The sequence below is a fragment of the Squalius cephalus genome (genome assembly GCF_949319135.1).
Source record: "Squalius cephalus genome assembly, chromosome: 18".
In the NCBI taxonomy this organism is placed as follows: Eukaryota; Metazoa; Chordata; class Actinopteri; order Cypriniformes; family Leuciscidae; genus Squalius; species Squalius cephalus.
In genome coordinates, this window is record NC_137139.1 from 10,299,234 (window position 1) to 10,371,322 (window position 72,089).

The following is a 72,089-nucleotide window of genomic DNA, read 5'->3' on the forward strand; positions in this document are numbered from 1 at the left end:
AAAATGAGATCCCTACTGTCAAATAAATGAGGCCTACGATTAATTAGATGCAAATAGAAATATAAAACCAGTCCTAATTGAAAGAGAACAAGTTGACAAAAAGATTGAATCCAAGATTGGGTGAAAATATGGTATAATGAGTGATTTATAAGCTATTTTTTATAGTCGGGTCATTTTGACCCGGGAAGACCACAAGTGTGACAATGTGCCATTTTGTACAAAATAAAAGTTTTTCAAAATAAAATTCCTGGTGAAATATTAAAGTAGACTAGTGTGATAAACAGTGCCAATTTTCTTCAGATTTCATTTAATATTTCCAAAATTATTCAAAAATAATGTTTTTTTTTACTCAAAAAATGAGATCCCTACTGTCAAATAAATGAGGCCTACGATTAATTAGATGCAAATAGAAATATAAAACCAGTCCTAATTGAAAGAGAACAAGTTGACAAAAAGATTGAATCCAAGATTGGGTGAAAATATGGTATAATGAGTGATTTATAAGCTATTTTTTATAGTCGGGTCATTTTGACCCGGGAAGACCACAAGTGTGACAATGTGCCATTTTGTACAAAATAAAAGTTTTTCAAAACAAAATTCCTGGTGAAAAATTAAAGTAGACTAGTGTGATAAACAGTGCCAATTTTCTTTAGATTTCATTTAATATTTCCAAAATTATTCAAAAATATTCAAAAATAATGTTTTTTTTACTCAAAAAATTAGATCTCTACTGTCAAATAAATGAGGCCTACGATTAATTAGATGCAAATAGAAATGTAAAACCAGTCCTAATTGAAAGAGAACAAGTTGACAAAAAGACTGAATCCAAGATTGTGTGAAAATATGGTATAATGAGTGATTTATAAGCTATTTTTTTATAGGCGGGTCATTTTGACCCGGGAAGACCACAGGTGTTATAGGGTTTTGAACACCACATGAGGGTTAAAAACAGCCACTCATTCATAATAATATTTACATTATTTTGTCGCATTGTTTTAAAGTTCAAATCTATCGACTGTTCTCTGTATGCCAACGTAAAAAAAAAAAAAAAGGTCATGTGACATGGCTAGTTTCTTCACCTTCTTAGAACCTCCACTATGAAATGGCATTCACTATATCGTTTGGTTGGCTTGATTCTCTCTGTGCTCGCCGCAGTACTAACTCAAATAAACACTGATGCTCTGACAGTTTTGGGCTATTTATGAGTCATTTGTTCAGGTAGACGTCCACTAGCATGACCGCAGCGCTTCTCCTGTCACTCTGGAACTGAAAGACATCTCATTCCAAGGCACGAGAGAATTAGGTCCATGTTGTCCACATCTGTCGGTAAGGTGCTTCTGTTTCCTTTCTACTTTCTGTTGTGCCAATGTGTCTTTTGGTCCACCAGACGTTGGGAAATACAGCAGTCGTGTTGCTGCGGTATCAGCGTGTGCTCTGTGTGATGAGATTGACATGTGAAATGAGCTAATCCAATAGCCAATCAGTGAATTCCAAAAACACATTTCATTAGGGAATAGTTCTGGTCCTAATATAAATTCAACACATTATTGAAGAGAAGTAACAGTAGTTTTCAGGTAGAGACATTGAATAAAGTAATCACTGGATAGTCTGCAATGTGTAACAAAGATTAATCCTTATTAAACTTACAAAAGTTATTCAGTCAAGAGCATGATTTTGATTAACATTAAATACACAGACAGCAGCAGAAATTTTAGGCTGCTGTCACTTTAAGAGCGAATGCATGGATCCAATACACTGATACCGGTACACATCGTTCTCTACTGTTTACATCCACTTAAGCCAGTGGTTCTCAATTCCAGTCCTCGTGACCCACTGCTCTGCACATTTTGTATGTCTCTCTTATCTGACACACTCATTTCAGTTCATGGACTCTCTCCTAATGACCTGATGATCTGGTTCAGGTGTGTTAAATAAGGGAGACATACAAAATGTGCAGAGCAGTGGGTCACGAGGACTGGAATTGAGAACCACTGACTTAAGCCAACTATAAACCGACTATATTTACTAGGATTCTTGCTGATATGGGCAGTTTTGTGGGTTTTTTTTGTGTGTGTGTGTGAATTTGTCTATTTAAACGCTAGAATACGTGAAAAGAGCTCAATTGAGCTCAATCTGAGACGCGGCTCTCTGGGTGCGTGCTTCGGATGTTTGCGCAAAGAAAACGAATTGAATTGAGCTCCAATTTGCTTTCCAAACTTTCGTGACGATGCAGCATTGGCCCGTTACTGTCCCGAGTGTCATTCACGTTCATATTCACACAACATTGCATTGTTAGAATTCATAAATATGTCACCAGCCAACTGACGATTGATTCCATTTCATATATTTGCCAATGCAGAATTTTACTCGCATTTGGTGCTTAACGAGATGTTTATTTTAGGCTCTAATTGCAACGTTATTACATCGCTCAACGAGACAGCGCCAGTATTTTTTCCGTCCCCTGCTCCATTCGAGACCATCAAGTTTTTAGGGCCGGATCTTTTTGGTGCTGAACCCCCTTTTCTGCACAGGAAATGTGCAGAACGGTTTGAGAACGGGCACAGGCCGGGAACACACACCAGAGCCGTGTTGGTGGAAAAGGGTTAACAGTTAAGTCTCTAATTGTAGAAAGTTAAATCACAGGAATGAAAGATTAGAGTTTGACGACTGACCTGTCCTCGTGTGCTCTTTAATGGTCTGTGTCGGAACAGCTGGCCATGGCACCGAACACCTCTGCCGGCTCTGGTGTGTGAGAGGTGGCACTTTCTGCTGGGAACCTGCCATAAGAGACACAAGAAGAAGCAAACATTAAAACTCGTCAATGTCAACCGTTCATGCCTTGAAGTGGAGGTTGTCATAATAATCCAGTTAGATCAAAAAGTTCCATGTATAGACACCAAAAGCCTGAGGGCATAGTTTATTTGACTGATGCAATCACACAAAATAAATGTGGCTGATGCAATCACACACACACACACACACACACACACACACACACAAAATACCACTGTAAAAGGGATTAATATGCCAGTAAAAGTGTGAACAAAAGATTGAACTATCTGACAGTGGTAAACAGAAATGATACAATTTACACAAATGGCATATGTAATTTTTTTAAAGTCTAAACAAGCATTGTAGTTTGGTCTGATTTTCTTTTCATCCTAAAAATCTGCTACTGATGCTTGAGGCTGCTAGGTGTTTTTATAATGTTTCAGTGTTTTATTTTGCTTGTACAAAACCCAGCAACAAAATAACAAAACCAAATATATTTACAATGCACACTTTTTATTAAATTTTTAAAATGTTTAACTCTTTATGTTTTTATTATTAGTTTTGTTTGCATTTTTAGTTTGATCTCTTTTTGCTTTTATTATTTGCTTTGTTTAATATCTTTTTCTTCATTTTGTTTGCGTTGTTTGTTTGATCTCTTACTGTTTTTATTATTGTTTGATCTCTCCCTCTTTTGATCTCTGTTTGTTTTGATCTCTTTGGGGGTGTTTTTTGTGCATTATTTGTGAAATCTTTTCATTTTTTATTTGTGTTATCTTAGGTGTGGTTCTATCATGTTTATAAAACATTGTAATGCAGCAAATCCTAACTGCAATCAAGGTGCTACACTGGCAAGTGTTTTGAAAATGTTTTTGTGCTTGTTGGGTGGTTGCTAAATGTGGTCACGTCAAGGTCAAGGTAGCATTTATTGTCTCCCTTAGGAGAAATTTGTTTTAGATTAGGGAAACTGCTGCCACATCAAGACATAACACATATAACATACAACATATAAAATGAAAATAAAAGATAAAACATTCCAGTCCCAAAATCCTACATCATAAAAACAATACATATATCATATATCATAACACAACACAGCCCTCAGTTCCTGCCTCTTGTACCCTCTATTACCATTATTTATCTTCCTGCAGTTGCTCATTAATTAATTTAATAGACAACGGTAAAAAAGAATATTTATATCGGTTATACTTGCATAATGTAACCCTGTATCTTCGACCAGAGTTCATCAGCGTATACTCACAACACATGCGAAGGGTCTAATAAAATCTTGTTGGCCTGCTGTGTGATACAACGCTCAAAAATATCCTGTAAACGTTTCCCAAAAGGGACTGCAACTGAATATCATTGTATTAGGATATTTTCCGAATGCACAAAAAAGACTTCACTATGATGATCTAACGCTGATACTATATTGACCATAGTCAAGGTAGAAGCCATATTTGACAGGACAAAGTGAAAATGCTTATTTCCATGAATGTCCGGGGGACAAAAAAAAACAACACACTGTAAACATTAGTCATTACCTGGGACCATAAAGACATTATGACATATTAACTGTCTCAAATCCTCATTTTAATTTGACTAATTAAATTTGGCATCCACTGTGATTGCCTGCCACAGTAAGGCAGAGGTGTCCAATCTTGGTCTGGGAGGACAACTGTCCTGCACAGTTTATCTTCAACATTAATTAAACACACCTGACCCAGCTATTCAAGTTCCCAGAATTACTAGAAACTTCCAGGCAGCTGAACAATACATTCGAGCATCCATAAACATGTATGCATATCAACATTCAATGGCCTTCTTCATGACCATTATAAATACAACTAAATAGCCGTTTTGTGGGGCTCTTGAAAAGAACTAATTTTCTATCTCACCTGTTGTGTGTTGGGCTGCGACTGTATGAAGGACTGTAAGCCCCAGCGCTCAAGGGAACATCTGGCAATTCACCATCAGTCAGGCCCACTGCTAAATGATTCTGCCAGTTTCCCCCTCCACTGGCAGTAGATGACACTAGTGAGGAAGAAAAGTGTGATATGTTACGTAACGTTAAACCTTAACCTTAAATTTCATCTGAGGAAAATGTTAGGGGTAGAAACCCATGCAAAGATTCCCGCTACAATGCTAGGGTGTTTTAGTTGTTTGCACCAAGTCTTTACAATATTCTGGTCTCCAGATCTATGGCCGGTTGCATAAACTGCTTAGAGTAGTCTTAAAAGTTAGTCATCTATATTTTTTTTCAAGGCTGGTCATAATTTTTTTTAAGTCAGTTACATAAAAAGTTAGACCAGTCTAATTTGATTTGGAAAAGTTGGACGGATTAACTGCAAGTAGGTCAAACTAGTTCTTAATCTAGTCTTAATAAGCTAAGCTTATGCAACTGGCCCCTGACTTGATTCCCTCATTCAATACAAATCTCAAGGGCTTTCTGCCCATTTTATCGCCCACCTGATGAACATAATAAGTTCAATCATTTATAAAACTACTAGCACATATTTTCTCAAAAAGCCGCATGATGAGGTATCATTCATGTCCATCAGAGAATGGGTGCAGGGCAAGTTAAGTGCCAAAGTTTATTAGATTAGTTTATTAGATTCGCTCTGGCAGTCAACAAAAATCTAGATCTTATTTCTTGTTGGTCCATTTCTACTGTGCAGTTTAAAAAAAAAAAAAAAAAAAAAAAAAAAAAAATTCTTATAGTCCTTTTAAATTTGTTGGCTCCTTTGGAAGTAATCATTTCTGTTACACCAGAACAGGTCTGCCAAAAACGGGAGACAACTGGGTCTATTGTCCCAGGTGCGGGCAGAGGATACAGAACCCTCTGGGCCCTACAAATGCTTACTGCCAGAACCTGGCATTTTGTTGCCCATAAGATTCATTTTGTCCATAGTCTACATCAGGGGTTCCTAAACTCTGGCCTTTGAGGTCCACTTTCCTGCAGCGTTTTTCTCCAAGCATGATCAAACACACTTGAACAAGCTAATCAAGGTATTTAAGATTACTAGAAAGTTAGAAGCAGGTGAGTTTGATCAAGGTTGGAGCTAAACTCTGCCCCCCGAGATCCACTTTCCTGCATAGTTTAGCTTCAACCTTGATCAAACTCACCTGAACAAGCTAATCAAGGTCTAAAAGATTACTAGAAAGTTAGGCCCTGTGCTAAATGGCACACTTGATATACACTTGTGGTATTGTTGACTTATAATGGCTGCTGTGCGCACATGTCCATTAAGTCCACAAGACTTAAGTAGGGTGTCCCATTTGCCCTTTTAGGTTTCAGAAGGGTGCTCACGAGTGCCCCATTTGCCGCCGATATACGCCCTTGATGCGCACTTTTGCTGAGATTGCAGAAGTAATGTAGGGAAAAGTGAATGAGGGCACAGGGGACGATTTCGAACACAGCCAGGGCCTTAGAGGTAGGTGAGTTTGATCAAGGTTGGAGCTAAACTCTGGCCTTCAAGGTCCACTTTCCTGCAGAGTTGAGAACCCCTAGTCTACATTGTGTTGTTTGAGGAACTGTACTTACCTGAGGAGAACGAGTTTGTTCGGCTGGAGTGGCTGAATGGTGCGGGCAGAGTCTGGTAGCCTAGGCTGTGCTGGGAACCTCGGTCATATTTGTAGGTGTATACCAGCTGATAGGGACCTGGGTCCTTGTGCCCAGCGCTGCGATTGTACCATCCCTTCAAATGCTCTGCCACCAAAGCCTTGTACATGTTCTTCGTCAACACCTCATTCAAGGGTCCCTGCCTTCCTCTAGGGGGTCTAACAGTTGCGTATGGATTCTGTGACAAATTATCCGATCCCTCTATTCCATAATGCCTGTTGCGACCACGGCCCTGGTAACCATGTGCTGGGTAAGTGGGGTTGATGTTATAGTGACCCTCGAGTTCGCTCTCATAAACGTAAGCTCCGTTAGAACAAGGCTCATATTCAAAGCCGGGATATCCAGTCACGTAGTAGGCAGTCGGTCCGTAGTGATTCTGCTGGTGGCCATAACAGCTGGAGTTCTGGGGGACCAAGTTGGGCATGCTGCCTGTATTGCCGTAGATCTCCACTTTACGGTGGAGCCGGTAGTCGTGGGATTGTGAGTCCAGTGTGCGGTAGGGAGGAGTGGCCGAGCAGGGGAGGCAGTAGTCCATGCTGGACATGCTGGTATAGGACGAGCAGTCATCCAACACCTCAGTGCTGTTGCTTCGCCGTGAAGGAGACAGCGGGAACACCGACTTGTTTGCGCAGTGAGAGTGGAGAAGTTGTGACTGAGACTCCAAACTACCGCTGCGGTGTCGGAAACCACGGATGTGAGCTTCCGACCTACAGGATGCAGATAAACCATAAAAACAACAAGACCAACAAGATTTTTTTCAATTTACAAAGAAATTGTAAGTAGTGGTTGCTACTGAACCAAGTGAACTTGCCTGAGTTGGCTGCTGCTGTAGGCGTTACGGGGCATGACGGGGGTTTGCGGTAAACTGCGGGGGTTCTTCAGCATTCTGGGTAAAGTTTTACACGGACTGCTTTGGGCAGAGAACACCTCTCGGGGGGTGTAATAATGTCCTGGCCCTTGGACCTCATGATCCAATCTGTATTCAAACAGACAGAGGAATACAACTGATGAAAGAGAACATGTCTGGGTAATCTTTCACCCAAAATCAAAAGAAATAATGTTTTTGCATGAGGGCAATCAAACGTAATTTTTATGACATTTATGTCACACAAAGCTATTGAATGGGCTAGGAGACTTGGACCATAGTAAGGGAGTTATAAATACTTAAGTATGGTGCTTTTATGTCTTTTTTGGAGCAATAACTTTCTTGAGGGTTTTCTTGTGATCCAGCCCAGTAGATCATTAGGTACAGTGAGTATTCACACCTGTTAAGAGGTCTGTCGTGGTGTGTGTCGCTGGCTGAGGATCGTCTCTCGGGGTCGTACTCCAGGCCGGACGATGACAGAGGAGGACTGAGACACGGGGAACACTGGACGGAGCGAGATCGTGGCCTCTGGCTGTCATCTTCTGAAGACACAAACATGGCTTTTGACTGCTGTGCTTTTATGCTTTTGGTTGCATCCGGTTCGAATAATATTATGTAAATTCATTGTTGGTGTTGCATGATAAATGATCTATTATGAGTGTTAATGTGCATGACTCAGTGTATACAGTAGGGAACAATGCTGAGGAAGAACCACTGGCAGTGAGCTAGTAAGTTGTATCTTAATTACAGTACATAATCAGAGAGCTGATAGTGGTTTCATAATTGATGTCATTACCGTCATCTAGAGGAAGACTATCACACAGGGAGCTGCACTCAGACTGAGCCAGTTCATCTATGGAAGAAAGAGAAATGATGGTATGTTAACGAAACACTACATGTAGTTCATTTAAATAAATGTTTGGTTGCCCCTGATTTAATTCATGACATGGCTAATCAATATTATATTGCATATATTGTTATTTGATTAATTGTTAATTAAGCCCAATTTCCTAAAATGAATCACATTAAATCACAGCCTAATAAACGTATATGTTATATATTAAATATGATTGCATGAACTACATTCGTAGTCACTGTAAATTTGCAGTGGTACTTTGTTTTATAGTCTCTTGCGTCTTTTTGCTTTATTTCTGTTCATGTGTATCTTTTGGATTCTCTTGTTTTAATGGCTTCCTTCAGCATTTGGTCAGTCCACAAGCCACTTCAGCTTGTTTTATATGGCAGGACAGGTCAACATATCTTTACCATGAATGAAGTACACTTTAGCATAGTTTTTAAAAGAGCACTTATTACAGAAATAATGTATTTTAAAAGAATAAATTAAAGTTTGAAAAATGTTTTTGGACACCTAATTGCATGTTCATTTCAATTTTATTTAAAATGTAAGTTATACGTTATATATTATTTGTAACACTATTTTACAGTGTCATTGTTACACATGTTACTATGTAGTTACTAGAGTTATTATAAAGTGTGCATAATTACATGCAACTAAACCAAACCAAACCCTAATCCTATAGTAAGTACATGTAGTTTCTTAATATTAACAAGTCTTAACAAATATTAAAATGTATAATTACAGTGTAACAAAGACACCTTAAAATAAAGTGTAACCCATTATTTTAAGGTGCCCTTGTTACAATGTAATTATACATATAATTACATGAATTAACTACATGTACTACTATAGGGTAAGGATTAGGGTTTGGTTTAGGGTTAGCTGCATGTAATTATGCATAATTTATAGTTATTACTTTAACTGTAATTAGATCTTCATATGTAATTTCATAATTACTTCTATTGTGTTTGAAATATTTTTAAAGTAGACTGCCAAATGCACTGATAAGCATTTATGGTAAAATAAAATATAACTATTTCTATTGAAACTCATATGTCATGCACTTAAATATATTTGTAATTACACATTACAAGTTGCAATTTAGTTTATTTAAAATATATTAACTTTAAGTGTAAGTTATGCTATAAACTAAGTATATTTCTTTAAAGCACAACAATAAATGATTAAAACAATCATTTACAATGCACTTCAAACTAAAATGTTTATTTTGACATTAAAGTGCACATTTAAAAGCGTACTTAAAGGGATAGTTCATCCAAAAAATTAAATTAGCCCATGATTTACTCACCCTCAAGCCATCCTAGGTGTATATGACATTCTTCTTTTCAGACGAATTCAATCTGATTTATATAAAAAAATGTCCTGGCTCTTCCAAGCTTTATAATGGCAGTGAATGGCTTGGTTTAACATGGTTTATGTTTGGAAGTCCATCAAAGTGCATCCATCCATGATTAAAGTGCTCCACATGGCTCTGTGGGTTAATAAAGGTCTTCTGAAGTGAAGCGATGCATTAGTGTAAGAAAAATATCCATATTTAAAACTTTATCGACTAAAATAACTAGCTTCCGGCTGACGGACATATGCATTGATTTATGGCGAAAGAGTAACACTTGAACTTGATGCACGACGCATTGACAAATGCGGAAGCTTAGAGGAAAGAGCAAAACAAAACACCGCTCATGAATTAGAAGTCTAAAACGAGAATTTTAAAGAGAAATGTCGGAGGAACTTGAGTTTGTTGCCCAGCCCTGTTTGTTTGAACCGCGAGAGGCGTCAAAGCTCACGCTATTCCTACATCGTCAAGTGTTACTCTTGTGGCGTAAGTCGACTTGCGTACGGGCATCTACCGGAAGCTAGTTATTTTAGTCGATAAAGTTTTAAATAGAAATTGTTCTTACACGAACGCATCGCTTCACTTCAGAAGGCATTTATTAACCCCCAGAGCCGTGTGGAGCACTTTTATCATGGATGGATGCACTTTGATGAACTTCAAAACATAAACAGCCATTCACTCCCATTATAAAGCTTGGAAGAGCCACGACATTTTTTTATATAACTCCGATTGTATTCGACATAGTCATATACACCTAGGATGGCTTCAGGGTGAGTAAATCATGGGCTAATTTTCATTTTTGGGTGAACTATCCCTTTAAGAGTATTAAGAACAGTGTTGGGGAAGTTACTTTTAAAAGTTACTTTAAATTTGTTACAATATTGAATTACTCCACAAAAAAGTAACTAATTGCATTATTTCATTGCTATTTATGGAAAGTAATGCATTACTTTTTCTCACCTGGGCTGGGCTTGCTTGTTTATTAACAACAACAACAAAAGTTATATTTTTACTGAATGTAAAGGCCCTTTCACACCAGAAGTGAGATGAATAGGCCTCAGGCTGAATGAAATGCAGATTCAAGCAGCTCAAACAAACCTTTTAGATGTGCTGCCAATCTGGATTGCAGAAGAATATGACGCAGGAAAAAGTTCAACACTCCAGCAATAAAAACAAAAACTAAACACAAATATGATGCTTATCTAAAGTATTATTTTGCTTATTAGTATGGTTGAATTGGATCATCAAAGTTTAGCAGCAAATACACTGTTTAATAAAGTGAGATTAAATGCATAAAGTGTATTTGTATTATGTAACCCCCAACACTGGTTAAAAAAAGTCCTGAGAGTGTGCTCTCTTTAAGTATGCTTAAGTGGCCTTTTATATTTTAACATTATCTGCAAGTACAGTTACTTAAAAATATACTTTTAATATTTGAATACACTACAAGTGCACATTTAAAAAATTAAGCACACTTCTTTTTGGCAAAGGATAAAGTTTTGAAAGCATTCTAAAAGATATGACATTAATGATATGACTAAAGATCAGGTCTAAAGATTTTTGAGGGATGTGAGTTGTTTTTAAGCATGGCGGGGTGTCCTTGCCCAGCGATGAGCCACTTCAGTGGACATCTGTCTTACATACCGGCTATGATCATAGAAGCTCTCTGTGTGGGTTTCTGTCCTTTCTTCAGTCTGTACTGGTTCATTTCATCTTCAATCTCCTGCAGTTTTTGCATGGCGTCCAGACAGTTCCTCCTCCTTTTTTTCCTCACTAATTTAGAGATGTCTGGATCGGCAGCGAGCTTCTTGGCCGCTTCCACGATTTTCTGCTGCAGGGCAAAGCGGCTCTCCAAATTTCTGAGGTATGGATCCTGGGTAGAATGATTGTCAATCAAAAGAAAACTGAGATGTAGTTTAATTTGCATTCATAAATCTGTCCAAAAATGTAAATACGCCTGTCAGTACGAGTGAGATGAGTCATCAATATTTGTAGTCTGTTTTCCCAAAATGCAAATGAATGTTTGTTTTGAGAACTTTTACAAGTATATTAGCATGCAGATAGCCTCAATGCTAATACAAGCAATGACATCTCACATTTCATGATCTGTTAGGCCACAATCCAAAACAAACACATCCTGGGTTTGTTCCCGATCAGAACCTGTGGTTGAAACCACCAATCAATAAACAGAATTCTTTGTCCAAAACAAGTGTCTGTTTTCCAAGATTGAGCTCCAATACAAGGCCACATGCTGGAGTTATTTGGCAGCTAAAATCTTACAGGTTATAATGGACAAATGCTTTAAGTTCAGTCATTTCAGATGAACTGGCATGTTGGCATTTGGCCAGCTCAGGACAGCCTCAGAGCAATAGAGCCAAACCCCCAGTGTCTTATATTTTATTCAGTCCTCTACTTGGCAACAGTGTTGTGTGGCAATGCTTCACACTAACCTCATTATATGGGAAAAGGTCATCCAATTTGAAAGCCGTCCCGACTCTCCTCCGAACATGAGGAGGGGTTTCGCCTTTGATGATGGGATACTCTTTTGGGAGTTTGCCAGTGAGTTGCTGAAAAAAAAAAAACAGATCAAACATACTGTAAACAGACAAAAGTCACAAAGAACATGTGTGGGTCATTTTTCACCCCAAAATTTGAATATAATACAATCATGTTTTATTTAAAGACAATGGAACCAATTCTAGAACCAACATTTTCCCCTCACATTACAGCAATGCCCAACAATCTCATTCTCATTACTGTAACATGTCCAGGTGCTTTGAATCTAGTTGTGCTGAATCAACCTTGGGTTGGTAAGATAAAAAAAAAAACCCACAGTAATATTGTGAAATATTATTACAATTTAAATAGATGTTTTCTGTTGTAATATATTGTAAAGTGTAATTTATTCATGTGATCAAAGCTGAACTTTCAGCATCATTACTCCAGTATTCAGTGTCACGTGATCCTTCATAAATCATTCTAATATGATGATCTGATGCTTATGAAACATTTATGATTGTTATGAATGTTGAAAACAGTTGTGCTGATTAATATTTTTGTGGAAACTGTGATTCATTTTTCAGGATGAACAGAAGGTTGAAAATAACAGCATTAATTTGAAATGGAAATATTTCTATACTGTCACTTCTGATCAATTTAATGCATCCTTGCTGGATAAAAGTATGAATTTCTTACAAAAAAAAAAAATCTTACTAAGCTTAAAATTTTGAACGGTATTTATATAATTTTGGGGTGAAATATTAACCAAACATGTTTTTTGACAGACTCTGAATATCATCAAAATGAATGATTTTCTCTAAAATAATATATTAGAGATAATATATAGTCAGCCAGTCACACTAAAAAAAGATGGTCATGATACAAACATATAGAATGAAGTATTGTAATTTGTAAAAATTAATCATTGTTTCATTGGTGAAAAACAAAATATACAAACAAACTGGTAAAATTTAGTCTAAAATGTAAGCTACTAAATATTAACTTGTTTATTGAACTGTTGTGCAAATGCAGTATAACCAGTGTTGGGGGTAATGCACAAGTAATCAGATTACTTTTTCAAGTAACTAGTAAAGTAACGCATTACATTTAAATTTACTACAATACCTGAGTTACTTTTTCAAATAAGTAACGCCAACACTGAATATATCTATAACAGTATAGTATATGGACTATTTATTGATTTATTAGACTGGATGTTTTTCAGTGTGATTGCAACAGTCAAAAAGGGAAAAAAACACTGTTGTTTGCTCTTACAGCCTCTCGCAGACAAATTTCCTTCAGCTCCGTCAGTTTTTGGCTAAGTATTTCCTGGATCTCTCTCTCTTTCTTTCTCAACTCGGCAAGCTTCTCTTTTTTCTGGTCGTCGTTCATTTCTGAGTCAGCCGAACCTGTGAAATAATGCATAAAATAATGAACACGTTCATAATGACAGGTAATAAAAGAAAATATCACGTTCAGACTGTTTAAAGCACATGAACTTCAATGACATTTCACTAAGTCCACAATGAGTCTTGAGAAGAAGCAACACAAATATGAGGAAAAGAAGCATTCCGAGGCGAGCAGCTCATTAACGGTGAAGTAAGTGAACAGAGAACTGTCAGTGTGTGTTGACGTGTGGATAAACAGAGGTTTCTAAAGGAGCAGTTCTGACTCGACTGCTATCCTGAGGGTAAGACGAGAGCTTATGTACCTGTTGAGACCAGACTCCCATTGCTGGCCATGATGAGCTGATTTTTCACCGCTGCGCTCAGTTTGTTCATCTTTGATGCTCCGTTCTCTGTCAGGTCAGTCGCGATGTCTCCTAAACTGCGGGCTGTGGTGATTTTTGCCTGTTAAATAATACATAAAGGAAATAGGATATTGAACTATATACTTTATTTCCTATGGGTTCCCAGCTAACAGGGAAAGTTCTGGGAAGGTTCTCTCAAAGTTTTACATTCTTCCAGTAACGTTAATAGAATGTTTGTTCAAGGTTCTCTGCTGGTTGTTAAAGTCCCCCTGTAGTCAATAACTGTATCCTTTAAAACTCATCTTTGATCACATATTTAACGTTTCTTATATATTTGCATGTCTTAAAATAGCTTGAATGTAACTTCATTAAGTATATGGACAATGAATATGCAAATGAGCCCCACCTCCACTCACTCACACCAGCTTAAGTAAAGATCATGTTACATGAAGATAAGTTGTAAATTTCCTACCGTAAATATAGAAAACATTTATTTTTGTGAGTGAATGCAGCACAATCGCGAACATAAATGGACAACTTTAAAGGAGATTTTCTCAATGCTTCGATTTTTTTGCACCATCAGATTCCAGAAGTGAATGGAAAGCTTATTTATTCAGCTTTCAGATGATGTATAAATCTCAATTTCAAAAAATTGACCCATGTGACTGGTTTTGTGGTCCAGGGTCACATATAGTTCATCACAACAACGTAATATACATCATACACCCGCTATATTGCTAAATCTACCCGATTTTTCATATCAACAGAAACATATACAGGAATAACCTGACTTCTCTTGATAATAAAATAAACACACTCACACACACACCAAACACACACTCACCTCTGCTGTGATTTAACACGACAGTGGGCGTAGAGCGACTATTATTAAGACTAGGAAATATTTAATTATTCAGGAATGGTGTAACACCTGCTGTAACTTTGGGTGCATTGAATCTCGTCAATCTGTATGAACCTACTGTACTTATATGAGTAATCTACAGTAATGAGTGTATGGTGACTTACTTTGCTCTGTTTTCTGTTCAGGTAGAACTGGTGTTGGCTGATGGCCATGACCCAGATGGTTTTGATCAATGAGTGACTGGCATACCAAGTGTGGATCACCAGCCCCGTCTGGCCAAAAGTCCGCTTAGTCACTGTTCGCCTACAAGCAGTTAGACACACACACACACAGAGTGATCACTATATACACTCACAGATGAAACTGCAAAACACTCACACTCTGCAGAAAATAGCTGCTAACTCAATGCATGCCAAGACACATTTTTAATAAACAGCTACAAACCTTTTATAAGCTCATAATAATGACAACTTGATCACATTAAGAAGCATTATTCATTTGGCAAACATTTAAACGATAGTGTGTATAAGGTCGCTTATTCCAGCTCGGAAATTTGAGAACAAGCTCGCTTATTCTCACACAGATCCAAGATCAGTCTCCAACACTCACCTGTGAGGGTCGTTCACCTCCACAGCAAACTTCTTCTCTCTGAAGTACAAGTTCTCCAACTGCTTCCACTGGAAGAGCTAATGCAGGAGAAAACAACACGTGAGCGTTTGACTGGGCTCCAGTAGACAGGCTGTTCTCTCAGCGATACACCTCACTGGAAAATGACTCACAGCATGTCTGACACACAACTCAACCAGTGCATTCCTCCATTTATATTCGGTTCCATTCAGTTATGATTCAAACAATAATTATGTTATGATTTTATGATAAATATTGATTAAATTTGAGTCATTTTTTGAGCTCGACAGACATGGTCACTATGAACTGCATTTAGATTATTTTAAATAATCTTCCATGGAATAAATACAGGAATGAGATGAAGGTGGGTAAACAATAACAGAATTTTCAGTTTTGGGTGAATTATTACAAACTATTATTAAAACTACATTCATACTCAAGTTGATTCCATCATATTAAATACAAATAGACTACCGTTTAAATATTTAGGGTTGGTAATATTTTGTAGTGTTTTTTAAAGAAGTCTCTTACACTCATCACGGCTGCATTTATTTGACCAAAAATACAGTAAAAACGGTAATATTGTGAAATATTATTGCAATTTAAAATAACTGTTTTCTATGTGTGGATCACCAGCCCCATATATGTATATGTATATATGTAAATATATAGTAAAATGTATATTATATATGTAAATATATAGTAAAATGTAATTTATTCCTGTGATCAAAGCTGAATTTTCAGCATCATTACTCCAGTCTTCAGTGTCACATGATCCTTCAGAAATCACTCTATTATGATGATTTGATGATCTAGAAACATTTCTGATTATTATCAATGTTGAAAACAGTTGAGCTGCTTCGGTCCCACTTTATATTAAGTGGCTTTAACTACTATACTAACATTGAAATTAATAATTTGATACAATGGACTTATTGTGTACTTATATTTTAAAAATACCTGAATGTACTTACATTTGTAATTACACTGTTGCCTTTACACCTTAACCCAGCCTTAAACCTACCCATACCACCACACCTGTCCCTAACCTCACCCGTATCACACCTCAATAGCAGCAATGTGTTTTACAATACAACATGAATACAATTAGTACATTGTACTTATTTTTAGATGCAAGTACATAGTACTTAAAGCCATTTAATATAAAGTGGGACCCAGTAACATTTGATCAAATAAATTTGTCATTGCTGACTGAACGTAATAATTTCTTTAAAAAAAAAAATCGTACTGACCCCAAACTTTTGAACGCTAAGTGTATATTAACCCTGCAGACAGCAACCCTATTTTTTTTTTTTATGGTTATTCTATCATTAAAAGCAGTAGGTGTATAGTTGCTGAAGGAAAAAAAACATACAGTTAACGCACAGTATAAACACTTTCACCTTCAATACTCTACGTCATCACAACATTTCAGCAAAGGCGTCTGCAGGTTTCCGACAAGAACATTCTCTAGTTTTAACTCTCAAGACTTCACGTGTGAAATTGAATTATCCAGCTTTTAGAGCCTCTTACCGGGTGGTTCGGAAGGTTAAATGATGTTAATCAAATCCTGAGCCTCTTCATTATGTTACCGTCTACTCTGCTGAAGCTGCCTTTACTCCCCGAGCCTGACTTGTCTCATCAGGTTTCCTACAGAAGCTTCAGGCATGCGGTCTCGGCCCAGCCTTGCTCATGACATCACTCAGATGCCAGAGCAGCTCCTCACGGGACTGAAGCGTCTCCGGCTCGGATCGGCTCTCCTCCCTGCTGGGATTCAGGAGTGAAGCTGATCTACAGCTCTGGGTGGAGGACTCTCACTCAGGCTGGGTCACTGCTCCACCTGTTCTAACCCCGTTGGAGATTACTAAACCAATTGTTCAATTCATAATGTCATGTGTGTGTGTAATGTGTTATATAATTCAGTATTTAATTGTCATACTTGCCAGCCGCCATCTGCCACACTCATTATTGTGTGATTACATCCACCTGTGTGCCATTAGCTTGTTAACGTCTGTGTATATCAGTCCTGTGTTTTATGTCACTCTTTGCGAAGTCTTGATAGTGTCACACTGCATTTCTAAGCGCTCTCTCGTTTCCCTTATCATGGTTTATGGTCTTGATCTCCTGCCCCTTTCCCTGTTTGTCTGTGTCTTGGACTCTGTCATTGTCTAGTCTGATTCATTTCTGCGAACCGGTTCTTTCGGACAGTTTGTTCCAATGAACCGGTTCAAAACCCGTTTCATCAGTTCCTTACGTCATCAAGCAATTATGACACTATGCATTTATTTTCTAACAACTCAGTGCCATGTTTTATCAAAGAAACATTCAAATAAAGTCATTTGTGTCAACGCATATTAAAACATTCAAATAAAAAGTTATCTGTGTAAGTTACCTTTCATTCACTTAAGTTAATGGTTGGCTATTTGTGGTCACAGTTTAATTTGCGGATCTTTTATGTTGGATACGACTGACCAAAATTTAGTAGCCTACATCTTGGATAAGACTCCTAAAAGTTTGCCACCTACAGCACATATTACAGACATGCATAAACGCGTACATGTTCTACATGTCTAAAGTACAGTACATAGCCTAGAAAGAATAAACCAGTCTTTTAAACTCCTTGATTTCGCTTAAAGTCCGCGTGAACTGGAAGTTGCAAACGACTTTTCTCCAGTGTTGTGACGTATTTCCCAGTGAAAAGGAATATTGAACAGAGGGCAGGGTTTTACTCTAGCGCTCCTCCTCTCCATCTCTGTTCATTACAGACTAACGGTTTGAGGGGAGTGGTTAAGCGTTTCCCAACCCAAGCCGTCAAACCTACATCATCAGAGAAGGAACGCCATTCCAGACCGGAAGTAACTTTTCAGACTTTGATTAAAGATTACGACGGCAAACAATTTTTTTCTGTGTATTAACTTGCACGGATTAATTTTTCACCACAAGACCAGTAATATGCGCTAACAAAGTAAATAGGGTCAATTTTGATTTCAGTTGGACTTTAACAACTTAAAATATAATCTGAATGCACAATAAACTATAGAACAAATTATTGACATCTCTCGACAGAAAGGTTTTTGCAGGTTTAAATAAAATGTTTTTTAATAACAGTAGTCATAATAAGCATATTTCCAGTACGTGCCTCAGGCTTGCATAGTTTTGCCAACTCACTCATCAGAATCGATAATCCTCGGCAAAATTTGACAGATGGTTGATCCTAATTCGGTTCTTTATGAGTCGGACGCACTACTTTGGCTTGTGCGTCTTGCGTCATCAACCCGCAACTAAAGTTCGATTCAGTTCGATTAATTAACCGGCTCAACCGGTTACTTCCTATGAACCAGCTCAAAAGAATGATTGTTCAAGAACCGAACATCACTAGTTTGTATCCCTCTGCGTGTTACATGGATTATGATTTTGATATATTTAATTAATAAATGTTATCTAACTGCATTTGAATCCTGCTCTCTATTGTTTCTGAACCACCTGACATTACAATTATCAGTGTCTCATAATCTGATAATGTCCTGTTGTTCTCTAATTTTGTATATTACCCAACTAAATCAACACACACACACACACACACCTGCAGGTACAAAGTGTGCTTTACTACCTGTGTGTTTCATCAGCAGTTCTCTGTTGCGTAACAAGCAGACGTCCTGTATAGACTGTATGTGTTGAATGTAACACCTCATTTCCATATCATCATAGTGGTCTCAAGTGCAAATAAAATATGAATGCAAGTGCCGACATGCTATGAGTCACATCTGGGGAAATCAAAGCCTGATTTTACAGGATATTAAGCTCTGTGCAATGACTCAGGATTATATTTAGATAACACATATTTCTCCAATGCCCAGAGGCAGGAAAACACAACGTACCTTTCGGGGTTTTACTTTATCCTGTTGGTCATACTGTCCAATGCCTTTATAGCTGATGCCCAGCCACCATGGCATACCTTGCTTATCCTAGGAGACGAGAAAGAACTTTCTATTAAGTCAAGTCAAGTCATCTTCATTTATATAGCGTTTTATATAGCAACATTCTCTCTACACAGACTTTAAACGCGAACCTGTGAGAAACGCTGATGGCGTTCACATGCGCATTAAGAATTGGTTCTATAGTTATGTGCGTTTGAATATATGTGTGCAGGTTTGGAATTCCCTACAAACCAAGCCTAAACAAAGTACTGGTGTTTCCTTATAGTTTTGATACAGAATTTTATTTTATTTGATCAATTCGGGTAGATACGCGAATTCGAGTTCTTCTTGTGTATTAGTTACACAAGACTGATGCCTTTCACAGATCTTCTTTTATTAAATGAATAAATATATTAATAAATATTAATATTATTAAATACTGGAATGTTTATAAATTTACACTAAATGGATTTAGTCACATCACAAAAAAAAAGTATGTAACAAAAGTTTTAAAAAAAAAGTAACAAAAATGCCTAAGACATTAAACAGAGTGGGAAAACGTCCTTATCTAGTTACTTATAAGAAAGATGCGTTTTCAAAAATGACCATATCTGCTTCAAAATTCACTTTTTCTGTATGGGTGTGTGCAGTTTACTTTGTAAAACAAAACGACCAAGTATCGTCAAGTTTGTTTATCAAAGGCTTTATTTTACACGTAACTTGAAAGACCCCATCATAAAACCCCGTAGGAAAATCTCAAAGGGAACCAGCGGCGATTATTCTTCCGGGTTCTGACGTCATACCTGCACCACTCTATAGGTTATCACACATTTACATAAACTTGGTCCTGGGAGTAATTCAATATTGTTTGATGTCTATCAACAGTAGGCAGTACAGAGCTGAATATCATCCAATTATATAAAATTAAATGTATTCTGAGTTTTTATTGTGTTTTAATGTGACTGATATCTTGTATTTACAGGTTTATATTTTGAAAATTATTTTATTTAATAACAGCCATAACATATTCAGAATTAATGTACTGATAATCAATTAACTGTAATATATGCAGTATATATATATATATATATAGTTATAGTGTCAAAACTGATAAAAAAAAAAGTATTTACAGGTTTATATATATATATATAAACCTGTAAATACTTTTTTTTATCAGTTTTGACACTATAACCCATGAATAAAAGAGCATGGCAATTGGTCTAATCTTTATGCTTTGCATATATTTTTTACCTTCACTTCATAATAATGCACTCCATATGTGGGCAGCGACTCCACCAGGGTCAAATACCTAAAACAAAGGTAATGTAGTCAAGATTGATGTTTAACAGCATCTCCAGGATCTATCAGCACACAGCAGGCCTGAGGTGTGGGCGTGAAGGATTTAAGCAGCGAATCATAAATCACGCCGCCTCTGATGACCCGCCCCCCCCCCCCGAGGCTAATCATTGTTTTTCCGATACTCACTGCACAATGGCCTGCCCTCTGGAGAGCCCTTTCAACAGCTTGTAGTGCTCAATCACACGTTCCTCGCTGCAAAAGAGAAGGATGATGAAATCTTCTCCACGGAGGATATATTCCCCACCCATGAGATGAGGCAACCCTCCCCCCAAACCTCAGCATAAAGACAGGACAGCACACATCATCAGCCATAAAGGCTATAAATGCAGCTTCAGCATCACTGACTCGTCTGCTCTGAATGTGAATGGCTGTCTGTGCCGCTGCCTTAAATGACACATCAGCACTGCTAGTAATTAAACATCAGACAAAAATGCACTTAAAAAAAAACAAACAAAAAAACAAGTTTTACCAGTATGCTAGAGACGGATGCTCCTTCAGTACTTTAGTGGGCAACGCTGGAAGCTTCTTCAGCTCTGCTCTGGTATTTTCATCACTAAAAATACATTTTCAACACGCAACAAGATTCAGTAACTGAAACTTTTAACATGTTTTATGTTACACATTATGTTAATCGCATGATGTAACTGAATCATTATTGGACAAGTAATAGGGTACAGAGATGTGACGACATTACACAATAAACAAACCAATTTGTATATAGTTTGCTCTAGTTAAGAGAATAACAGCTTAAATTAAAAGCTACCGTATGACTTCCGAAGCCTTGAATAAAGCCTTGACTACTTTTATGGTGCTTTTTAGACCTTCATACTGACTAAAAGTCATGCTTTTTAGCTATTTCTAAAACAGCAGCTTGAACATCCCACTTAATAAGACTTAAAGAAAGTCATATAGGTTTGGAAAGACGTGATTCTGTGTAAATGATGAACGAATATGCCTTTAATGCAGAGCTTGTCAAACTTTTAAACTTTCCTGACCCAAGGAACTTTCATTATTACATTATTCTAATCTCATGCTGACCTTGTTTCTCAATTAACAACCCTTAATGTCTTTTGCCATATCTTGGATTCACTGCATCTCTGACAGAGAGAAAGATTTAGTTTAATGGTGACTTTGCTCTTTTATAAGCAACCAATTAATCTTAAGAATATATTTTATATAAAAATAGGAGTGCAGAGACCTCCACAGTGCCTTCATATAGTCCTGGGTAAAAACTCTGAGTTTTATCTCAACACTTGACAGTAGAAAGTGATATTAAAACCTGGAAATAAAGACATTTTTCAAAGTTCGTGAACTTTGTGGTAAATAAGTGTGGTGGAACTACACACCTCGTATAGTCTCCTTTAGATTCCTGTAAAACAAAATATGTAAAGCATGTGGATTTAATACATAACACTGACAAAAAAAGTAAAAACATGTCATAATATATAAAAGCTCTGATATTTTTACCTGCAATGCATGAGCAGCTAATTTAAAAACCAGCTCACTCTCCACCTCAATGTCACCCTGTGGACAAACAAGCACAATTCATTTTGAATCACTTTTAAAGACGTGCTCTGAATGCTTCAAAATCAGTTTCATCATGTCCATTTATTAATGTAATGAGGAAGCAGAAACTATGCATGTCATATTCCTGCTATGGGCATCGATTTGTTTTGGCGAAATGGCTTAGCTCATGAATAATAATTAGGTTACACACAAATAATTGAAAATAATTTTGACTGTTTTCATAAATAAATAGTCTGTCATGTATATGAAATAGTCACTGAACCCACTGCCTTAGAACAGTTTATTATAACATAAATAAATTGCCGCTGTATGTTGGAGACTCGTTGTGATTTCACTGGAACGGATAGTGAGCTGTGGAAAAGAGAGGTGTGTGTGGGAGAGAACATATAAATATAACTGCTGTCGCTTTCTGCCACTGATAACAATCACAACCACCACTCAACAAATGCAACACAAATCTATGGAAGCTTGTTTCCACCAAGAAACTCGATTATATATCACAACTCTGACTTTATTTCTCAGAAATGCAAGTTATAAAATCGGAATTGCGAGAAATAAAATCTGAATTGACGTTGTTTATATATTAAGATATACGAGCTATAAACTTTATAAATTCTATTTTTTATATATTGAGATATAGCGAGATATATTCAGACTTTTTTCCCCACAATTGGGTGGTTTACATCTCACGATTTGGACTTTTTTTCTCAGAATTGCAAGTTATAAACTCGAAATTGCGAGAAATAAAGTCAGAATTTACTTTTTTTGTTTATATATTTAGATATAAATGTGCAATTCTGACTTTTGTTCTGACAATTTAGTTTATATCTTTTAAAAGTTTAAAAGATTTTATACTGTTATACTGCAATTCTGACTTTATTTCCTCGCAATTGTGAGTTATAAACTAAGATATGTAAGAAATTAAGTCAGCATTGACTTTATTTTTTATATATATTGAGATATACTGATATAAACTCACTATTCTGACTTTTTACTTCGCAATTGCGAATTTATATCTCACGATTTTGACTTTATAAACTTTGTGAGAAATAAAGTTCGAACTGACTTTATTTGTTTATATATTTAGATACATTAAAATATAAACATGCAATTCAGATGTGTTCTCGCAATTGTGAGTTTATATCTCGCAATTCAGAATTTATTTCTCCTAACCGCAAGTTGTAAACTCGAAATTATGAGACATAAAGTCACAATTGACTTCATTTGTTTATATATTTAGATATAAACAAGCAATTCTGACTTTTTTCCTCGATTTGGACTTATTTTCTTAATTTATATCTCTAAAAAAATATATCATAAAAAAAAAGTCTGAATTGTGAGATAAAAAGTTACAATTACCATTTTTTTTTTTTTTTTCTGTGGCGGAAACAAGCTTCCATACAATTGAAATGCTTCCTCTGTATGACACAATTCTGTCGCAAGCAAAACCAAGCCATGGCAAAGAGTGAAAAAAAAAATGTTGCCCATGCTGCAATGACACAAAAATAATCCTTATGTTGGTCATGATGGTTGTGAAGAATCTAAGAGGAATTGCTTTGCTTTCTTGATTCACAAGCCAATCAGTTACACATACTTCTTCTATGGCCTTGGGATGCAATAACTCACATTACTGCTCTGAGGTCTGTGGCTTTTTAATTGTTTATGGAGGCGAGAAATGAGACAGTGAATCACTTCAGCGGGTAAACAGGCACAAATGTACTCACGTTATAGATGGCAGACTTAGCATTCAGAAAGAATAACTCCACAGTCGTGTGCTCCTTTAGAAGTGAAATGCTCTCGATGTAGAACCTGCAAATGACAAACCCGTCAGTTAATCGCAATTTCGGAGTAATAAAACGGGGGCGAGTCATAGCCAAAAGACAAAAGCCTCACTTCAAATCTAAAACAAGGTGCTTCTTTGGAGCGGCACCACAGTGATTGAGTCCGGGAATGTGCTGCATTCTGTGGTCGATGTGGTCATGTGACTTAAGACATCATGAGGTAGCGATCACATACCTCACCAGGAACTGAAGAGCAATAGGCCCTGATTTCTTGGAGAAGTCGTGTTCCAGCACTCTGCGGTCCAGCTGCAGCCATTTGCACTGACCACTGGAAGAGGAAAGTTAATCTGGCTGAAATGTGCGATCAGACATTCTTATTCAACCCAGTAAACGCTCTGCAATTTAGCACTAATATATGAAAATCGTCTGCACAGAGACGACTTCAACAGGACTCAACTGAGCAGAACTAGATGAGATTTCGCTTTAGTGATGACTGAAACACTGTTAGGCTATGCATTAATAGTTTTTTTGAACTGGTCGAACACATTTGTAACTAGTTTGCACAACCTTTAACTGTAAGTTTGGGAGTAAACAGAGAGGTGGATGACATTTTAGAATAATAACAGTAACATAACAGTGCCATGGTATTAATGGTTTTTTGATCATGGTACCTTGATAATACTGTTTTCCCATTGTACCATATACTGTAAATACCATGGTATATGAATATGGTAAAATGGTATTACCATGTAAAACAATACTATATTAAGGTACCCCAACAGTATTTTTTGTAAAGGAAACTTTGATGCAATCTGTGAAAAACAGCAGTATTACGATTTTTTTTTTTTTTTAGCATTTCCATTTTAATGTACTTTTATCCCACTGGTGCTGTTCGGCCATTTTTGAGTGAAAAATTTCATTACATTTTGTTTTTTGTAGCATTTCATCGGAATGGTACGAAATTTGGTAAAGGTTTTGGCACTTGCTGTGTGAACACAAAGAAAAATCATAGACATGATTTGAAAAGGTTAAATGGTCTTGAAAAAATAGTCACACTTGTATTGTTCACGGTCAAAAATGACCGCATTGGAAATGAATGGGAGGCAAATTTCATCTATTGAAAAACAAAATCTTACTGAAAGCTATTTTTTTTAGATATCAACCTCAAATTTGGAGTACAGCTTGTTAAGATTTATGGTTTTGATTTTCTCACAGTTTTAGAGTAAAACGTGTTTTGGAAAATATAAATTTCACATAAAAGTTGAAAATGGTATAAATAAATGCAAAACTTTTTTCAAGTCTTTAAAAAGAGACCAAGCTTCAGTCTTTGCTCCAAAGCATTCAATATCTATCTCCATTTAAATTGGAAATTCAATTTTCAGGTCCATACAGTAAATGGATAATAGCTACTGCATAAATATAATTTAGAACCATAAATCCCATAAAAATACTAAATATTAAATACAAAATATTGAACTAGAATATAGTACAATCAGTGAATCAACGTTTAGAACTGGTTCATTCAAATAAACAGACCGAACCAACTCAGACATTCTGATGCTATTAACTTAAAGGGATAGCTCACCTAAAATTGAAAAACTTGTCCTCATGTTGTTCCAAAACCCATATGACTTTTGTCCATCTTCAAAACTCAAATTAAGATATTTGTAATGAAATCTGTAAGATTTCTGTCTCCCCATTGAAAGTCCATTCCATCAAAGACATTGTAAGCTGTGAAACGATTAATCGTGATTAAGTTTGTGTTTACATAATATATGTGTGTTCTGTGTATAATTATTTTCTATACATAAATACACATACATTCATGTATATATTTAAGAAAAACATGTTATTTATATATAAAATATTTATATATACTATAAATGATATATAAATATATATACAGTATAGTATATACAGTACATGCAAATATTTCTTAAATATATACATGCATGTGTGTGTATTTATATATATATATACAAAATAATTATACACAGTACACACACATATATTATGTAACACAAACTTTTATTTTGGACGCGATTAATCGCGATTAATCGTTTCACAGCCTTAGAAATCGAGCAGCGAGTAATTAATGAAAGATTTTTAATTTTTAGGTGATCTATCCCTTTAAATTCAGTTTTGACATATCCTTTCATCCTTTATGTTTTCAAAAAGCTAGATTTTTCCAAATGTTCGATGGGAACAATGCACCTCTGTAGATAACGTCATTAAAAAGAGGCACTCACGTGTCATCCACATAGGTGAACCCAAAGTATTCCTTCTCCTTAAGGTTAAAATGCGATGAGACCAAATCCAAGAGTTCACGAGACAACAGCTTCGGCTGCGAGAGAAAATCCATTGATCAATATAATGTGAGACAGGGAGGTTTACTGAGGTCCATTACCCTTGAGTGGGAGGTGTAATAGACTAGAGCTGGGATCAGAACTGTGAGACATTATACCTGAACCAGCATCTCCAGCTTTCTGTCGTCCAGGAGCTGCACCTGGCAGAGGCGTCCCTCGGTCATCTGTGGACACAGTTATGACGTCAGATGATCGACACCGCACTGTTGCCACCTTCTCTCCTCACTATAGTGACACACTGAACATTTCATACATTTTTACATAATAACTGTCATCAAAACCAGAGGTATAAAACACAAGGAATCTCTTTTAACAGCGACAGCCAAAACAAACTAAGAAAGAATCTGTTATGGCAGCAAACTGAGATGGAGATGAGACATTTCTGCAAACGGCTGGTTAATTCTCAAGTGCCTGATTCTGAAATTTCACTAGCACTAATTTCATTTAAGCATTAGTGCTGGACATTGTTTTTTTTTTTTTTTTTTTTTTTTTTTTTTTTTATTCAAATGATTAAACTACATTATTAGTAAGTTTGGAACCCAGCCAACCAGCCAGCCAACCTACCAAACAAACAAACAAACAAACAAACAAAAAGAACCAACCAAAACAACAAACAAACAAACAAACAAAACAACCAACCAACAAACCAATCAACCAACCAACCAAACAAACAAATAATCAACCAGCAGAAGAAAAAAACAAACCAGACAACCAAAATCTACTGAACAAACAACCAACTAAAGACAAACAAAACAGCCAATCAACCAACCAAACAAATAAACCAGCAAAAAACTAAACAAATAAATAAACAACTAAACAAAAACACAACCAGCCACCCAACCTAGCAAACAAACAAACCAGAAAACCAACCAAAAAACAACCAGCACAAAAACTAATAAATAAAACAACCAAACAACTAACCAACCAATTTACTATACAAACAACCAACCAGACAGACAACCAAAAACAAACAAACAGCCAATTAACCAACCAAGAAAGCAAACAAACAAACCAGAAAACCAACCAACCAATAAAATAAAATAAACCAACCCCCCAAAAAATTAATTACAAAAATTAATAAACAAACAAACAAATACCGCAAAACATTTCTCTTTCAGAACCCGGTTACATTTAGGGCTGAACATTACAGGGATGAAGGTCAGCGCAACAAAGGTCAGCTCTATGTATAATGTCAGTAATATGCATTGTTTTTTGTTTTTTTGGTATCGCTGCTAATCCAGGGGCAATTTGGTGACAAATTCAACAAAACTTTAAATCTGTTTTAAATGAGATGCATTTAAACCAGCAGAAGCGAGTCTTTCAGGACTGTCGAGATTCCTCATGTCTCTGCATTCTGCACCAGCAGAAAGCCATGCACACACAGATTCTTGTGGAAAAACACACATTTGGTGCGCAGAACAAAACTAGTTATTTTTCTGTCACTGAAAATAACAACAGGATGTTGGACATTTTAAAATAGATAAAACATCTGTTAACAAACCAGCAGAATCTTATATAACCACAAAAACGACACAAAATTGCTTTGTTTTTCAGCTCAGCACAAAGACTGTGCTATAAACCGACCAATACCAAAAATGTCTGTTTACAATATACTGTGGTGGAGTTGATGTATAATTTCATGTAGCTGTTGAGGTGTTCTTGTAAAAGTCTATTCCAAATGATTCAAAATATGATTTAATCTTTGGTCAGGATAAATGTGGATAATAATACTTCAAGTTTCATTAGTAGACTAGCTTTCTTACTGTAGCACAGATCTTGCTTTTGCACTGCGGAGAGCTGAACCTACGTGCTGTATTTCTCAGAGTTATGGCATTATGAGACTGATATTTTGGAAAAGTTTCATATGCCCTTCTCCAAGCCTGTAATTTGTGTTTGCATGAGCTGTTTTTTGGAGAAAATTTACTTTTACAATGACATTGCAATGAACAATGTACAGTAACCAAAGAACCTACTAAATGATATGATGTATATGATGTTTGCTTAATGACCTAGAAATAGTAGGCCTACAAGTAATAATAGTAACAATATCAATCTTACATATTTCTCTTTATGTAACACCACAACTTTTCTTAGTTTAAATCCAAAAGCTTCTGATCTCAGATTGTCAGTATGAATATGACTCATCACGGCCAGAGAAAAAAGTATTTTAATAAAAAGTAACTCTCACTTAAAGAAGTTCACAGTTGTGTATTAAAGTATCAACATTGTCTCAGATGTTGCTCCTAAAATAACAAGAGAAATAAAAATAGACAAAACAAGACCATTTTGGTCTGAGTATAGAGCTGTAAATATGGACAGATCAGATTATTCAGCCCTGAAAAATGTTCAGATCGAGTTCATTATGCGTTTCATTTTGAAATCTTGGTAACACTTTACAATAAGGTTCATTAGTTAATATTAGTTAATGTATTAACTAACATGAACTAAAAATGAGCAATAGATTTTTTATAGTATTTATTAATATTTGTTAATGTTAGCTGTTCATTGTTTGTTCATGTTAGTTCACAGTGCATTAACTAATGTTAACAGATACAACCTTAGATTTGAACAATGTATTTTAACTAAGATTAATTAACACTGTAGTAGTATTGTCCATTCTTAGCTAATGTTAACTAAGGTAGTTAACTAAATGTTAACTAATGAACCTTATAGTAAAGTGTTACCGAAATCTCTGACTTCAGATGGCAGACTTGTTTGAGAAATAAGAAACGAAAGACCAAACAATATTCTCCATTGTAAAAGATTCAAAGATCCAAAACAGACCATCAAAAATGAAACACAATCCAGACTGAAATGATCCCAAAAGTACCAAAGCCACCTCAAGCTGTTAGGAAAGAGCGCCAGTACCTGGTAGACGTGGCCCGGGTAGAAGCAGGTTTGTAGGCACTGTTGACATGACCTCATCCTCTGCAGGAAACACCTCTGGATCATCCACAGGACGATCTGCCATAAGAGACTGAGCAGAGCTTCCACCCCACACACTAAACCCCACGCCATGCCTGTCCCGCCACCGGCTGGTACCCGGGTCGCCCCCGTCTTACGCAACCAGACCTAGTCTGGGTCAAACTCGAGACAGACCGTTCTTTCACCACCTCCTAATCTTTGCTCCCTCGTGCAAGATCGACAACTAGGTGACATGCGTTTCGACTGCATTCCCCATGAGCGGAGACTCGGCTGCGCCCCTGGAGAGGATGGAAGGGGGATTTCTCTTTTCCGTGTGTGCGCTGAGGTTAGAGCCGGAGACTCTGGGAGGCCGGCCAGGCTGAGGAGGAAAGAGCTGAGGTTTGTGGGGAATAAGGGCTGCCCTGCCAGCCACGGTTTTAGCTCACGATTCCACTGGTCCTTTTTCGAGCACACATGGAGACTCAAAGGGCAGATTTGTTTGCACACACACACACACACACAAACACAATCCTGCCATTTTGCTTCCAAAAGTAAACCAGGCTCTGCCACATCGATTTCTGCGGCCTGTCCACGTGTCCCAGAAGCTGCTGCCATCCCTCCTACTTTACTGCCTGACAGAAAGTGAGAGGACTTACACGGCTATACAGCTTAAAATATAACAATCCTATGGGCCCTATTTTAACGATCGAAGCACATGATCTAAAGCGCACGGAGCAAGTGCACTTAGTGCGTGTCCGAATCCACTTTTGCAAGTTTAACGGTGGGAAAAAAGGTCGGCGCTCCCGGTGCATGGTCTAAAAGGGTTGTCCCTATTCTCTTAATGAGTAATGGGTGTGTTTTGGGCGTAACGTGTAATAAACCAATCAGAGTCTCATCTCCCATTCCCTTTAAAAGCCAGTTGCGCTCGCGCCATGGCGGATTCGCTATTTACATGGCGGGATTTGCAAGCGGAAAAACTGAACATGTCTCCAGAGAGTAAACAGATCTGTTCATGTGCGAGGTTAAAGCACGCAAGCAAACCATCTACGGGACTAGCCTTAGTCTTTATGTACACAATATTAATCTTTTACATTGTAATCCTTTTATTTTTAATATTTGGCTAGTTTGTGTGCGGCTGCACGTCCCTGTGTGTGTAATAAGCAGAGTGTGCACGCTTTGTGCACCCGCCTATAGACGCACATTACTAACGCGCTCTTTAAATGACAAAAACAACACTGCGCCATTGACTTTAGACCAGGTTTCAGTTGGTCAATGGCGCAGAAGCCCATGGGCGAACAAATGGGCACAAATGCATTTGCTATTTAAACAATGTGGCGCAGAACGTGAAAATGATAACTGCGCCGGGCTGGAACTAGCAAAACACACTTGCGTCGCGCCTGGCGCTGCATTGCACCAAATATATGATACGGCTCCACAAAAAATGTCTGTGGGGTTCAAACGTCAAATGTTTATTGGGTTCAAACGCCCACAGGAAAGATACGTCTCTATGTCTCTATGTAAGCAACAGAATTAAATGCAAATTAAATGGAGACTTTTTCCAACAGCAAATCTCGTGTTTCACACATTTTTCTACTGAGAAAAAGTTTCAGAAGAGTAAAAATAAAAATCAGTTTCGACTGAAATAGCTATCGAGGGACATACTGTAAACATTTACCGAAACATTTGTTTAATTAGCACTTTCCCAATGACGTGTTTACTGTGTCCGCATTTATTTAATGCACTTAACGTGGATATGCTAGAGTAGCAGCATGTAAAATTAGCTTGGCAGAAATAACGTGAGGCGACTCATTGCCAAAGAACTTTCCTGCGATTGGTTGAATTTATCACCTGAGAACATGACACCTTGAACACTATACCAAAATTAAGTATCCAATTACCCAAATTTAATTACCTAAACTTTATTTTCGGTTTTCGGCTAAATGCAAACTTTAATTTCGTTTTTTGTGTTTCAGCAAAAAAAAAAACAGTGCATCACTATTAATAATGCAATAAAAAAATTAATTCATATGTTTTTAATTATTTTTAGGTGCAAGTATCAGCTGCATGAAATGTCAGCGATACAACTTCCCTGATATAACCCACAAACACCCCCAAAAATGTAAAAGTTTAAAAAAAATTGCTTCACTGCTTATTAATGTTAAATAGTTTGACTGCCAAAAGCCATGCCGAGACTAACAGTTATGTAATCCAACTAACATACAAAAACATGCAGAAAAAAACCCCCAGGAAATGTCATAGAGAGGACCCCAGAAGACCCTCTGTGTCAATTGTCATATCAGACTGTGGTGCGACAAAAAAAAATATGATGAAAAATATATGATGTTTATGAACGATTAATAATATTTGTAAAAAAAAAAAAAGTCCTTTACATTTTTAAGCTAATAATTAAAGGGGCTATATGTATAATTCAGAAACCCCTGTTATTAGCGACTCCAGTGGCTGTTAAGTGAACTGCAACCAGCAGCTTATTGCTTCTGCTCGTGCAAATTCTCATTGGCTTTTTCTGAAGTATCAGAGGTGTTTGGGGCTCCCAACAACAATGCTTAACTAACACTCAATGTATTTGAGGAATATATTCGTAATGCAACATATGTATCTGTGTCTTGATGTTCAGAAGGACATGTTCAATCTGCTTTGTTTTAGCAAAGGCATCTCCTAGACTGACTTGACGTGTTATGCCACAATGTCTGTGTGAAAAATGTACAGAAGAGGTTAACCCAGCCTCATGACTCACCATTACTTCATCAGGTCACGGAAAATAAAGAACAACTGCTATATTTCTGAGTATCAGGCCATGCAAGGACCAACTACACCCATTTGATTGCATTTTATTAGCAGATTCTTTTAAACGGAGGGATTTATCGTGCTGAGGAGAGTGTGTGGAAAAGCATGTTAAATTATAGCCTGTTCTGTTGAGCGGCCCATAGTGCAGTGCTGTTATTAGGAAGGAACCAGCGGAAAACCAGAAAAACAGTCTCAGACTTTCATCTGGAAACACTACAACATTGTGTTAATGCCTTAAAACATAATGACACTGCTGATTTCTCATAAAAATACCCATTCAAAAACAAATGAAGTTAGAAATCTGTGAGCAATATGCTTTCAATAATTGGGACTTTTTGTAACTTCTGAAGCACCAAATGTCACATCTGATAACTTTTAGACAAGTGGTTAATGACGGCAATGCTTGTTTCTTAATATAAACTGAATCATAAGTTGATAAAAAGGAAGAAATCTGCCGAACCGCACACACAGGATTGTGGGATAGCATAGAGAGTGAGCAATGCTGATTTAAAAACAACTGGCTTTTCAGAAGGCATTTCAGAAAATAATCATCAGAATTATTAGAAACTGTTTTTACAGAAAAACTAATAAAGTGCATTGTCATAATTGTTCATGAGAATAAACCCACTTGTGTTGGTTGCTAGGATGTTCTGGGTGGTTGTTTAAGTTAAAGGAATAGTTCATAAAGGAAAATTGTGTTATCATTTACTCATTTTGTTTTTTTTCATCTGTGGAACATAAAAGAAGATATTTTGAGAAATGTCTTAAAACATAAAATCTAAATGAAACTATAATATAATATTATATAATAATAAATAATAATAAAATAAAACTATTTCAATAATATAAATATTTAATGATATTGTTTTATGACAAAAATCACAAAATAAATGTCTGTATAATATTAAATAATATTACATATTTTATCTTAACATATTTTCATTATATATATATACACACACACACACACTAAGACCTGCACATAAAAATAAAATAAATCATGTGTTTAATTCATGTATTTTTCATTAATTGTCAAATCTGAATTAATCGTATTACACAGTAAATAAAAAATAAAACTGAAATTTAAAATACAACTTTTTGTCCTTCAGTTTTCTCCTAAGTAGATCACGGTAAAGAGAGAGTTGGTTTAATATAGCAATACTCACAGACAGTTTCTGTTAATCAAAAAAGTAATCATTTAAGCAGCTTAGGCGTAATTATAGCAGAAATATTCAGATGTTTTGAGTGTGTGTGAGAGAGCCCAGCTAACAGGGAACGTTCTGGCAAGGTTCTCTCAAAGTGATGAACAAACATTGTTCCAGTAACGTTAATAGAACGTTTGTTCAAAGTTATCTGCTGGTCTTTAATAATGTTCCCAATCATTAGCACAAAAACGTTATTTATGCTTCATTCATGGAACGTTTAGTTGGATGTTTGTCTAACATGTTGCTAAATGTTAAAGAACATTCAAAAGTAATGGTCCCATAATGTGTGCATAATGTTCCCTTAAAGCCCCACTGAAGTGTCTTGAAACGAGCAGCTTTGCATGATGCGTTGACGTAATTTCCACTGAAACAGGAAGCTAAGGCGGGACATACTGAATGGCTCCTCCCCCTTTTCAAACAGCCAATAGCGTTTAGTTTACCTCACAGACTGCAAGTTGTACTTGACAGCAACCGAACACACATCTCCAACCCATATTGCTCCGTGACGTGTCAACGGTCGCTTTGGCCAAGTGGTATTTATAGCATAGGGGGCGGAGCTTTAAATTCTAGAGAGCGTTTGATTGGACAGAAGCTGAAATCTGCGGTGATGCCATAAAAATCTGTCATCCATTTTTAGCGGAAGTGAGAGATTGTAAGTTTTGAATGCTTATGGCTCATGGGACCTTATTTCGGAAAAAATATGTATGGTAGTCAATGGCGAGAGACAACTTTTATTCCACCTGAACTGTGCCCTGAATTACACATGTTTGTCAATTTAAAAGATAATTATGAAAGTCAAGAAAGTCGCAGTTTGTCATAAAACAGAAGAGTAACATTAAGTTTTATGTGAAAATCGCTCAATGAACTACAGCTCTCGTCTCGCACTATGTACGTCACCGTTGCTCGTATGTGTGCAGTCTGGTACAAAACACTCAGGCATGACAGCGTAACGTTACGATTATAACCTAAGACTATAGAAAAAATGACAGACGTTAGCTTCAGTAAAGTTAGCTTCATTCATTGAGAGGAAAGGTATGACGTCACGTGCGCCTTTTGGGTTTGTAGTCTTTGTAATGTATTTTCACAGTCTTATACCGCAACAGTTTTACATCAAACTGCGACTTTCTTGACTTTAAAATGTATCTTTTAAATTGACAAACATCATATGAGTAATTCAGGGCACAATTCAAACGAGATCAAAATATTTGTTGTCTCTCGCCATTGACTACCACACAATATTTTTCCGAAATAAGGTCTCATGGTGGTCCACCGGAAGGGGAGGGACTTAGGCTCTCTATATCTCCTAAATGTGAATGTTGTCATTGTTTTGGAGCACACCAGCTTATTCATAACCTTAAGGCTAGCATTCATACTAAAAGCTAAAAAACGTTAGCTAAATGACGTTATTCATAACTTAGTGGGAATGCCAGCAAAATGTTCTAGCACATTTTTTTGTCAGCTGGGAAGATTACAGATGTTGCTTGTCAGACATAGCAGGAGAGCAGTCTCAGATCAGAGAAACCTGGTTCAACTAATAGATCTCCTCTCAAGAGAGCACACACACACACACTCGCACACCCACACAGATCATGTGACCAGCATTACGCCTCGGCATCAATTAAAACCCCGATAAACATCCATTCAGCGTCCTCATGGTCCACACACCAAGCGCTGCACTGACTGTCCTCTACAAACTAAAGTATACATTTCATTGTTGGGATTCATTTGAGAGAAAATGGCTCTGGAGTAACCGAGGGGCAAGCAGAAAATCTATTTTGGTATAATAACTTACATCTCTCCACTTCAGCTATTCCATCTTTATTGGTTTTCGGTAGCATAAGCTTCATAAAAATATGACTGGCTGCGTTTAATACGACAGCTTGAAAGCACTCAACGCATTGCGCACACTCAAATAAAACCTGCTGGCTGTGAAGATAAACCTGTGAGGATTTTGGAAGCGTGGATGATATTTGCCATGGCAGATATTAGATGTTTATCTATGACATTTGTAATTTTCTATTTATAAGTGCTTCTGCTGCCATCAGAGCTCATCTCCTGTCAGGCCTCTGTCATGTTGTAATTACACGAGCTTCCAGATGGTGGCAGCGCATTTCACTTTCAGTTCACTCCACATAAATAACAGATCCTGCTAATAAATAACAGAATATAAATCATTTTAAATAGATCAATAATATGTTATACTTTATATACACTAATGTTCAAAAAATTGGGGTTGGTAAGATTTTTATAATGTTTTTGAAGGAAGTCTCTTATACTCATAAAGGCTAAATTTATTTGATCCGAAATACAGTAAAAACAGTAATTTTGTGAAATATTATTACAATTATTTTCCATGTGAATATATAGTAAAGCATATTTTATTTCTGTGATCAAAGTGTCACATGATCCTTCAGAAATCATTATAATATGCTGATTTGATGCTCAAGAAACATGTATTATTATTATCAGATGATTATATCAGTTGATTATTAACAGTTGTGCTGATTAATATTTTTGTGGAAACTGTCTGTCACTTTTGATCAATTGTATGCGTCGTTGCTGAATACAAGTATTCATTTCTTTTAAAAATGTCTTTCTTTCTTCGCCCTGATTCCAAACATTTGAACGACAGTGTAAATACGCTTCAAGTGATTTCCATTGATTATCAAAGATAATTGCCGTCTGTGACGACTGAACTCAATGAATCACACAGAACGAAAGTAAATAAATAGAAAAAAAGCTTTGTCTTCTCCTCAGTAGACCACAGTGAAGAGAGAACTGACTAAAAGCAAGATACAATCACATTAGTAACACACTAATGTGAGATGCCAATGAATGTGAATTTAATTTAGAAAATGAAACATGGCTTTTTTATCCTTTAACCCAGTAGAGCACAACAGTAACGCCACACTTTATCAGCAGCTTTCAAGTATTCAATAATTTCAATCATTTTCTTAATAAGAAATCTTCAACAAAGCCATTAACCAAACTAACCAGCGCCAATATGAATCAAAACATTAAAAAAAGTGATAATGCATATAATATTAAGGATACAGTAATATATTCTGAGTATTTGTTTAAGTCGACTTGTTCTAGAATAGCCTATTATATACAGTGCTATTCATTTACTTTAAAGCATAAACATAACATGGAAACTGCTCACTCGGACAGTCTATGAAATGCCACTGTTACACAGCATGTGTGTGTGTGTGTGATTTGATGTCACGAGTGTTGAGTGTCACGGGGAAGGGTACACAAGACAAGACCCTTGGGCTCAGTGAAGTTAAAGGCCACGTTTAAACGGCCCGTCCCGAGTAAGGCAGTCCACCTCCAGTAAGACTGCAGTAAATCCATGTAAAGCCTCTAACAAAACCCCTTTGTCCTTTAATCTGCCACACTGAGCAGAGCTCTTCTGCTTATTAACAAAAGAAACCTCATTTAGTTGAATTAACGTACAGTTTCCCCAGCGGAGAAACAGCTAAGAACATTTATAGACTGAGAAAACGAGTCACGGACGGGGCAAACGGTGAAGGATCCTAAAGTACATCTTTCGATCTGTTATTTGGGGTTTGGTCAAATACACAATCTGCAGAAAAAACAGTGAATTATTTAAGACTCTGCCTTAACAGATGACACAATTACATCGTTTAATGACTAGAGCGTCGATGTCAGGGATTGAAGCCCCTCATTTAGAGGCTCTGGATGAGAGGAAGGGTGAAGAGGACTCGAGAGTGTGTGTATTGTTCATCTAATAGCCACCTGTCCACTTCACTGATGTTAGCAAACAAACAACCTGCAGCTGAGGCCACTATAAAACAGTACAGCCTCTAAAATCTATGGCCTATAACAAAGTAATGATGTCTTTAGGTTCTTGTTGAAGTCCTTATGAGTTTGTAAGTGCGTTTGAGTCGCTTTGTTAAGGCGAGTCGGTTCAATCGGAGGCCATCTTGTAATGTCTCCAGACGGCCGTTTGCTATGAACAAACTAATGCAGCTCTATCGGCTTGAATGGGGGAAAGACCAACATGTATTGTCAAGGTTATGTTTTGATAACATGTTACAGCAGCAATAGCATCTGACTACAACTGTATCATGATGTTTTTATACAGCTGAAATCACGCTTAAAAACTGCATATTTCAGGCTGGTTCATTTAATGCACATGTACATTCTGTGGTAATCAAACTATAGCAAAAAGGCAACTGGATCTTTGAACTGAAAATGCTTGATTTCCTTTGTGAAACAGAAGTGTGCTTAACTGTGCTAAATCTACACTTGTAGTTGTGTACTTGCACTTGTAGATTATGATATTAATGACATAAAGGTCACTTAAGTGGACTCAAAGAGAGTACCTTTTCATGACTGTTTCTTTACACATTTAAGTACACTTTCAAAAATGCACTTTGCAATACTATATCAAATTAAAAGTTTTGGTTACACTTTATTTTAGTGACCTTGTTACAGTGTAATTATACATTTCAGCAGTGTTGGGGAGTAGCTAACTACAAGTAACAATAGCCGCTTTCCGACCAAGTAGTTACAGGAACTGTCCACTTCTAAACAGTTCTAAGAACTACTCTCCCCCAAACTCGGGTTTGCTGTTTGCCTTCGCACTGGCCAAGTGGCCATAGGAACTGGTAGGAGGGGTAAGGGAGTGACGCAAGCACGGTGACTTTTATTTTGACGGCGCGACGGACCTTTATTTTGGCGGCGCTGAGAACGCCAGAGCAAACAATGCTCGCATTCTCTGTGTTTATTAGTTAGCGATCTGTCTAACAGTACTGTTTAACATGTTATTAGATAGAACTGTTATAGAAAGTAGACAGTATATGAAAAAAGGTTATTAGCCTATGCCGTGTGGTTGATGTCCAGTGTTGCTAGCTGAGCAGATAAACATAATCATGTTTGGCTTGGTCCCCTCAAAGTTGCATTGGATTTTCTCTTCAGCATAAAGGTTTAGAGACCCATCTATCACTGTTTTCCATGTTTGTATTGTTAGTTTATGGAGTAAATATATAGGCTATAATCTGTGTGTTTATATTATAGCTGTTTTAAAAATGGCGGGCGCTGGTGTTCCGCGTGCGTTCGATCATCAGCGTACACTAAACGTCACGGGTAGTTCCTATAGTGCTGGTTTAGACCCTACTCTGAAGTAGGACCTAAATTAGTTCCTCCAAATGGAGTTCCTAGAACTAAAATCGTTCCTAGTTCCTGCGGTGCGAACACGCCGACATCCGGGTACTTTAGCCAATAGTTCTAGGAACTGTGAAAAGGTTCCCCCGGTCGGAAAGCGGCTAATGCTACTAACTTAACTACATTTTTCTTGACAGAAGCTCAGTTGCTTTTAAAACAGTAGCTTTTCCAGTAGCGGACTACTTTTATCAGCAAGTAGCGGTGTAGCGCGACCAAAAGCTACATTTCGTTTTGAGTATTGATGAGCCTGCAATGCATTGAATCGTCTTCTGATTAGATCACAAACTAAAATCGTGCGTTACCAGCATCTACAGTTTCATCACACATCTTACGGCTTCACAGTTCACTGAGAAGAGATCAGCTGATGATTATATAAAGGATGTACAGTTGAGAGTTAGTAAAGTTTACACTTATGTATGTAATTTATGCAAGTTCGCTGCATCAAAGACTTTAAACTTGAATAATAGCAATTTTAAATTGATTAATTGTCCTGCTTTATTGCACTCTATATCAAATGTCTGCATCTGATTTTATGATGACCCGTCATAGTTTAACTTTCCCGCCACAGTTTTATAATGAACCTAAAAGACACTAGCGTTGTGTTTTGAGCCATTGCTTTGGCAAAGCATCTGTCAATCGAAAAGAAACTCAAAACATTATTCATTAACAATTTTCTGTTATTTGTTATATACTATGTCATCATAAAAATGTAAAAATAAAATCAAAGTAGTTTCGATGAATGTTGCTACTAGCTAGCTGCTTTTTGATCGCAATTTGTAGTGTAGCAAACTACTTTTTCAGTAGAGTGGCTTGACTGTATCTTAACTACTTTAACTTATGAGTAACTTGCAGCTTGTCAAACTACAGTTTCAGAGCTTCTCCAACACTGCAATTTATGTCTGAGTAATATTAATTAACTGTGTTCTTACTATAGGGTTAGGATTAGGGTCTGGTTTATGCTTAATTTATAGTTACTTCTACAGTAACGTGTAACAAGTGTCACCAAAGTTTTACTATTTATTTTACTAGTTTTACTTTATATTAAATCATCATGTTTTAGTGGAAGTACACCTTATTGATGAGTTGACTAACATTTTAAAGCACATATGTAAAGTTCTTGATTATAATTTTAAGTGTAGTGTTATTCAATATTGCATTTAATATATATATATATATATATATATATATACTAAATTGCAACTTCATCATTACAACCATTAGTAATAATTAATTATCATTACAATAACAATTACATAATTTGTGATGTTAGTCAACAAAACATAAGTTTACTTCTTTAAAGCAAAAATGACAAAATATTTTTAAAGCATAATGATTTAAAATGTACTTTAACATAAAACTTTGAATTTGACATTACTCTTTCCCCGCCATTGACGGAAATGTCCGGCTTTCCGTGTTTTCACTGTTATACGGTAGGGGATGCTATTACACATCCTCTGAAAGAGAACTGAATCTCCAGATCAAAACACAGGGGAAGAAGAAGCAGAAACAAGGGATAGAATATATAAACAGATGCATATTTAAAATAACGCGATCATCAACATTTAACAGCATATAAATCAAAACTGCCTAATGTTACTGAATGAAATGTCGACCCAGGACGAGCTACAGGACTGTGAAGCTTTGGGGGTGTTGATGGACTCGACCTACTCCATCTGTGTTTTGATCATCGTTCTGAATCCCATCCGGACATTGTCCATTGAGTACATTTAAGTGGGCTTTATTTAATTAATATTTGTCACAGTGTCTGTTGTGTTTCCACTGGGTGTCCACTAGAGGTCCCTTCCTTCCTGTCTCCATTCATCCTGGAACCACATTTCCCATAATCCTTGTTTGTTCCCATCACTTGTGATTACACCCAGCTGTTCCCATTTATGTTGTTAGTGTCTGTGCATAAATACCCTGTTTGTGTTAGTTCATGTTACGGAGTCATTATTGTATGTCACTCGTCAACGCTAAGGTCTGTTTTCAAGTCTGTTCTCGTTGTTGTTCTTGCTTGTTTTGTTTAATCGTTATCTGACTGATTAAATGGTTTTCGACACTGGCATGGATGACTACGATTCTGATTATTTGGACTTTGACTCTTGCATGGATGACGATTATTTGGACTGCCCTGATTACCATGTTGCTGCGGTTGGATCCACCCATTTCTCCGCTAGCGATCGTGACAATATTATATTATCTGTAAGTACAGTTAAAAAAAAAAAAAAAAAAAAAAAAACAAGTACAATGAAGTAGTGTAGAATAAGTGCACATTCAATCCAGTTATATGCACTTGTTTTTCATAAGGGATGATGGCCCTCGAATCTATGAACGGAGCAAATAATACTGCTAAACTTGTCACTATAATGTCTCCGCAAAACAGAGTTTCACAGTCAAAAAGCTTCAGCAAATCAGGACTTTGGTCACCATTGGCTGCATTAATGCACATATCTAGGATATTGCCTGTTTATATGTCTATGCGAGGAACGCTTGGCAAACAGTATGAAATGACTGTGGCACACCCATGTTTGCATGAGAAGCCACGCTGAATATGTTTCCACATTCTTAATGGCTTGAATCATGCTCTTATATGCCTTACCACGACAAAACCGATTAAAAACCAAGACAATTCATCACCTTGCCACAAGACTCTATTCTGTAGCATGCTGTTTGTAATTCATTCAGACCGATTCCAGGAATCTGCCGGGACAGAGATGTATCTCTCCAGGCCTAGAGTCAGATGTGCCGTGGATATCATGTCTGCGAGTGAACCCAAGCGGGAGCCTTTATCAAACTCCGTCCCAGTCTGTGTTCAGCTTATCTCTGTTTACTCCATGTGATGAATAATTGAACAGCACTCGTGTCACAGTCTATCCGGGTATGAGCGTTCTGTCACACTGACTGAACGTACCCTTCTTTAGTCAGAAGCAATCTAAAGATCAAGGCTAAATGTGCAACTGCATATCTGACACTGTCGATTCCTCTGTCTAAAAACTGTACAATGCATTTTTTGTAACTGTAACGTGACTGTAAAGGCCCTGATATACTCACAGCAAAGTTATTTTAGTCCTTTAAACCAAACAGATTTACAGTATTAAACATGAAAACACAGTGTCAGTGTTGCTTTCGATTAGAATAACACTTCAGTTTCCACTATAAAGCATCTCTCCAGTGTTTATGTTTTCACTCGCAGACGCCGGATCTTGACGGACTGAATGAGGAAATGAACTGAAGAAGATTTCGAACTCTTAAAATTAACTTAATTTTGGCCTGATTTTGTTCAAAATGCGTCATTTTGAACAAAATTTGAACAAAATGCTCCGTTCATAGTCACACTAGTTCGTTCTTCGATTTTGCTTTAAGTATATTGGGGCCCTTAATCAACATGCATGAGAATTCAAGATTACGAGATTCAAGAAATTATGTAGAAAGTTACTACGTCATGTACTAAACACAAAATAGTTACAATATATATGTATATGGATGGGGAATTGCACGATTCTGATTCCGATTAATGATTGTGGCTCATTAACAATTCCATTAATTATACTTTGTTCTTTTGAGGAAACTATATACTAAACTAAAATACAAAAAAATTATACTACTTATACATATAACATTTTAACGTTTTTATTTTATTATTATTTATTATTTATCACAGTTAATTACATTTATTATTTGACTTTTATTACATTTTTATTTTATTTTATGTCGTCATTTAAACTTCATCTAAAATTTTAATTAAAACAGGAAATATAAAAATCAAATATTAATAAAAATTAAGATACTATCTCAATAACACAGGTACTTATTGAATCACTAATAGAAGCGAACATCATACAAAAATGTGCTTCCTGCAGTTTAAAAATATACCTGACCCTAGAGATCATTCCAGCTTTTCACGGGTGGTTTTTCCAGGCCATGAACTCAAAGCAGAGACGCACGTGCTGACAGGCCGTTCCAAGGGTTATCAAGACCCTGCTTTGAAACAAAGCAAAACTTTCCTTCTGGCCAAAATAATGTCTTCCTGTCAGTCTACATCCCTGTAAACATTCCCATCCACGCAGGATACTCTCTCTCTCAAACAATCAAGTCCTTGTCACACACATTTACCGCAACTCATGTTTACCGCAAAACCAATTCTGAAGAGGATCTCTCTCACAGAGCTGCAGTTGTGTTAAATCCTCTCTCTCTGTGTGCATGTGTGTCTGTGTGTGTGTGTGTGTGTGTGTGTGTGTGTGTGTGTGTGTGTGTGTGTGTGTGTGTGTGTGTGTGTGTCTCCACAAAGATATTTTTCGATATTTGAAATCCTTGTGGGGAAATGTTTTGGTCCCCATGAGAGCTTATAAATCATACTAAGTGATGTCTTTTGAAAATGTAAAAATGTGATGGGTTTAGGGGTAGGGTTAGTAAGAGGAGAGAATATACAGTTTGGACAGTTGAAAAATCATTATGCCTATGGAGAGTCCCCGTAAACCACATAAACAAGTGTGTGTGTGTGTGTGTGTGTGTGTGTGTGTGTGTGTCTACACAAACCTTGGCAATAGTATCGCCATTGGCTTGTAATTTTTTTAGATTACTTGCCAGAATATGATGTATGAATGAAAATGTATGAATGCATATTTGTCATTTTAACAGAACTTAGAACTGGTGGTGGTGCTTGAGACATTGTTGGTCATTCAGTGTTTCTGAAAAAAAAAACAACTAACAGTAATACTGATTTTGATAATAATACTACTACTAATTCTATTAATATTACTACTAACTAATAACGGTTTCACTTTATTTTAATGGTCCCTTTAACATATTCTGTTGACTATAAGTAACGTTTCACCCACTACATAAGAAACCGGCAGTGGCTTCTGCTAGTTTTTAAAGGCTGAACTACGTACTGATCTTAACTGTTTAATGTTAGACTCCCCCCCCCCCCCCCCCGCTCTCTCTCTCTCTCTCTCTCTCTCTCTTTCTCTCTCTCTCTCTCTCTCTCTCTCTCTCTCTCTCAGCGGTGGCGAGTTGGGCGCCTTCACACTAGAGTTTAACGGTGCGTCAAATACGCTGCACATCCATTGAGATGAACTGGAATAGTATGAAACTCTCAAATGCTCAGTCAGTGTGTAAAATATATCTGTGCTTACTGCTAAACTTAACTTTACTTAGCCTCTAACTCAAACACTGGCGAGTGAAATCTAACAATTTATTAGCCAATGGCTAATGATAGACATTATTTAGTCGCCTTTCTCTTCAGCCTCTCTCTCTCTCTCTCTCTCTCTCTCTCTCTCTCTCTCTCTCTCTCTCTCTCTCTCTCTCTCTCTCTCAAATTCAAATTCAAATGAGCTTTATTGGCATGACTTGTACAGTATTGCCAAAGCATTGGCCATTACATAAATGGACATTACATACACAAATAATCAATAAATTCAATAAATCAATCAGTAAACAAATGCATGAATACATTTATATAAAAAAAAAAACAAAAAAAAAAACACCTATGTACATTAGTACCAACATTCAGACAAGATAAGGATGATTCTGACTGTAGTTTTGTCCACTGGCTGACTCTCGTAGTTTGTGGCAGGCTGTCACATATTTTGCTGCTGTTGTGATTGAGCTAGAGTTCTCTCCCAGAATATGCTTTAATTTTTCTGAATTTGGTAATGCCATAAAATTTGTTTCTAATTGTTGGAATCTAGTGAAATAGTCTGATCTAATGCTGTAATAGTGATCACAGTGTATCAGGAAGTGATCTCTCTCTCTCTCTCTCTCTCTCTCCCCATCTCAGCTGATATTACACCTCTTTGCCTTCCTCAGGTGCTCAGTCATGACCCCTGACCCTCCATTCAGTGATGGATACATTTCACACCTCTAATACCAGCCTAAACACTCTAGACCAGGGTTCACCAATCTCAGTCCTGGAGGGCCGCTGTCCTGCAGAGTTTAGCTCCAACCCCAATTAAACACACCTGAACCAGCTAATCAAGGTCTCATTAGCTTTCACTGTTATGCATAGAGGATATAAAAAATTGGATGACTCGTAATTTCCTACTTCTAAATTCTGAAAAAACAGAGTTTCTAATTATTGGACAAAAAACTTCCTCACGTAATAACCTAGAATACTGTCTAACACTTGATGGCTGCTCTGTTAAGTCTTCGTCGTCGGTTAGGAACCTGGGTGTGCTCTTTGATACCAATCTTTCATTTGAAAGTCACGTGTCTAGTATCTGTAAAACTGCATTTTTCCATCTTAAAAATATATCTAAATTACGCCATATGCTCTCATTGACAAATGCGGAACAATTAGTTCATACGTTCATGACCTCAAGGCTAGATTATTGTAATGCTCTACTGGGTGGTTGCCCTGCACGCTTAATAAACAAACTACAGCTGGTCCAAAACGCAGCAGCTCGAGTTCTTACCAGAACCAGGAAGTATGACCATATTAGCCCGGTTCTGTCAAAACTGCATTGGCTCCCTATTAAACATCGCATAAATTTTAAAATATTGCTGATCACTTACAAAGCACTAAATGGTTTAGCTCCGCAGTACTTGAGCGAGCTCTTAATGCATTATAGTCCTTCACGTCTATTGCGATCTCAAAATTCCGGCCAGTTACTAATACCTAGAATATCAAAATCGACTGCTGGCGGTAGATCCTTTTCCTATTTAGCACCAAAACTCTGGAACAGTCTTCCTACCATTGTCCGGGAAGCAGACACACTCTGTCAGTTCAAAGCCAGATTAAAGACACATCTCTTTGACCTAGCTTTCACATAATACATTATAGACTTCTATAATTTAATGTTAGGCTGCATATATTAGGTCAGCCGGAACCGGGAACACTTCCCAAAAATCCTGATGTACTCGTTACATCATGAGAAGAATGGCATCTACGCTAATTTTAGTGTCTGTGTTTATCCCGAGGTTTTCCTGCAGCCTGCCGGATCCAGGCCGTATCCAGATCTGACGAAGGACCTTCGCATGGACCGATGACAACGCAGTGCTGAAGTGCCAACTAGTCTCTCCCTATGGAGGATCCCACTACCACTATACAGATAAGGCGTTGTCGGGAAATTCGTTTTGCGTTCCTACCCCAAAGCAACAAAATAAAATAAAATTCTTTATCAAAATTTATAAGGAAAGACAAGTACTTTGTTTAGGATTGGCTTGTAGGGAATTCCAAACCTGCGTATATTCAAACGCACATAACTATAGAACCCATTCTAAATGCTCATGTGAACGCCATCAGCGTTTCTCACAGGTTCGCGTTTAAAGTCTGTGTAGAGGGAATGGTGTCGTCTTAGCGGCCCCTAATTTAATAACAAATGATCGTTGCGACGGAAGCAAATCAATCAAAACTAACTTTAGATGGAAATAACTTAACTCTGCTATAAAGCCAAAACAATCTCTGTTACCTTAAATTATACGCTTATCTCTGTAAAGCTGCTTTGAAGCAATCTACATTGTTAAAAGCGCTATATAAATGAAGATGACTTGACTTGACTTGATTAGGCATACTAGAAACTTTCAAACAGGTGTGTTGGAGCTGGTTGGAGCTAAACTCTGCAGGACAGGACCGAGATTGGTGAACCCTGCTCTAGACTGTGGATGGTGTGAAGAATTTCGCTGGATCTTAATTCAATTCAGTAGTCAATTGATGTTGGAATTGATACGGGGGAAAAAACGACTACATCCTTACTGCTCGTATCACTGTGTATCAAGTGCTGAGGAAGATCCAGAGCTGAAATTTAGACAATGGCATTTCATTTTCAACAAGCCCTGTAAGCAGTAGACCAATCACAACAGACTGAGTCATCTGACCAATCAGAGCAGAGTCGACCAATCACAACAGACTGAGTCATCTGACCAATCAGAGCAGAGTAGACCAATCACAACAGACTGGGTCATCTGACCAATCAGAGCAGAGTAGACCAATCACAACAGACTGGAGCATCTGACCAATCAGAGCAGTGTAGACCAATCACAACAGACTGGGTCATCTGACCAATCAGAGCAGAGTAGACCAATCACAACAGACTGGAGCATCTGACCAATCAGAGCAGTGTAGACCAATCACAACAGACTGAGTCATCTGACCAATCAGAGCAGAGTAGACCAATCACAACAGACTGGGTCATCTGACCAATCAGAGCAGAGTAGACCAATCACAACAGACTGGGTCATCTGACCAATCAGAGCAGGGTAGACCAATAACAACAGACTGAGCCATCTGACCAATCAGAGCAGAGTAGACCAATCACAACAGACTGAGTCATCTGACCAATCAGAGCAGAGTAGACCAATCACAACAGACTGGAGCATCTGACCAATCAGAGCAGAGTAGACCAATCACAACAGACTGGAGCATCTGACCAATAAGAGCAGAGTAGACCAATCACAACAGACTGGAGCATCTGACCAATCAGAGCAGAGTAGACCAATCACAACAGACTGGGCCATCTGACCAATCAGAGCAGAGTAGACCAATCACAACAGACTGAGTCATCTGACCAATCAGAGCAGAGTAGACCAATCACAACAGACTGGGTCATCTGACCAATCAGAGCAGTGTAGACCAATCACAACAGACTGAGCCATCTGACCAATCAGAGCAGAGTAGACCAATCACAACAGACTGGAGCATCTGACCAATCAGAGCAGAGTAGACCAATCACAACAGACTGGAGCATCTGACCAATCAGAGCAGAGTAGACCAATCACAACAGACTGAGTCATCTGACCAATCAGAGCAGAGTAGACCAATCACAACAAACTGGGTCATCTGACCAATCAGAGCAGAGTAGACCAATCACAACAGACTGGAGCATCTGACCAATCAGAGCAGTGTAGACCAATCACAACAGACTGGGCCATCTGACCAATCAGAGCAGAGTAGACCAATCACAACAGACTGAGCCATCTGACCAATCAGAGCAGAGTAGACCAATCACAACAGACTGGAGCATCTGACCAATCAGAGCAGTGTAGACCAATCACAACAGACTGAGCCATCTGACCAATCAGAGCAGAGTAGACCAATCACAACAGACTGGGTCATCTGACCAATCAGAGCAGGGTAGACCAATAACAACAGACTGAGCCATCTGACCAATCAGAGCAGAGTAGACCAATCACAACAGACTGAGTCATCTGACCAATCAGAGCAGAGTAGACCAATCACAACAGACTGGAGCATCTGACCAATCAGAGCAGAGTAGACCAATCACAACAGACTGGAGCATCTGACCAATCAGAGCAGAGTAGACCAATCACAACAGACTGGAGCATCTGACCAATCAGAGCAGAGTAGACCAATCACAACAGACTGGGCCATCTGACCAATCAGAGCAGAGTAGACCAATCACAACAGACTGAGTCATCTGACCAATCAGAGCAGAGTAGACCAATCACAACAGACTGGGTCATCTGACCAATCAGAGCAGTGTAGACCAATCACAACAGACTGAGCCATCTGACCAATCAGAGCAGAGTAGACCAATCACAACAGACTGGAGCATCTGACCAATCAGAGCAGAGTAGACCAATCACAACAGACTGGAGCATCTGACCAATCAGAGCAGAGTAGACCAATCACAACAGACTGAGTCATCTGACCAATCAGAGCAGAGTAGACCAATCACAACAGACTGGGTCATCTGACCAATCAGAGCAGAGTAGACCAATCACAACAGACTGGAGCATCTGACCAATCAGAGCAGTGTAGACCAATCACAACAGACTGAGCCATCTGACCAATCAGAGCAGAGTAGACCAATCACAACAGACTGGAGCATCTGACCAATCAGAGCAGTGTAGACCAATTAGGCCTGTCACGATAACACATTTTGCTGGACGATAAATTGTCCAAGAAATTATCGCGATAAACGATAATATTGTCGTTCCGAGACCATTTTCATTTAATATAATTATAATGGCATAATAATGCAGGTACACTTTTTCAACGATCTATAAACTTTTATTTCTAAAGAATATTAAACATTGAAAACGGAAAACATTTTAAATATCCAAGAAAATGAACAAAACAACCAAAAACAATAAAAGCAATGGACTCTTAGTGTCTGTTAACAAAATAAATGTCTGTTAATAAATAAAATGGATGTAAACAAAATTGCACTTCAAAAAATATTAAACATTAGGCTTTAGACATTAGGCATAAATAGTGATACATTCCATAACAGGCAAAACTGACAGTTAGGACCTTTGTAAACAAAAACAAAAAAGCCTCAACAAGCCATATCGCACAATTTTGCACTGTTACTCCTGTTACTTTGTCAAGTGATTGTGTACTGTCGGGAAGACGGAGACGTGCTTTATTGCGTGTGTATGCTACGCACTGAAAATACTTGGTTAGGATTAGGGGTGAGTGCGTGCGTATTACACGCCATAAAGAGCGTATCATATGCACGCAAAAACTATTTTTGGCGTATAAATGGCACGAGAAATAACATTCGTGGTATAGATACGCATTTTCATGTGATCGGGCTCGCTGTCGCAACTCACAACTAGCGTCTTCTCTCTCTCCCGGCAGTCGCCGCAAACAGTCCCGCCGGCGCTTTCCCATACAAAGACCATGTGACTGACAAGCGCCGCGGCGCCGCCTCCCCACACAAAGACCATGCAACTGACAACAAGAGTGGTCATCCAGTCTCTTTGGTGGAGAGAGAGAGACGAGGAAAACAAACAAGCATGCAAATGGAATTATCGCGGCCGGAAAAATTATCGAGCTCATTTTTTTTTATCGTGCGATTAATTGACTTATCGACTATCGCGACAGGCCTAAGACCAATCACAACAGACTGAGCCATCTGACCAATCAGAGCAGAGTAGACCAATCACAACAGACTGGAGCATCTGACCAATCAGAGCAGAGTAGACCAATCACAACAGACTGGGTCATCTGACCAATCAGAGCAGAGTAGACCAATCACAACAGACTGGAGCATCTGACCAATCAGAGCAGAGTAGACCGATCACAACAGACTGTTTAATTAATAGTATTTTTAAAGATTAATTTAAAGTGAGCATTAGATGATGGCACATGTAATATAAATGTAAAAGGAATTTTACAAATGAGCATTGAAATGAGCTTGCACTATTATATATCCAATAATGAACAATACATACAGTACATCCAATATCTACCGATACTGATATTAAAAAATAATTCATTGATTAATTTAAAAAACAACAACTCATAAAGTACGAAAAGTGGAATAAGATAGCCAAAGATCACGTCACCACTACACCAAGGGTAAAAATTACCCTGGATAAAGTGAAAAAAACCTTAATAGTTTCCACCAAAATACCACATCAATTATCCTTGAGGATTGCTATAAAATCATAATAACATTATATCATCTTCAAACAGTTAAGTAAGCATTCAGAATTTTTTATTCAATTTTGAATTAACACTGTTTTACCATAGTAAGTGGAAATTTCCACGGTAATTTAGCATCTCAAATGTCTTGCATGGTTAAACTAAAATTAGTGATGGAGCTCATGATGTGTTTCAGTAGCTGGTTTCGCATCAGAGCAGAACTGCTCCACAGCAGCATCAGAGAGAAACTGCACTGGTTCTGCAGCTGGACTGCAGTCTCCCCTGTCCCGGCCGAGGGCGAGAAGAGAAGCTGTCTCTGTACACATGTCTGAGCTGATCTAATAACATTCATCTGCTCTGCGCTCAGTCCTAGTGCTCAAGCTTTTCACGGGTTTGAATATTTTCAGCTGACATTTAGAAAGTTAATGTGCTTCGAAACCTAGTGAGCCGTAGTGACTACCCAGATAACATTTGTAGGACTGCAGGTGCAACCCTTGTGGGAAAACAACACTAAGCATACTTATAAAAAGAGCACTTATTACAACAACAATATACTTTACAGCAATATACTTAAGTGCCAACTGAATGTAATGCTCTTAAACAATGAAATGCATGTTAATTGGATTAACTGAAAATAGATTATACAGTCCTATAGTTTAAATTTATATTAAATGCAATTAGCTGAACTTAAAGGGATACTTCACCTCTGGAAAGATGAATGTGTATTTAAAATTGGTCATTTATGTAGAAGAAATGTGAAGAAATTTTTTAATTTGGAGCTTTCTGGACTGAGAAAAGCCAGAAAATGTATTTTTGGCTTATGTGGATGAAAGACAACAACTCCCAGAATGCACTTGCTTCGCTGCCCTAGGAGGCCACGCCTACCGGTTAGAGAGCGCAGTTGAAAACAACAAGGTTAGGCTACCAGTGAGTCTCCGTGACGAGTCTGCCTGGGATTTCGGGATCGCCCAAAATGTCCGGGATTCGGCTTTTGCGTTCTACAGTCGCCATTCATCATGTTTACTGTGGTGAGCAGGACGAGGCTGACGGCCGCGGGAGAACGGCGCGAGGCCGGTGGCATCATTACTGAGACGCGCCGGTCTCGCATCTCTCGCGGAGGAGCGGGAATTTTCTTAGCAATGTTAAAACGCACATAAACCGATCACTTTTTTAGCGTTCATGTAAACACTACATTCAGATTCACCAATCGGAATGAATTCAGTTAGATTGAAACAAGAGGTGTGCATGTAAACAATGAATGGCGACCGCAGAAAGCCGATTCCCGGACATTTTGGACGATCTCGACGGCCGGACAAGTCCGGGAAATGGAGGATGGTCAGCTTTCTCCTACTACTCAGCTTTCTCCAAAGAAAGACGGCTGACACTGTGTACATTCTGTGAGTGAGATCCCACCTCCTGTGGGCGGGTTGAACAAATGCGGAACAGCCCCTACTACTGGCTGTAGTCTTTAGCCTCTGGCCAGAAAATCCTCCGATGACGCAAAATGACGATTTTTGCGTCATCGGAGGATTTTTTTCCAGACAAAAATTACATAAATCTCTCATCTCAGGGGGATATGAGGGGGGAAAGCACGGTAATTCGAAAATACAACAGGTTTTCTACTAATACAAAGCTTAATGCTAAATCCTGAAGTATCCCTTTAAGAGCGTTTGTGTCCCACTTAAGTAAGACTTAAGTGTATCTTTATATGTAATTTCAAAATTATTTCTATTTTCTTCTGAAACATGGTTAAAGGGTACTGCCAAATGACAAGCATTTATTGTAAACTAAAATATGCTTTAATGTAATTTCTCTTCAAACTTGTATGTAATGTATTTAAATATATTTGCAATTATTACACATTAAATTAACTTTATATGCAATATTGAATGACACACTATAGTTAATTAAGTAATTAAGCTTTAGTATGTTAGTAAACATCTGAATAAGTTGACTTCATTAAAGCACGAAAAATTATTATGAAAACATAATGATTTTAAATGTACTTTAAAGTAAAACTTTAAACTTTAAAAGTGTACTTAAGTGTGTTATAGTCATGAAATGTTCTCTCTTTAAATACACGTAAGTGGCCTTTTATTTCATAAAAATGTTATAAACTGCAGTTATTTACAAGTATGCTTTTAGGATTTTTTATTTTTTTACAAGGGAAAGGATGTTAAAAACCGTTCATCTCAAGCCCGTCATGAACGATCCCACAGAAAGTGTGGCTCACTGAAGAAGACTGCTACTACTTCAATAATCCATGTTTTTTTCCACCTGGCAGAGGATTCAACGGCAAATAAATAAATCCCATAGACGTACACTGAGCGAGGAACCCGAGCCATATCTACAGACCAAAATATCACAGAGACTTGGGGGAGAGCCAGTAAACAACACCCTAGCAACTGCCCACAACACCCTAGCAACCACATAGCAATGCACTGGCAACCACCCACAACATTGTGACAGTGATTTTGGTACAGGCAAACAAAAAATCTAGGTATATGTTACATATCAAGACCTATCCAGATAATTATGGATCCTGCACTTTTCAAATCACCCACCTACGTGGTTTGATTTAATGTCAGTGTAGACAGCTGGCCATGCAGGCAGGAGACGTCAAGTCAGTTCATTATACATTGACACAGAGCCAGTGCTTTGAGAGGATTTCTTTCTGGCACACTGCTGGTGTTGTGGTGTGGCTACAGGCACTGAGTTATAGCATCCCTTGAGAGGCTGTGTAGGGGTTAAGTGGCTCAATCCAGGGCGCAACAGATGCACTTTTCAGCAGGACTCTTTGAACTTGCACGTTTAATATTTCATTATTGCAATGGGCCACCGTGCCATTGTTCGGGAATAAAGGCAGCAGAACCCCTGGAAATATGCCAAAAGCACTGCACTGCCGCTACATCTATGAAACCTGTGATTGGTGGATGAATGTATACGTTTGTAGTACTGATTTTACAGCATTGTATAGCCTATTTCATTACTTAGCATTAGTTAATCACATCTCTATAGGGCACAGCTGATTGGTTCCTGCTGTAGCCAATGAAATTGCTGCTCAACCTTCAAATACTTGGTTAGCATTTGCTTAGCAGCGCAGCGCACTTTCAGAAACCCTCTGAAACGTATTGTAATGTGTATGCTCTGTTTTGGTTTAGATTCATTGTGTTTTGGTTCTGTTTTCCCTGTGTTCACTGTCATTGCAAGTTGACCTAGTTTCCTAGTGTGTGCCAGTTTGTTCCCTTAGGTACTGATTACGTATCACCTGTTGTTCATTTAGCTACCTCATTATCTCTTCTTGTGCATTTAAGCCCTTAGTTCTCTCCAGTGTTTAGTCTTGCGATAATGTTGCATGTTTGTTTAGTGTTTATTATTCTGTTCCTGTATTCTCCTGAGAATCAGTTAATAAAATTAAAAAAAATTATACATACTGTCTTCAGATGAAGTGGCTCTGATTGACTCCAAATAAATCTCAGCTGTTTTTCTTGGTTGCTACTACTACAAGATCCATGGGCCACAAAAAGCGTATGAAGTATCAAGAGGATCTTGTTGTTTAAAGGTATAGCTCAGGCAAGGGCTACAAAAACATTTCCAAGATATTAGATATACCATGGGTCTCACCTCAGGGTGAACCTGATTACACCAATTACATGTTTCTGGATCACCATCTTTGTTGATCCTGGAACAACATTCCAATCAACCAAACCGATTTGAGGGACAAGTTAACAGTTTATGTCAAGTTTTGGATTACAACCAGGGTTCGGTGCTTCTACATCAGTGTTATTCACCTATTATATCATTTCACTCTGGTTTTAGGGATAACGTATGGGTAGGGGTTAGGTTATAGGGGTAGGGATTAGGGGTGGAACGGTACATGTATTCGTACTGAACCGAAACGCTACGGGCACCACGGTATGGTGCATAAATTTACACGGAGAACACGTGGAATAAAAATAAATAAAACTTGCGTGCAAATTAATGAATGTAATCCGGAACTACTGTTAGACACGTGGGTTCTTTAGGGACACCTAATCTGTAGCTCCGCCTTAGCTCTGAAGCAGGCTGCGATGTAAAGATTGCAATGCTGGAATATGGTGTGTGTGTGTGTGTGTGTGTGTGTGTGTGTGTGTGTGTGTGTGTGTGTGTGTGTGTGTGTGTGTGTGTGTGTGTGTGTGTGTGAGTGTGTGTGTGAGTGTGAGTGTGAGTGTGTGAGAGAGAGAGAGAGAGAGAGAGAGAGAGAGAGAGAGAGAGAGAGAGAGAGGGGAGAGGGAGACGCGGGCGCGATCGAAAAGTCGCAAAGTGTTTACTTATATTTGTGTGAGTGTGTGAGGCGCGGGTGTGATCAAACAGTGGAAACATAAAAACATACTCCGTCATTTTGTTTATACAGGACATCATTCAAAATGCTAAGTGTTTAAGTTACTGTTAATTAAAATTTTAAGGAAATCTAATATATTAATCTGAAATATAGCAAATTAATTTTCAATTCATTCAGGTACAATTACCAAACATATCTCAAGGTCTTTTTGACTTTTTATTAAAGGAGAACTCCGGTCAATTTTAACATTGAGCTCATTTGTTTGTAAATTTGGAATGCTGTCAATACACAGTGCACAGGTCATGTGAGTGATTCCTTCAGAGTGAACACGAGTGAATCTGACTGCAGTAGATGTGAAAGAAATGGATAAAAATGATGTTATTTAAGCCAGCGCTCATACCTGTATTTACATCCTGTTTTCGGTTGAAGTCCAAAGTAGTCGATTGGCGAGTTCACGCGCATAGGTTTAGTTACCTATGATCACGCGCGTGAACTCGGCAATCGACTACTTTGGACTTCAACCGAAAACAGGATGTAAATACAGGTATGAGCGCTGGCTTAAATAACATCATTTTTATCCATTTCTTTCACATCTACTGCAGTCAGATTCACTCGTGTTCACTCTGAAGGAATCACTCACATGACCTGTGCACTTGTAATGACACATCAAGGATGTTAAGAGGCTAAAAGCAGGTTTAAATATTGCCCCATTGAAGTCAACAGGGTGCAAATTTTAAAAAGAGGATAACACGGTGTAGGCAACACCGATTTTTGTCGTTGTTCTCTGTATTGACAGCACTCCAAATTGACAAAAAAATTAGCTCAATGTTAAAATTGACCGGAGTTCTCCTTTAATTTAATTAATAAACTAAATATATAAAACTATTGTCAGTGCACTACAAATAAACTGGTTCTATGCCTTTACTTTATTAATAAAACTTATTTAAAAAATGCAAGGCTTAAGTAATTTATTTTCCTTTGGTGGTACAGCCTGAGACATGCACAAGCCTTCTGCATTTTTGTTTTGCTTTTCCCTCATTGTACCGAACTCGTACTATATGAACCGAACCGTGACTTCTGTGCACTGTTCCACCCCTAGTAGAGATAGGGTTCAAACTAGATTTTCAGACAGGAATCTTGTTCCTGGATCAACAAAATTAGTTGACTCAGGAACATGTCTTACATGGCAGTCATCAACAAGTAGAGAAAGTATGGCACAACAGTGTCATTATCAAGAACAGGGCGTCCCTCCAAAATTGACAAGAATACAAAGTGAAAACTGGTCAGGGAGGTTGCAAAGAGGCCGACAGCAACATTAAAAGAGTTGCAGCTCTTTCTGGCAAGTACTGATTGTGACAACTCTCTCCCATATTCTCCATCTATCTAAGCTATTGGGCAGGGTGGCAAGACTCAAGCCTTTTCTGACTAAATAAAACATCCAAGCACAGAACCTACTGGCATCTGCTAGAAAATGAAGAGAACTTTCACCTTTCAGCATGACAATGATCCAAAACAAGCATCTAAATCCACAAAAGAATGGCATTAGCAAAGAAGGATGAATGTTTTGGAGCAGAGCCCAGGCCTGAATCTGTGAGAGACCTGAAGAGCGCCGGGCCCAGGAGATGCTCTCGCAGTTTAACAGGTCTGGAACGTTTTTGCAAAGAAGAGTGAGAAAATATTCCCAAGTCAAAATGTGCCAAGCTGAATAAAATCAAAGCAGTAAAATCAAAAGGGTGCTTCAACAAAGTATTATTTCAGGGGGGGGGGGGGGGGGGACACTTATGCAGTTAGTTATTCCACTTTTTTTTTTTCCTCTCTGAAATGTGTAACTTTCGTTTTCAGATTATATTCACTGTAGATCTGAGAGGTAAAATGGGATCACTAGCGAATCCAAAATTGTTGGCTAATCTGAGAAATTAATAATTTTCCTGTATCCCACATGCAAACACAATTTTAGCGCTTTACCACTGCATGGTATGGCTTGCCGAGGTTCCAAGCGTGCCGTACCAATACCAAAATGTGATGTGTAAAAACTGCACATCACTGATTGGTCAGAGAGAATTGTCACTACCAGCGTCATTGGATTTGCGACACGAGACACAAGATTTGTTTGCATAATTATTTATTTTAAACGACTTGCTTGAAAAAAAAAAAAAAAAAAACCTTGAAATGGCTGAATCGTGGTGAGTGTTCAGTAGATGAGGTGCAGATGTTCCTCTCGTTGGTAGCCGAGGAGCGGATCCAGCGAGAGCTGGATGGGGCGACCAGGAATTTAAAAGTTTTTCAGCAATTATAACGATCAGTCTATAATCCCACCCACTTTGAAGTGGTATTAAACTGCAGTGGAAAAGCAAACCAAGCCAAAGCGAGCCCAGCCGAATCCTACCATGCAGTGGAAAAGCGCCATTTGTTTAAGTTCAACTCAACTCATGATGTCTTAAAGTTTCTATGCCATGGACTTCACAAACTTTTTTATCATCCAGCATTTAGTTGCCCCTCTGAAGCGTTACTGCTTCAGTATCAGAACTTTTAAACATGTCTTTGTTTCCTGGCGGACTGTTAAAGATCATCTCACACTAGGCTTCTGGAAAAACTGTAGAAGTCAGCCAATCAGATTCAGACGTTTGTCTTCGCGAAAGTGTTTTTTTGTGCCATATGCATCAGATGTTCAGTGTGTGGGCGTAATGTCTGAGGCTGAGACTATAATCATTGTGACAAGAACGTTACTGAAAGGATCAAAAACATGCAGCCAGCTGGAGCCTGAAACACGCCTTCGCTGGTCCTGTGTGTTTTGCACGTCACGCCCATCAGCCTCCCAAAGAGAAGCACGTGGAGGTGAGCGCGGCTGATCGTAGGACGGCCTAAATGCGGACCCACTCACAAACCCAGATAGCATGATCATATACTGTAACGCTAGCCGAAGGATGCCAGGAAGGGAGAAAACAGATTCTGCATTAATTTTACTACAGTTAAAGTCCACTGTACAGGTCCTCATTCAGATATGGGAGGGTAGGCCACTGTCTTTGGTCGATATCATGTCACAAGATCCAGCTCTAGACTGATTACACACACCTTTTACACACATACACACACTGTCCCGCCGGCAGCTCATATCCTATGGGTGATTAGAGTTGTGTGTCTGTCTGCCAGCTGCTTGGGCAAGAGATTACATATGTTTGCAGCCCTCGGGGACTTCAATAAATCCACCTGCAGCTCATAGTCTAAACAGTAGCTGTTAGACATGTAGTTCATTCTGTATTCTGAAGGTCAGTGGTGCTACTACAATCAGTTAAAACAAGAAAACTCAGATCCGATGGCCAGATGTTTCTTCAAAACACCATCCTTCTCTTCTGAGGTCATCCACGATTGTGAGAACTTGGTCAGTTTGTTATTCACATGGGAACTGGGAACAAAATGCTTTGATTTCAATTGATTTAGGCTCTGTTAAATGGTGATTATCATGTAGGTAATATAAAAACAATATATAAAAAAGTTTTAAATGATATTTTCCATACAAAAAAAAATATGCCTTTTTTAAGGCCATTAAATTTGTTTTGCAACAGTTTCATTATAATTATTCACATTTCCCTCCAAAGTTGTAAATACTGTAATGCAAATAATCTCATTGTCATTACAACATAAAATATCCTTAATTGTCAAGAAACTATGGTGTCACAATGCAATCTTATGTCTTTTATTCTCCTGCTTTGTTCTATTCATCAAAGAATCCATAAAAATATTAATCAGCACGACTAATTTCAACATCGATAATAATCAGAAATGTTTCTTGGGCATCAAATCATCATATTAAGAGTGATTTCTGAAGGATCATGTGACACTGAAGACTGGAGTAATGATGCTGAAAATTCAGCTTTGATCACAGGAATAACTTACTTTTTATAATATATTCACAGTTATTTTAAATTGTAATAATATTGCACATTATTATTGTTTGTACTGTATTTGCAGCCTTGATGAGACTTCTTTCAAAAACATAAATTCGATCCCAAACTCTTGAACGGTAGAGTATGTCATACCAAACCTGAATCAATCAACTTAAAACAACTTAAACCAGTTTTGTGAACTGGATCAACAGACTGATTATAAAGAACTGACTCAAAATCATGTTCAAATTCATATGGGTAACAATATTTATATGAGTAAACAATGCCAGACTTTTCATTTATAGGTCAACAATTCCTTTCATGGTCCTGTTTTCTTTGTGTATAATATAACTTGTTTTTTTTATTTTGTTTCTTTCTTGGCAGTTTGGTGAAAATACTTCCTCCCCTGTGTGTTGAATCCCTCTTTCTTGAGGATTATCAGTGGAGATACTGTACCTGCCAGCTATGAAGCTCAGAGGCATCAAACAGCCAGTTAACAAGAAAAGAGTTGAGAGAAGCAGAGCTTTCAAGAAGCTTTCATAAGATGGAAAAGAGAAATGACACTGAACTAAAAATAGCTAAGCTCAGACACTAGGTCATCTAACTAAACTTGTACATAAAAGCACCTTGAACGTAATCTGTGCGAAACGTTTTACAGAAAGATGTGCTACTAGTGAAAAGGATGTGATAATGTACTGTCATGGAAAAACACTGTTACTTCCACTGACTTGCTGTTATCAGAGGGCGAACCAATGCAGAAACAATGAGCGATATGTCTTCTTAATTAGCGTTTAAAGTGCCCGTATTATGGATTTTTTGAAAATTACCTTTCATGCAGTGTGTAATGTAGCTGTATGTAAATGTAAACAGTGTGCAAAGTTGTAAAGCTGAAAGTGCTTCATAAATAAAGTTAGTTTATCTCAATATAAAGAGTCGACTCGGAACCGCTCAAACAAGTCATTTGGAGTTCAAATCTATTTTCACACGTCACAACTATCTACAACTATCTAACTGCACAATGCCCGCCTACATTTCGCGTGGACAGGACATCTTGCTGTAGCTCGTTCATGTGGATATCATGTCGTCAAGACGTTGTGCTCTCCGCCAGAAAAGTAAATTTGGTTTATTTTCACTTCCAAAGTATGAGGCTGTGAAGAATCAGCGGTTAAAATTCATCTTTACCACGAAACCACAGCAGTGTAATCCCAAACTTTTGCTGTGTTCCCTTCATTTTACTGACGACTGCTTCTCAAATCTCGGAGTTCAATGCAGGATTTGCAAAACACTTGCTCTAGAAAGATGGGTCAGTACACAGTTAATTTGGACCAATTTGCTCCTCAGAATCACAACCTATAAGTATGACTAATTATTGATGTATATATTTTCTACCGGTGTTCAAAATACTTAGTTTTGTGTTTTATATTGTGTACATTTTTATTTGTTTTACTGAAATACTTCAGTTGTGGGCCACTATTACCTAAAACTGTGTCTATTAATGCAGAGTGTCTGTCATTCTCACTACTCTGAGTAAAGATAAAGGATGGAGCAAGATTTGTTTTACCAACGTTTTTGTTACACCAGTCATTCACGCTAGAGCTCGGCTATCATACAGTATGCGCCGTAATGATACAGTTCCTGCATGAGCACTTGCCTGGTTAAAACCAGACCATTCTCAGTCTGGCAAAGCTTCTTTAATAACTCATTTCCAAGGGGGCGTCACCAACGGACGTCGCTCAAATGCCTCTGGGCGCAATTGGATAGACCTAAAACCAATCAGAGCGATCGTCATCGTGTAAAGCCATATGCTGTGTCCCAATTCGCCTAAGTTACACTACGCCATAAAAGTATGTACTCTTTTTGTGAAGAAAAGGTATTTATTTTTGAATGTGTAGCAAAAAAGTAGGCAAGCTTTGGGACATACTTCGTCATCTTTATCGGACGGATCTGACGCGTGCATCCTGTCACGTAAACTGCCCTGTCAATCATCTTGTCACAGTTAAAATCCTCTATTAAATCTAATTTAATTTCCTACCATTTCGGAGAGAAATGTAGTAGCACGTTCATCTGCCAGTGGGTCTTTCATGGAGACTGTCCTCATGTGTTTGCAATTTGAATATAATAATGCATTTAAAAGTTGGTGCGCTTCACCAACGGAGTGGACGTCGCTCAAATGCCTCTGGGCGCGATTGGATAGGCTAGACCTAAAACCAATCAGAGCGATCGTCATCTTGTAAAGCCCGCCTCAACGTTTCTGATTGGTGCCGCGATTACGACGGCATGGAAATGGGCTTGAATGAGCTCTTTGCCAGACTACTTGCAGAGCAAATCTAAATTTGTTGACTGGGTTTTCCCAGGCTACATGAGCACTGCAATAAATTAGAAATATACACATGGGTTTGTTGATGGGCATACTGTACTCTTGTTAATGCTGATGGTGAGGAATTACAGTTGCAACATCTCATATAATGTACCTCAAACTGAGTAGTGCATCACTGAGAAACGTCCTGCTCAAGTCGTCTTGCGATGGAGGTTCGGGTTGAATAACTAGTTCTTCCAATGTTTCATCATCGGACTCGCTCTCAGATTGATATGGTAAATTCAACGTCATTGTTCGTTACTGTCTTTAGTTTACAGTGTACAATCGCTGAGCTGTAGGAAGCCTCCGGATGGAGCTGACGTTCAGTTATGGCAATGGGCGTTTTTGTTTTCGACACGCACGCTGTACGCGGTAAACCAATCACAACACACTGAGCTGTCTGGCCAATCAGAGCAGAGTGGCTCGCGGAAAGGAGGGATTTAAAGAGACTGATTCATCCATCGAGTCGTTTGAGAATCATTGAACAATGTGGTGATGTGCAAATGTATTATGAGAAAATGAAACAGTTTTTTGACCTTTGATGCATGTAAACATGTTGTAGAAGTTTAGAATAGACTTTAAAATAGCGTAATAGGGGCACTTTAAAATTAGTTGATGTCTGTTTGTGACAGGACTTCCTGAACATGAGTTCCTGCAGTTGCTTCTCACAGAAAAGACGGTGGAAGATGCTGGCAGCTTATTTCCACCTCCAAAGACTGTCCTTTAACTACCAGTTCCTGTTTACAAGGCTGACAGGCTAGCGGTACGTCAAAGAGTCTTTTCCTGAGAGAGATAAGAGGAAAACATAAAAGCAATAAAAACATGTGAAGGGGCTCGAATGAGATTCGAATGAGAATTTTTGTTTATGTTCAGTTTCAAGGTCGTCAAAATGCTATTGAATTCCTAAAAGTTAACTTTTTTAACTGCTTTATATTTACAGCCATCCGATTACATGGAAACAGACATAAAATATTGATGATATCATGTTGCACTCACGGGCGTATCCAAATTGTTGTCCAATAAAATACTTTCTTGAATGAGAAGTCTCTTCCCGATAACAATGGCTGCCTCTGACTGGCATCAGCAAACCATGGATCATAGCTTTGATTTAAACTAAAGTGTGTTGGCTATTTAAAAAAGCGAGGGATGAGGCCAAACTTAAAACCCTCATTAGGTTTGTGCAATGCTATTGGTACAGCTGTTAGTTTTACAGTCAATGTTTGTTGTATTTGCCAAATTCTAATTAAACACACTTTAACAGCATGATTTCAAACGTATGCTTTTAGTAAGCATAGACCCTTTTTGGAGCACCTACAGCATGGCATGCAAATACAGGGATGCAAATATTCCTTCAGCTGCATGACCTTATTTTACTTTCAGGTAAAACTTCGAATATGAATGAGCTGGAGTCCTGCAAACATCAGTGCCCTGCCTGGTCCCCAAAAATATCTCAAAATCCTGAAGCCAATAAACAAAAATTGGTAGTAAAATAGTAAAAGGTAAAGAAAGTGTATAGACTGTACAGAGCAACAGTACACTGCAAATGCAAACTTAGAAATAACAAGACCGCCAGTGGTTATTGTATTAGCTTCTAAAAGTAAGAGTTCACAAACTAAGGAAACTTGTTTCTGCCAAGGAATTAAACAATTTAAAAGATAATTGTGACTTTTTATCTTGCAATGCTGACTTTATAATTGCTATTCTGACTTCTTTTCTCAGAATTGTGAGATATAAACTTGCTATTGCGAGTTATAAAGTCCAATTCTGAGGTAAAAAAACCGGACTTTTTTTTCAAAATTCTGACTTCATAACTTGCAATTTTGCAAGATGTAAATTCAGAGAAAAAAAGTCAAAAATGTGAGATAAAAAGTCACAACTACCTTTTTTACTTTTTATTCAGTGGCGGAAACAAACAAACAAGCAAACAAAAAAACAATACAGGCTTATTGGTGAAACGTGCCTCTACGTGCAAAACTCCAAAAATGCTGAACCAATACATTCAATTCACTGCAGTTTCCAGCTGAAATTAACACTAGTAGCAGTAAAACTGCCAAATTTTATTCCAGTTCACACAAATTATGAATACATGGGCAGATAATTTATTTATGATCTTCTTATTTTCATTGGTTAATTGCACAATACTACGTTATCATTTTGCAATATTTATAAACTAATACATTTTGATGTATGAGTCACATAACCAGATCCATATGTTGGGCTTTTTAGTGTTAGTAAACTTGATCGGTAGCTCACCTGGTAGCACTTGCAATGTGGACAGGTACGAATCCAGTGAAACACGAGTCACGATAAAAAGCTCAAAGGCTTGCAGAAGCAAGCTAAAATGGCATGGTGGCTTTCATCGAAAGCGTTTTTATCTCACGTTTGCTTTTGTTAACACTGTGTAGTGTAGGGTTTAGTTTTAGTGGTACATTATTTTCAAAAGCAATAGAGCATTAACCTCTTGGTGCCACTCACTGGAGATTTAATTTCCAAACTGCCCTGACATGTACAACAAGCAGCGTAATAAAACATTGCCAGATCCACGTTCATCTGTTTCAGATAAAACTGAACGTGCTTTTATAGTGCCAGTCACTCATTAGACATATTACTTCAAAAGTGTTGAGAAACGTGCAAGTAGCAAAATAATATAATTTGCCAGAAATGTCACCATAGACATGCCTTTCCAATGAGAAATTAATTTACTAAACTTGCACCAAACATTATTGTGTCACGAACAGAATTTAAAAACACCAGGTTAAAGATGATTATCAGCAAATAACAAGTTCAATTTCAGTCAATTCAAAGCTATTGGGCATATCAGCAACAGACACACATATCTGAAAACCTCAGTTTGATTGTGGTTTAAGTGATTTGATTGTAGTGTAATATAATATAAATCACACTCTAGCCTATTGCACAAGTAGAAACCATATAAATGTGCTTATATGTGTGCATTTATATTTATTTAATGATATTTGTAAAAAATATATATATACATAATGACATTATCTCATGTCATTTATGTCCTCATCAAAGAGGAAATATAAATTTTGCAATCCTCTATGTCTGTGATGTCTATCTTCAGAAATGACTAGAAAAGCACTGGACACATTGACCAAGAGCTTGTGAAAACCTGGCTGCCTGCCTACATTGTCAATAATGTAGAAATTGTACCTCACAGTTCACAAAGATGCTTCAACAGGATAGTGGCCATATGAGATTCATTATTCTTCTCTTATCAATGCTGAGATGAATGGTCAATTACAAATCCCACCTTTCTATTGCCTTTAAAATAAAATAAAAATAAACATATATATGCTGGCTCAAAATCATTGTCATTTTGCAGAATAAATGCGAAAATCTGCGTAAACCCTCTTAATTTAGAAATATCAAATGAGCAATGTCCGGTTAATCCATCGTGTTTCACGTGCTCTGATGCAGCCTGTTGTCAAAGCCGAGTAACAGACGAAAAAGCGACAAATAATACAAAAGCGACTCATTTGAGCGATATATGAGCGAATAAATCTTACCTCGGTCTATAAGGGCGTTTCCGTTCAGTTCACACGCTCGCTGTCGGGTGTACCGCCGCACATCTGCTTCTTTCCCTCATCAGTTCGTTCAGTGATCAGACACTCACCACGCCTTCCCTTCACCGGCTACAAAGACACGGGCCGGGGCCATGCCGTTATCTGCGCGCACACGGGCCAGCGCGCGCACACGCTCGCTCATACTATACCCACGGTAGTGTGTGTGTGTGTGTGTGTGTGTGTGTGTGTGAGAGACATACTACACAGCCTCCGCTCACTGACAATATACATATTATCGCTATATCATGCTGCAGGGAAATATTGGGAATTTGAATACATTCATTGTTCATTAATCATATTGTTATAGCAGTTAGGCTAATAATTGATAATTAATGCAAAAAATCATTTAGCCTAAATTCAATGACTCGATTCAACTATTCGTACTAGGCTATTAGTGCTATAAAAGTGACGGTTGCTCGACGAAATTTCGAGGGTAAAACCCAGAATCTGCGTGTTTGGGGGTTTCGTGTGTCTCCATTACAGCGGCAAAACTCCGCTCAGTGCCGCTGACAACGCTCCGATTTCGGGTGTAGGCTACCGTGTGTCTGTAGCAAGTGTGTTAAATCTATGGTTTTTTTTTTTTTCAACACACGATCCAGAAAGCACACGTACGTCTGCAAGATGTCTGTTAAAGATCACTTCATCTGGAAAGCATCTGCTGTTTACTAACATCTGATAGACGTCTTAAAGATGTCAGTTTTACATACATTCTAAATGATAAACATCTTAAAGACATCTTCTAAACGTCTATTTGACATCTGACAGGAAAGATAAGCACATCTTGCAGATAAGCTAACACTCTAAAAAATACGTCTTCCAGATGTAAACACGCACATCAAATAGACGCCTCCGTGATGTACGAGTGCATCTCTACACAATTTGGAAATAGGCAAACTTTGTTTCCAAATGCCTCACAGCCATTGGCTGCCCACCTCATTTTTCACCAAGAGCCTCCCAATTTGAGAATCGGGAACTGCCTAAACTTTTTCCGCTCTCGGCCGTTCTCAACGCTTTCTCCAGTCCGCTGTCAATCCCACAATGCACTGCACGAACGTAAAGCTCAACTTCCATAAGAATCACCAGTGGACAATTCTACGCGAACCACAAGCGCTGTGATTGGTCTGCTAGAACCCCTCCCTCGGGTTTCACATGCTCCCTCTGCACGTGTAATTGACCTCAACGTGGACAACGACGCAGAAGTATAAATGAAAACCGATGCGTAGAGGCTACGGCGTAGGCCCGACGCAGAAGTATAAATGAAAACCGATGCGTAGAGTCTACGGCGTAGGTCCGACGCAGAAGTATAAATGAAAACCGATGCGTAGAGTCTACGGCGTAGGTCCGACGCAGAAGTATAAATGAAAACCGATGCGTAGAGTCTACGGCGTAGGTCCGACGCAGAAGTATAAATGAAAACCGATGCGTAGAGTCTACGGCGTAGGCCCGACTAGGGGTGCAACGGTACAGATAGCCCACGGTACGGTCCGTACCTCGGTTTTTGGGCCACGGTCTCGGTTCGGTTTCGGTACATGTTTTGTGTAGAAAGAGACTGCTATTTCATCCCAAAAATATGTTTTATTTTTCTTATGAGCATAAACAGAATGTCACAGTAGGAAGAACATCAATGTATGGAATAAACTAACACTCAAAATATTCAAGTGGATCCCAATTCCAAACCTTGATAACTGGTATATGAAGTGATCAATGTGAAAGAAAAAGTGCACTTTTATCTTTAACAAACATAAATTAGCTTGTGCTTTGAATAAAAAAAAGCAGAGCAAAATAATATAATAAAAAAATACTGCATTCAGGATACAAAGTGCAATGTTATTTACTCATCCACTATTGAGAGATTCTTGTGCAAAAAGATGAGTCTGTCAACACTGTCTGGTGCAAGGCGAGACCGGTTGGCACTAACGATGTCCCCAGCAGTGGAGAAAATTCTCAACTTTTCAGAACACCACAAGCGCACCGTAGGTCACGTGACAAGAACCAACCAGAGCGCAGCTGATGGTTGCTTTAGCAACGACAGACGCCTCCGGAGCGCAACCGCCCTAGCGCTTTGGAAAAAGGAAAACGCGGCGCGCCTAGCGTTTTCTACGCGTTTTTAGGCGCGATATGTGAACGGCGCCTAAAGCAAAAACTAAAAGGATCAGCGCGAACTCAATGGCAAAACCGAAGTACCGCGGGACACGAGGGTAGATTGTCCCGTGCAGAGCTGACCGAACGGTCCGGGATTTTACCGTGTACCGTTGCATCCCTAGGCCCGACGCAGAAGTATAAATGAAAACCGATGCGTAGAGTCTACGGCGTAGGTCTGACGCAGAAGTATAAATCAACCTTAAGGACGAACAAGTTCCCCACTCAGATTTAGCTCATTTTCAAGTTGGTCACACTCACGCGTGGTTCTGTGTGAGCAGTGCTTCATACATCACTACACCAGTGTTGCCAGATTGGAAATGTCCAAGTATCGTACCAGAAGCTCAAACTGATCATATTTGGAAGAAAATTATCGTACACGAGTCAACGACATGAAAATGACAGACATCCCAACCTGCACAAAGTCATTTCTGGGAGTCAAGAAATCTCCAACAGGGGGTTAGGGGGTTGGGGGGTTGGGGGGGGGGGGGGGGGGTGGTGGCAGTTTGGTTCTGATTCGGGAGTATAGATAAAAGCCCGCCCGCACTTACAATTGATTGGTTGGGTCCTTTACATGCGCTTCGTGAGGCACACTAGCAGACACACGCAAGGTCTCTCGCTCCCTCTCTCTACACGTTCTTCCCCCGGTAGACGTAGAATCCACGGCTAGATCAGTGAGAAGTCCTATTACAACGACCATCATTTGAAGTGTCACACAGTTCTGAAATTATCGTACATTATAGGATTTTTTCCATTATTGATCGTACATCGTACAGAGGTCAAAATTATCGTACAAATACGATAATTATCGTACATCTGGCAACACTGCACTACACTGCCAATGAACAATGACCTTTTTTTGGTATCAAAATGCGCTGAAATAGGCTATTGCTAATGCTATATGACCAAACCATAAGAAATAGAAAGACAACAGATATAGACCTTATGTAGCCCCGCCCCTTTTCAGCGCCGGGCTCATTGTCTTTTGACTTCCGGTCTGTGTTTTCACAGCGATTCTGCATGTTTATTAATGAACGGCTCGTTTTAAAATCTTCCCGGTCGACTGACATTTGTTTAGTCATCTGCTTTAAACATTACAGTCCTCATGATAACTTTCGTTAACTTTACATTAAGTACATCCCCTTCAAAAGCTAATTACTCCTGGACAGCAGCGCCATAGAAATATACAGAGCGACCGCAAAACGGAAGTTCACAGACAATATTCTAAAGATGGCGGCGCCCTCGTTTCTCGTTTTTTTAAATGTTACTACTTTCATAACGTGCAGAGGACATTCAAAAGTATAATGTTCCTGTGAATGTTACATGAAAACATTTGAAAGAAACGGGACGTTTTGATCGATCAGGGAACATTCAGAAACAACGTCTTCATAATTTAATGGGAACTTTTTCAAAACATTCTTAGAACATATTTTAGCTGGAATGAATGCCTTAGCATGTGCTAATTAATTCAATTAGCTAGTGCCTCAAATTCAATTAATCGCTTAATTAATCATTCTTTGGATAGAAAAGAGGTGGTAATAACTTTGGATATGTGCGGATTAATTAGCACAATCGTTCAAATAACACTTTTACATGTTAACATTACATAAGAGTATTACTGACCTAGCATATTAATAGCATATTTTGTTGATGTATTTACATATTATTAGGCAGTAATTATACATGATATGTGTAACATGCCCTAATCCAATGTTTCAAATCACTTTTCGATCGACTTGAAGTAAAGTCGTGATTAGAAAATCTTTTTCATGCTAATTAAATCAAACCCAGGCAGACACTAGGTGAAGATACATTAGCATTATTGAACCTGTAGTCAAGGCGCCTCCTCTACAAATGTGATGTCTCGGCTCTTCTGTGAGCGACTGTAATTCAAAGTCATTACTCTTCATGTATACAGTAGATTATGCAGCACAACTGCTGAAAGGTTCTTTAAAGGTTCGTCCATGTACAGCAAAACTGGATTGAATAGAGGCTCAGGTTCTGGGGCTTGACAGTCATATCCCAAACATCTGAACAAAGGGCCTGGTTTATTTGAATCCATCTTCTCAGTGCCCACTGTGTGAACGCCCATAGTCCCCCCTTCACCCTCCACGCAAAACACACACAAACACCATCTGCACTGAAGGAGAAGCTCATGTTCATTCCAACCGGAAGAATTATACCCACACTGTATAATCCCGGCGAACAAAAATGTGTCCTAAGCACGTTCTGTTATCGTTCCCATTGAGTTATGGAAACGTTATATCTGAATGTTCTCAAAACAATCAAATGTTTTTAAAATGTTTTTTCATTGTTATGTGAACGTTAGAGAAAACATTAAGGAAATGTTTTTCCTATTTTATCATTTTGCGAGTACTATGGGTGTATTATAGCAGTGTATGGGTTTGACCTTTGTTTTAATATTGGACTTTTTACACAACACCGTTTTCAACATAAAACTAATATGTTTTATGCGCTTTGGCCGTTCATTTAAACGCAAACTTTTAAAAATGGGTTTCAAAGTGCAAGTTTTTGAAAACGACACTGTTATCGTCTCCTTGTAAACTACAAAAACACATTTGTGAAAACGGTGACGTCCTGCGCATGTGTAGCCTATTATGTGTTCAGTCTATAGACGTTTCTTTAGAAAGTGACATCGCCAACTACTGGCCTGGCATGAATAATACAGCATTTTTAATTGTTTTTCGCGGATCTGTATGCGAAAAATACGAAGGGAAAAAAAATCTGTTTTTAGCACATTGTTGTCGTGTAAACCTACCCTGAGTTTGCTTCTCTTTGTTCCTATGTTCCTGCTCTTCATTTGTCACCATCGTTTTTGATTACGTTCTCACACCTGTTTAATATCGAGTTCGTTATCTTGTGAATGTGTCCTCTTTTTCAGTTCCTCATTGTCAAGTCAAGTCAAGTCAAGTCATCATTTATATAGCGCTTTTAACCATGTAGATTGTTTCAAAGCAGCTTTACAGAGATAAACGTATAATTTATGGTAACAGAGATTGTTTTGGCTTTATAGCGGTTCTTTAATAAAGTTATTTTTCAGCTAAAGTTATAATAATTGTCTAGTGTTGTTCGTCTTTGAGTTCACAATATGTTGAAAGTTTCTTTTGTTTTGTTGAATTAAAGCTAATACTACTAGGCCTATTTGAACTTTCACATTTCTCCTCGTCATCCTTTGTGGAGAATGTGAAAGTTACTCTCTCTAATGTTTCTCATTGCAAGTCATTTAATTTCCACCCTGATAGTCTGACTCTGAACTGAAACCAGCCGACAGCAATAGATCCTTACTGTAAATCTTCTGAGAAATGACTATTTTTCCACTTGAAGAACAACACTTTTACTTTTTATTGTGTTACAAATGTTGTTCATGTTTAAGATGCACAAAGCTAAAGTAAAATAAAACTCTGATTCAGGTAGAATAATGAGACTGATATAAGACCAAAAACGTATCAAATATGTTCCAGGTGCCAGTTATATGAAGTAAAATACTTGAGTTGAAATGTGACGATGTTATTTCATTGATTTGATTATACTGCCATCGCGCGGGCATTGATTGAACTGTAAGTAAACTACGTTTATTTATTTATTTACAGAAAAAAGGCAGTTTATCTGCGGAGAATGAAAACAAATCTAATGAAATGTAAGTGAAAATTTAGCAAGTAAAATGTTACTGTTGATAAAAATTATAAAAAAATATATATTTGTGGCCAAGTCAAAAACGTTGCCGTAAGGGTAACGCCCCCTTTTCGCGCGCCAGCCAATGAAAAGATGCTGACACAAGGCTGTCGTCGACTCTTCGTTCCTGGGATTTGTAGTTCCACGCTTAATTTGGCTGCATTCGCAGTTAACCAGTAGAGTGAGTTAACGGACTACAGAGCGCGACTAGCGGACTACTGGAGCGCGCGAGGGACTGACTCTGAGTGACTGACAGCTTGACATCACGGTGGCTGGCAGTGGCACTTCGTGCGTCTGAAAGCACGGCTCTGAACTGACGTATTATTTTCCACCTGGGAGCGGACGAAAGTTGACAACTTTGAAAATGCAGTCGGAATCGGGGATCGTGGCCGACTTTGAAGTCGAAGATGAATTTCACGAAGAGCCTAAAACGTATTACGAGCTGAAGAGTCAGCCGCTGAAAAACAGGTCTGTGAATGGAGCGTTTGACAGCTTCTGAAATAATGCAGATTCTCTAATGCATGCTTTACAAAGTCTGGTATGCTCAGAGAAGGATGTGACTATTTGTTTTAACCGCTTTATTATTTATTCTATTAGTCCTTGTAATGAGAATCAGCTGCGCTCACTCCATCCACGCTGCAAGCGACGCGACGCGACAGGATTTACAGCCGCGATGTAGTCGCGTCGCGTTTCGTGCCGCGTATATGGTGTGTTACAGTAGACAACGCCTTAGGATACAGCATCATCATCAAATATTTACTCATGTAGCCCGTGTCTGTGTATGAAGATCTCACTGGTGAAACTGTTTAAATATGTGCAATGAACTTAACACTTTCTAATGACTTTCAAACCATTATGCAATGCAGATCAGTAGGCTTGTTCTTCCCGAGCCGAGGCTAGTTTTTATTCCAGGGAATATTTCAGGGTGGATTATTTTTGGAAGTTAATTTAATAGTTAATAGCAGTGTATGCCTTGCAGCAAAACTGAAATAGTAATTTTGAAACACAAAACAATGAGTGAAAACAGCAATACCCAGACAGCAAGTGTGTGAGTGTGTGTTTTCACTTGTTACCAACACCTATTGCAAAATAAGATGATACTGGATTTTTTGTTTGAAGGATAAAACTAACAAATTTTTTTTTGAACTGTGTCTGAATCTAACATAAAACTTAGAGGAAAAACAACAACATTTGTGCATTTAGACTTTTGACACAAAACCTTTTAGTTACTGAAATAGACATCCTGTGACAACTAGCCCCGGTCTCACCTATATGGACATATCTGGATCAAAGTTTCAAACCTTTGCAACTAAAATAATTGCGTAATGATCTGCATTATATAACGTAATGGAAGTTGTTGTGTAAAGTGCTCCCAGCAGAGAGTTTAGTATGAGATCTTGAAATGAGAAAACTTTCATAGCAGTGTATTTACATATTTATGAAATCTAAAAATAAAATAAAAAAGTTTATGATAAATTATTATTATATGGGCAGTTATAAGTGACAGGTGTACCGGATGCTTATTTATCTTATTTTATTTTGTTATATTTCAATCTGCAGCGTGAAGAAAAGCCACTGAAATGAATTTACAGTGAGAACTGAGACAAAGATGTAATAGGTTTAACAGACAAAGTATTGTATATTGACTTAAATGCTGCTTAGCTTATCACATTCAGGCAAATGTTTAAACGGATCACAGATCGCAACAAGATCCGAGCTGCTTTCTATCAACTTCTATATGAATTCTGAACTGAATTAGATGTATATAGCTTGCTCTTGTTCACACGTGCTTGTGCGACTGCAGTGAACTCAGTGTGTTAACTGTTAGCTGATGTGATTTTGATATACAGTAGGCTATGTGCACATGCAGACACACACTGAAGCTTTAGCACTAGACTGTTTCACCGTGACAGAGATCCGTGAAGCTTCATTGGCAGACGGAGAGATCTTAATTTAGACGAGGCAGATGCTCAGGCCGCCGTGAGGTGAAAATTAACAACATAAATTTAGAAGTGCAGGCTAATACCTCAGATGCAGCGCATGGATTTTGGGGGTTATTTTGGTTTGTTGCTAAAATATTGAGTGTAATAACTGGTGTTGGATGACAATATGCAACATTTTACACTAAAGTTCTGTTATTTAGCATTTGCTTGGACTAAAGTTTGGTAAAGTTTTGGTTTGTTGCTAAAATATTGAGTGTAATAACTGGTGTTGGATCACAATATGCAACATTTTACACTAAAGTTCTGTTAATTAGCATTTGTTTGGACTAAAGTTTTGGTTTGTTGCTAAAATATTGAGTGTAATAACTGGTGTTGGATCACAATATGCAACATTTTACACTAAAGTTCTGTTATTTAGCATTTGCTTGGACTAAAGTTTTGTAAAGTTTTGGTTTGTTGCTAAAATATTGTGTAATAACTGGTGTTGGATCACAATATGCAACATTTTACACTAAAGTTCTGTTATTTAGCATTTGTTTGGACTAAAGTTTTGTAAAGTTTTGGTTTGTTACT

At 38.0% G+C, this 72,089-nt stretch overlaps 2 protein-coding genes across 2 annotated transcripts in view; one reads left to right on the top strand and one right to left on the bottom strand.

Annotated features, from left to right (window-relative positions):
• Window positions 1-1,323: 1,323 nt before the first annotated feature.
• On the bottom strand, window positions 1,324-29,363 carry frmd4bb (FERM domain containing 4Bb). Its single transcript, XM_079850285.1, has 24 exons — window positions 29,026-29,363; window positions 26,256-26,321; window positions 26,041-26,135; window positions 24,027-24,119; window positions 23,735-23,819; window positions 21,951-22,007; window positions 21,830-21,852; window positions 20,953-21,036; window positions 20,610-20,675; window positions 20,376-20,433; window positions 19,086-19,172; window positions 15,190-15,266; window positions 14,745-14,883; window positions 13,680-13,818; window positions 13,244-13,377; window positions 11,920-12,036; window positions 11,114-11,342; window positions 8,053-8,109; window positions 7,657-7,798; window positions 7,203-7,367; window positions 6,314-7,098; window positions 4,668-4,803; window positions 2,673-2,777; window positions 1,324-1,434 (listed from the first exon to the last, which is right to left on the bottom strand). Exons 1-23 carry the CDS (start codon window positions 29,173-29,175, stop codon window positions 2,690-2,692), a joined length of 3,072 nt encoding a protein of 1,023 aa, XP_079706411.1. The 5' UTR covers window positions 29,176-29,363; the 3' UTR covers window positions 1,324-1,434; window positions 2,673-2,689.
• A 40,453-nt stretch (window positions 29,364-69,816) lies between these two features.
• mitfb (melanocyte inducing transcription factor b) overlaps window positions 69,817-72,089 on the top strand; it is a 65,382-nt gene continuing 63,109 nt past the window's right edge. The window contains exon 1 of the mRNA XM_079848779.1: window positions 69,817-70,041. Coding sequence (XP_079704905.1) covers window positions 69,938-70,041 — 104 coding nt within the window. The 5' untranslated portion in view covers window positions 69,817-69,937. The remainder of the gene's footprint in view (window positions 70,042-72,089) is intronic.

Coding starts and splice junctions, on each gene's coding strand:
- frmd4bb (XM_079850285.1), bottom strand. CDS start 29,175: ATGGCGTGGGGTTTAGTGTGTGGGGTGGAAGCTCTGCTCAGTCTCTTA. Junction 4,804..6,313: donor AACAAACTCGTTCTCCTCAG/GTAAGTACAGTT, acceptor CTTCCTCACTAG/TGTCATCTACTGCCAGTGGA. Junction 2,778..4,667: donor CGCAGCCCAACACACAACAG/GTGAGATAGAAA, acceptor CTCTTATGGCAG/GTTCCCAGCAGAAAGTGCCA.